We start from the raw sequence: 72,089 nt of genomic DNA, 5'->3' as shown, positions 1-72,089 counted from the left end.
TTCACCCTGTTCATTGATGACTACACCAGAATGACGTGGGTCTACTTCCTACAAGAATGATCACAAGTCTTTGGAATCTTCAAGAATTTCAAAGCCTATGTTGAGAAACAAAGTGATAGAGGCAAAGATTACACCTCCAGGGAGTTCAACAAGTTCTGCAAAGAAGAAGGTGTAAAACATCAACTCATAGTTGGATATGCCCCAGAACAAAATGGCGTATCTAAAAGAAAGAATAAAATAGGGCTATTCTAAATTTCTAACGGAGAAGAGACTTTCAAAAACCTTTTGGACAGAAGCTGTATACATTGCAATCTACTTACTAAACAGATGTCTAACCAACATAGTAAAAGATAAGACACCAGCTGAAGCTTGGAGTGGACGCAAACCATTAGCTAAGCACCAGCTGCTATGCTTACATTCCGTAAGAAAAAAAGAGCAAGCTGGATGAGAAGATCGAAAAAGGAATCTTCTTAGGCTATAGTACTCAATCAAAGGACTAACGAGTTTATAGCTTAAGAACAAAGAAACTTATTATCAGTAAAGATGTCCAATTCGATGAAGATGCGACGTATAATTGGGAGACACAAAAGACAGAAAGGAAAAGTATCAACTTGCCAGCACCAACACATAATTAGCAAGGAGAAGAGGCTGATAAGCTAGAGTCACCAACACAACAATCAATACAACAATCAATCCAACAACATGAATAATCTTTTGAAGCATTACCAAGAAGAACCAGATCTTTATCAGACATCTTTGAAAGGTGTAACTTGACTATTGTCGAGCCAGAAAGCTAGAAGTAACTTTAAAACAAGAAGTATGGAAAAAAGAGATGATTGAGAAGAATAAGCAATGGGAGCTCACAAACTATCCTCAAGACAAAAAATTCATTAGGGTTAAGTTACAAAGCCAAACTTAACATTGATGGCTCAATGCAGAAGAACAAAGCAAGACTTGCTGCCAGGGGATACTCACAACAATACGGGATCGACTACGATGAAACGTTAACACCAGTAGCACACCTAGACACCATTCGAGCATTGATTACACCAGCTGAAAGATAGATGCATGGAGAATCAAGCATATCATACTATAACAAGTATAGTCATAGTTTAAAAATAAATTTCAATCAAATTGAAATAAGTAAGGTAGAACATGTTACCTTAAGCCCTTAGCAACCTTGGAGACTCTTAATTTCAAGAGAAATTAAGCAAAAGAGTATCCACACCAAGGGAAGAAGAAATTTGACCAAGAGGGAGATTTAGGGTTCTTAGAGATTTTTCTCTACACAAAATTATATATCATTTTCTTTATATAGGAATCCTTGTAAACAATTTAATAATTGTTTTGGACTTCCTTAAACAATTCCATAATTGTTATGAAGTTGTTAACTTCTTTAAATGATAACATTGGATTAACATTTAATCACAATTAACAATTTAACTCTTAAATTGTTACATAACATTTAACCCTTAAATTGTTTACAATTACAACCCTTGTAAAATCCAATTTAATTAAAGAAAATGTTTCATATAATAACTTTATTACCCTTAGTAGGTGCTAGCCAACCTTGGATAATCAACTCTCTTTGGCTATTTCTTCATTCTCCTTAGTTTTTATGTGTGACCTCTTAGGTTCACTGTGGCCTAGCCGTGGGCCCAATATCACAATCTATTTCGATATGTTTTGTCATAACTCTTTATGAACAAAACTCCCACTGATTATGGTAGGCATCTAGCAATGCTCAATAACCCTTAAGTCACAATGAGATATACTCCAACGAACCTTTTACAATTATACACGTTGTATAATCAAATCCTTCCATTATCTAATCCCAATTAAGAATGGTTCATGGTATGTCAAATCCTTATCTTAATTTTAATACAATACATACGGAACGTGTTCCATGAAACAACCTTTCATGTAACATTTTATATACCCTGGCCGGAGATTTCCCTTTTCCAATGTATCTTGACTTGTCTAGGAACTTGATATCAATCTATACCAATCAACGGATCCCATCTTGACTATCACTTGTCCTCACACATAAACAACACATGGCCAAATCGGCTTATTACACATGGCATGATTACTCATGTTTATACACCATATGAACCATATGCGTTTATGCAGAATCCAATCATGATATCTCAGTCTAAGGATTAATAATACCCTAGTCCCGATCTTATGATAAATCATTGACTACATTTTAAATGTCCATGTGATTCATCATAAATGGCCATATTCGATAAACAGTTCACTAACCGCGTATCCATGCTAATGCCCTAGTGATATAACTTTTATAATCACCCACACCAATACCATCACATGATATTCTACGGAGGCATTCAGCATGCCTACTATGTAATATTATTGCCCAATTAATATTACCTATGTAGGGAATACTTTGATGATTTTGATCTTCTAAAGATTTGTATCATCCGGACATTTCACATGTAATACATATATATAAATGAAGCAATAAACCACATGTGAAATAAGAACATTTTCTTTTATTGATAAGATAAAATGTATATACAAACTATATATATTCACATATATATACAAAACATAATACCTCGGAACCGATGACACGATTGGTTCCTAGGGCATACACTAACACTAGCCACATAGAAAAAGTGGAAGATCTACCAACTAGATGTGAAGTCTGCATTCCTCAACGACTATCTGTACGAAGAGATATATTTCGAGCTGCTGCCAGGGTTCATGGTTCAAGGAATAGAAGACAAAGTTCTCAAGTTGAGGAAGGCTTTGTACAAGTTAAAGTAAGCTCCGCGAGCCTAGTATAGTAGGATAGACAATTACTTTATTGAGCAAGGATTCAGGAGGAGGCAGAGTGAGCCAACACTAACATCAAGACTGACAAAGTTACAAAAAACACACTTATCGTCTCTCTATATGTGGATGATCTTATCTAGACAGGCAATTGCGAAAAGATGGTTTGAGATTTCAAGGAAGACATGATGGGCACATTCGAAATGACAGATATGAGTTTGATGCACTACTTTCTTAGAATCGAGATAAGCTAAAGAAAAGAAGGAATATTTATCTGTCAAAAGAAATATAGCGAAACTCTACTAAAGAAGAACAAAATGGAAGGATGCAAGACAGTTGCTATTCCACTCGATAGCAACAAAGCTCTGAAAAAGGAAGATGGTTCACCAAGCGTAGACCAGACAAAATTTTGAAGCCTTATTGGAAGTCTACTCTACCTAACAACCACAAGACCAAATGTCATGTACACAACCTGTCTACTATCAAGATTTATGCAAAGTCTAACACAGGTACAAACATGGAGCAACAAAACGAGTACTTAGATACTTACAAGAAACAAAGAACTACGACATCTAGTATGAATTCACACCTGACTCAAGACTAATTGGCTACATCGACAACGATTAGGCAAGATTCGTGGACGACATGAAAAGTACATCACGATATGCATTCACACTCGATTTAGGAATATTTTCTTGGGCATCAAAGAAACAAGCAACAGTTGCATAGTCATCAGTAGAAGCAAAGTATATTGTAGCTACATTAACTACAAGTATAGCTATATGGCTAAAACGCATACTTGAAGACATGAGAGAAACACACACACACACACACACACACACACACACACACACACACACACACACACACAAAAACCTACGGAGATTAATTGCGATAGTAAATTTGCAATAGCAATGGCGAAGAATCTCGTGTTTCACAGCAGGACTAAACACATAAGCATCAAATATCACTTCATCGGAGAAGCATAAGCAAACAAAGAGATTGAACTCAAGTACTACAAGACTGAAGAACAACTGACATATATTTTCACTAAAGCACTACCGAGAGGATAGTTTGAACAATTACGAGACTTGATCGAAGTCACAAGAATGAGCATCAAGGAGGAGTGATAAAATATTATACACATTCCAGGTTGATGTAGGATCTTCTTCTAGAAACATTTAGACTTTTGTAAATTAATAATAAAGAAAATGAAACAAATAGGAAATAAGAAAAATTGTAGAAAATTAGTGAGAGCTCTAGAATCTATCAAGTCGGTTAAAACCACCGACTTTACAAACTATAAATAGGTGCTTGCCTTACTCCTTGTAATGTATGAACCAAGTTATTAATAATGAAGAAAGCTTTCATAAAAAAATCCCATCAAGCTCTCTACCATTTCCTATGAATAATACTACACTTACAAACTTCTTATACAAACTTTTTCATACAAACTGATATGGCAAAAGATGATTGGGTGTTAAATTTGTTTTTAATTATTTAATTTAAAATCATCCAATCAACTTTTGCCACACTAGTTTGTATGAAAAGTTTATAAGTGTAGTATTACTCATTTCCTATAACCTAAAACCTATAGCCCACTTTTTTTTTGTGGGTATGGTAATTGTGGCCATCCCTTGCCCTTGCTACAACTTGAACCCAAGACACGTTGATGTTTTAACTCCTCATTCCATCCTTCACTCCATTAGGTCACAAGGGGTGGTTACCTATAGCCCACTTTCTCTACTTCCAAAAAATCTTCACGTCGCTTCACTCTTTTCTTCATCAAGAAACCACTCCACTCTTTCTAACTCTTTCTCAAACACTCAAAACAGGTTGCATCAAATTATCCCAATATCCTTTATATTTTCTAAACAAATAATCATCAATGACTATGAGTGCGTTTGTTTTACTTTTTAAAATAGTATTCTATAATAGAATACTATTTAATGAAATATGATAGGATTCTGAGAATGTGTTCTGGAAAATATTTTCTAAAAATATTTAGATTTTTTTTAACCCCTTCAATTTGTTAGTTTAACTAAACACCCATAAAATAAAAGTTTATAAATTAACAAAAACATGCCCACCCACCAAACTATTGCAGACAACTGGCCACCACAGCTGGGTGGTAGTTGAAAGTCACTGGAATGGCGCACGATCAACTGGATCTGGCCGGTCATGCGTATATCTAGCCTTTTCCAACTAGATCCACCATGGATCTGGATAGAAACAACCAAATCTATGGTCAAAGATTTGGCCGTTGGCGATGACCATATCTTGACCGTTGACGACAAGATCTTTGACTGTAGATTTAGTTGGAAATGGACAGATTAGTGCACGACCGGCCAGATCCAGCCGGTCATGCGTTGTTACGGCGTCAGCTCTCTTTACTCATAGTCAAACCATGCCAGAAGGCCCAGAACCCATTTTTGGTCGCGTCTCAGAATATGCCTAAGAGCTGGGCTTCGATAATGTTCACTCTTTCACTTATATTGACGAGATAACGACTCTCCTGGAGGTAAGGTGTGCCAATCATGGTATTGAAAGACTTCCGATGGGTCACTCCTGGATGGAGCTCGCACAAAATGTAATTTCTGACTCTCTTTTTATTTACGCGCTTTTAGAAAGGGCTTGATTATAATTTATAACAAATAAAGTACAGCCCAACAAAATTAATACAATTGCTGATAATTCGTTTCTAACTTCTATTCCCACGGAAGAGGAAATTCACAAGACTATTTTCAGTATGGATCCACATAGCGCACCAGGTCCTGATGAGTTTAGTGGGGCTTTCTTTCAAGGCTGTTGGGACATTATTAAAGCTGACGTGATACAATTTGTGCAATATATTTTTCAACACTCCTGGCTGCATCCAAATCTTAACTCAAATTTGATTACTCTTATTCCAAAAGTGGCTTCAGCAGATTTTTTTAACCAGTTTAGAACTAAACTTGCTCAAGTTTCACACTCTTGGGAGAAACAGGCAAGGGTTATACATTAGAAATCATAATTTGGTTCTAAATAAGTAATTAGCTGAACGTTTCCATTTTTATTGTTTCCATGAAACAGAAAATAAAAGTTTTACATCGATAATGGCTTCACCCATGTAATTGAAGGTTTAACATGTTAAAATTGCCTTTAATTTTTTGAGATTTGGCATACATGTGTATCATATTAGATTCTTACTTTGTCTGCGTCAAATTGTTTGAAGCTGATCTGTTTTCCGTTTTAACTAAAATACAATCTGAAGAGTTATGTAATGGGTTGTCTTCAGATCTTTAAATGGATTGGATACAATGTTAACCAATGCAAAATGAATGATGCCCGTTTAATTTATTTGCTTGCAGGCCAAAAGAAAAACATAAAATTTAAGTATGTTCTGCTAGCTAGCTTACAGAGGTGTTTGCCTTTAAATGAGTTAGATGAGTTTGGTTCAACTTATAAAAGTAGATTTTACCATATCATATTATGTAGTTTTAATTGCTCAATTAATGCTTAAAATATTTGCGGAAATAGCTTTAATTAAGAAGAGGAAGTGTATTTTGAGTAAAGCATCAACGGGATCTTAAGAACCATGCCAACTTTGATGTTTAAACTGACATTGAAAATATAGTTTGATCATGGCATTGCAGACACGGAAAATCATAATGTTTTGATGTCTTCCAAAAAACAAATGTAATATGGGTGCATATTCTAAGAAGAAATGGGCTTATTTTATCTGTACTCATATGACCGCTGCCGGATCACTACTAGTGCTAGAAACAAAAGGGGTTAAATTGCATTCTAATCAAACCTGTGAGTGCCATGACTCATACCAAAACACATTGCTTATTTGTGAAATCGATAGATAGACATGTTAAAAATCCACTTACATGTCTATAATGGTTGCAGGTAAGTGATAAGAACTGGGCTTCTTACTTTGTGAACTCCATCCCTCCATATCAAACCTCCGAACTCCGGATTTGTCTGTCGAGATCTCGTTGTGAAGGTGACCTTGTAAGACAGTTTCTGGTATTTCTGGGTGAAATTCAGGCTTCTTGGTTCCACTTTTGTGGTAACACCTTTGAAGGGTGAAACTACAACGCGGTAATTAGAGACTGGAGACCCAACATTAGTGGCTGTTCTATGAAGAGTTATAGAAGAAACGTTTCCATTAGCTTTGACCACTACTGAGATTGCAGGGTAGTTTAAGTCCCCTGGACTGGCAAAAGAGTGATGGCAAGACCTATTTGCATACTTGGAAAAAGCTTTGAGCTGTCCTAGGGATAGCTTTTGTGTGCAGAGGAATTCAAAGTAATCCTGTGCATCAATGTCGTAAATCAAACCTGGGTCTAGAGCTTTCTCTGGGTTGATGTGTCCAGCCCCATGGTCATATGGAGTTGAGGGTGCAGCTAATGAGGCATCTATAAGAGGATTATGTGTATTATCATGAACATAAGCGGTTGTCATAAGTGCAGATTTTATGGCTGCCGGACTCCATTCTGGGTGCCTTGCTTTAAGCAGGGCAGCAACTCCACTCACATGAGGGCATGACATTGAAGTTCCAGATAATATATTGAACTGCACTCTCCTGTGATCTGTTGGCAAGCTTGATGGACCTGTTTCACTCGTCCAAGCCGCAAGAATGTTGACCCCAGGTGCCACCACATCAGGTTTCAGAATTTCAAGACTAAGTAAATTTGGCCCTCTTGATGAAAATGCTGCCACTACAGGGGAAGGCCTAATTCCCAACCTTGTACCGAGAAATGTAAGACTTGCAGTTGCTTTCCGATTTGTTAACGCATAACTCTTTATTGCTTTCCCTTCAGTCTCCCCTACTGCTACTGCCGGAAGAAGGTGACAATCGGCAACTAACTCCTCTCCGTTGGCAGCCGTATTTGAAAGAATCATGCCTACACCTCCTGCATCTTTAACCACTTGACCTTTCTGAACTCGAGGACTAATACCACGGTCACAGATCACAATTTTTCCAGCTACTACACTTGGATTCAGAGTTCCCTCCAAACACAAAGAGCTTGGATCAGGGCTGCTTGAGTTGCTACCCATATAAACTAGAGGATATTTCTTATTTGCCGTCAAAACTCTCCGCCCTTTATACAGTGAAACTCCAGTAATAGTCCTGCCTGTTCCAAGCTTAACAGTAGCTGGAAAATTTCTATCCATGGTACTAGCGCCAACTGTGGTGATCCATGGTGATACATTTGTGAGACTGACGGGGTCTGGGCCTCCATTTCCCGCAGAGCAAGACACGAAAACACCCATCTCCATCGCCCCGAAAGATGCTATTGACAAACTGTCATGATAATAAGATATCACCCCACCACCCAATGATATTGATAAAACATTCACTCCATCAGCCACTGCTCGATCAACTGCCGACAATATATCCGAGCTGAAGCATCCCCCAGACCAACACACCTTATAAGCTGCAATTCTCGCACCAGGGGCCATTCCTCTTGCTGTTCCATGAGCATAACCCAAAAGATTTGCACCGTGTACAGGAGAACCAGCCACAGTTGCCGCTGTGTGAGTCCCATGCCCATCTTGATCTCGAGCTGATTTATACTCAGTTTGTTCATTGATTTTTCCAGTCGCAGTCTCATATCCACGGTAGAATATTCTCGCACCCACAATTTTTTTATTGCAGTGATGCTTTTGGAAACCTCGGCCTGTTTCACAGATTCCTTTCCAGTGAACCGGTACCGGTGTCATGCCGGTGTCATTGAAACTTGCACTCTCCGGCCATATCCCAGTGTCAAGCACTCCTACAACAACATCGTGATCAGCTAGTTTCTGAGACCAAACACTGTTACTGTCTTCTGGTTCTAGCCCAAGGAACGTGGGACTCCTTGTGGTATGAAGTTGGTATTTTGTATCTGGGAAGATGGCCACAACTCCATCTCCTTCCTCTAGCCTCTCTGCCTCTTGTTCACTCAAACGAGCAGCCACTCCATGAAAAGTAGTCTCGTAATTGTAAATTATCCTGTCTTCTTCATCTGCATCACCTTCTTTCTCAGGTTCAAAGACAACAGATTTTACTTTTGATAAGTACCAATCAAGGTGACTGGAGAACGATTCTGGCATTGCAGAGTTATCCATCTGAACAATGTAAGTCTTCTTTGTCAATGAAACACCGGCGGAGAAACCATTGTGGAAGGCAAGATAGTTCATGAGAATGAGGAAAAACCATTTTGTTACAGGATTTTCTCCCATTCGAAGGCTACCAAAGAACAGTTTTTGAGACAGATGCAGCAAATTAAAGATATAGAAATAAGAAGGTGGGTTCTGTGAGGTAGTAGTTTGAGAATTGAAATATCTAAGAGAAGGTAGGAGAGGGCCTTAATTAATCAACCATTTCATGTTGTTGAAGGTAATAAAGTTGGTTGGTTTGAATCGTGAATGCAAATTGAAGAGGTCTAGCTATAAGAGCTGACAGAAGTTAATATGTGTACCAGTGGTACTATAATCATAAACCCGTAACTTTTCTAATAAATATAACATATCGTAAGTAGTCAGTTCATAATTAATTTTATTTGTTCAATAATAAATCTCGTCTAACTAAATATAAACTGGTCAATTATAAACTATAACATTTATATTTATGAGAAAAAATGGTGGTAAGTATTAACTTTCTCTTTCAAATACATTTCATGTTTATTCTTCTGGCCTCTGGGGACACTTGTTTTACTAGCAGAGGAGTCTGTTACTTGAGAGTTGGGTCAAGAAACTCAATTTATTGATAAGAAAAAGCTTGACCGCAAAGAGATATTTTTATAACAGTAATGAAATGGGTTTTGGAGATTGAATCTGGTTTCAGCTTTTTCGCCGTTGTTTGGTTGGTGAGTCTTAACTTTCAACTTAAGTGATGAGAGTTATTATGGGTTATCGTCCTCTGGGGGACAGCTTTTCTAGTTTTCTTTGTTCTTTTGATTGTTGTGATCGAGGAAATATTTGGATCCCAACAAAGACATTTCAATGGGTAATGCTTCTTCACCACAAATAATTTCCAAAACATTTTCAAGTACAGTTCTAGTAACAAAAATTTCTATGCGCAAGTGGATGTGGTACTGTATATCAGCATGACTTTTATTTTATTTTAAGTAAAATAATATAAAAATTAATAAAATCGTTGGTTGAACGATGAAATTAAAAGTAAGAATTGACGTACAGAATTCCAATAATGCTCTTGAAAGGATTTTATATTATTATTATTTTTTTTTTTGCAGGTATCCGATGATATGGTCCCCATATTCACACGATGCATGTCTCCACACCGTCCGCTCAATACAGATCATTTTCTAATTTCTCAAATTAGTCTGTGTTGTTTTGCATTGGGAATTTTGTTGTTTATAAGTTTATTTGGGTGGGATATGATTTATTTTGATGGCGATTGCGGAAGTTAGTAGGTACAAGTAATACCATATTTAATGTGTTGATATTGAGCTCTTCCACCATATTAAAGATTTTTTGGGTGGGAGTTATATCAATCAGAATAAGTGATAGAGTTAGTAGGTAAAAGTAATACCATATTTAATGTGTTGATATTGAGCTCTTCCACTATATTAAAGATTTTTTGGGTGGGAGTTATATCAATCAGAATAAGTAATAAAGAGAAAACATAATTAAAATCATAAATTGCATGAAAAACACAATAATTTAATATCATTCCATATAATTTACGATTAAACCTAGTGCATGTGAAAAAAGAAGAACTCAAATTGAACATTAAATAACTTGCTCCCTGAACATCCCCCTTTTTAAAAATATCATTTGATCATGTGTATTTCAAACTTAATGTTTAAAATAATATTCCCCAAATGCACGTCAAAAGACACAACGTTTTAAAACTCGGCTCTGGGTGAAACTCGGCAAAGTGGCTAGGTCTTGGGTTGACCGGTTGAACTGATTTGACCGGCAAGTCAAATTGGTGACATCAACATGTAAAAAGATTTGAAATCCAACAAAAACTCCCCTGAAATTTGCACACAATTCCCTAATGGTTTGAAATCCTTCAAAACACCCCAAATTATACCGTCGACATCGACAACCTAGGCCAAATAGGGCTTGTTTCCAACGTCAAAATCACACCCCATCACCACGAAAACTCTCCCCTCAGCCTCCTAACTAAAACCCATCTCAATTCTCAACCCACCTCTGTTCACCTCGCCAATCGGGCTATTGCCGCCGACTTATTTTTTCAATTTTCGGTCGTATCATTCATTGGAAATCAAATTTGTCGCCATCTTTCCACTCACCGGTCCTTCCTCTTCAAAGCCCTAATATCCAAGCCACCAATTGCTTGCTGATCGCCGTCCATAAATCTAACGTTTGCTTTGATAAGTTATAAATAGTTAAAATTGGGAACCCAACCCAGCCAAGGCCTTGGGTCTTGGTTAGACCGGTTTAGCTGGCCGGGCCGAGTCAGATTTTAAAACTTTGAAAAGACATATTAATATTAAACCCTTGCACTCTTCTTTTTAATACTAAAATTCTTCTCTTTACTTGACTTCCAAATCTTTAAGAGAAGTGAGGGTATTGGAAAGGTAAAAGAGAGACATGGTTAACTCTCTTGCAAGAAACGGCTTAGAGATCTGAAACGTTGAGTAAATTGAAATACAACTTTGGAAACCTATATAAAAACAATGAAAAATTAGACTTTCTTCTCTTCAAGGAAAAAGTGTCAAAATTTTCTTTGCATTTGTTGGCTTCACTTTAGATATTTGAGTTCATCAATACTAAGATAATGAAACAAGGGTCAAGGGCTTCATTTCCTTTTGTCTTGTATAATAGAATTACTAAATAAAAATAGAACAGAGGGCATTTTCTAATTTGAAGTGACAATTCAATCGATTTTGGGTCGGTGGGGTTGGTCATACTCAATATTTCTGTTTAATAATTTACAAGAAGATGACACCAAGACCACTAAAATGTTCCCTATCTATCGAGAGCAGCAATAAATTTTACTTTTTCGGATCATATAATGTTTTATTATAAGAGGATGTTATATTAGTGAAAAGATATATCACTTTAAAGATTATTGAAAATGTTTAAAGAAATATGCTTGGTTGATTGAAATAAATTGATGAATATGTTATATCTATATGTTTGGTTGGGAGGATAAATGAGTGGATATATTATATAGATTATTAAATTACTTTTTTTTTTTAATATTAATATATTATTATTTTTTAAATCATTATTTTAACCCCCTATATTTAAAATTTTGCTAAAACACCCTAGCCATATAAAACTTTAATTTGTAATAAAATCACCCCCACCCACCCCAAGCCATTGTCGGCATCTAGCCACCATCGTCGACCGTCATCGGTAATTGACGAAATGATGCATGACCGCCTGTATATGGTCGGCCGTGCACGGGTAAAGCCATTTCCGACCATGATCACAAATCCATGGCCATTTCATTGTCAAAGATGTGGTCATATCATGACCATAGATCTGGCTATGAAAATGTCAGATCTTTAGCCGTGAAACGCTTGTCGTTTCAAGGCTAGATCTATGGCCATTTCATGGCCACATATTTGGTTGTGAAACGACCTTACTGGTGCACGACAGGCCAAATCCTGTCGGTCATGCGCCATTACGGCAACTGTCGCCAACGGTTGGCAGTAGTTTTGGGTAGCTGGAGGTATTTTATTAACTTTTAAACATTTTGTGGCTGGAGTGTTTTAGCTAATTTCTCAAATGTAGGGGGGCTGGGTAATTGTTATTTGGTGGACATTTGAGAGCAATTTTGTCTAAAATCGTATTTAATTAAAGGAAAAATAGGTATAAAAATCATATTACCTTAGTAATATTTTAATAATAGCCCCTCGGGAGAGTATCTAACTACTCCTTATATTACCAACAGTAAATACTATTTACAATAAAAAATACCCGTAATATTTTATTACTTGTAAACCAAACAACGAAATCTTGTAAAATAAACGAAGATTACCCTTGTTATCTTATATGACCCCAAACCAAACACACCCTTTAGGTAGTTCATATCCTTGTTGAATCTTCAATTTCCAACTTTTGTTTGGCTAAAAACCTTTTAAAGTAGAAGCGTATTTAACCTCTCTAATACACAGATTTAACCATTTCTCATATGTACTTGGTAATTAATTAATGATAATTGTATTATCACCCACAACAAAAGCACATTGCAATGCTGGAAATTATTTCAATCTTAGCCTAAAATATAATTATAAATCGATTAATGACATGCAATTATTATCATAACTAAGCTTGATGTGAAGTGAAATAAATAATCTAGGAATAATAAATTATGGTTATGAAAGGTGAAAAAGAAAAGAAACTAAATGTGAGTGGTGGAGTGGTTCGACAGCGACTCTTTGGTATATTATTCAAAAGGTCTTGAGTTTTAATCCCTTCTAGGTTGCTAATAGGAATAGTTACTAAAATTCTTATCCGACTGACAGTTTCAGAGTCTTGAAAGATTAATTAAGGTGCACGTAAACTGGTTTAGACACCTCTGGTTATTAAAAAATAAAAGATGAAAAGAAAAGAAGGATAAGTAGTGGTCCAGGAACAAACTAGCTGTGATGACTGATGATATTAAATGTGAAGAAGAGGCAGAGCAGGGGCAGGCAGGCACCACCAGCCAAAGAAAATAGTAATGGTACTTAATGGTTATGGAGATTCTTCTGATTCGTTTTTCATGTACATTTATTTACTCCTGGGCACCTTGTTTATTCAAACGGCATTTCAGACATTTATTTCTACAACAGAAGGGAGCACAACTGGGTACAAGAAACTCCACAGGCTTGAAAATGAAGTGGTACATGGCCATGTTGTGAGGATCAAAATCAAAGAATCAATGGCTTTACCTTTAATTTCTTCTATTGGTTTGCATTTTGATTCTTATTGGGAACCAGATTGGCAGTCACTTGAATTACTTTTCAAAGAAATATGAGACAAGTGCTCTGTTTTAGATGCTTTTTCAAGTACTTTCATTGCAATTTTGTTAGAATAGAACTCTCCCTTATAAACTTTATAAATTATTAGATCATCTTTCCTTCCTCTTAAAGGCATTTGCAAAATTATTGTTTTCTCAATTATTTATGAATAACCTTCTGCTGTCTCTCTCTTTTTATTTTATCTCTCTTTTTATTTTATATTCATCAAAACCAAAAGAGAGTGTACAACAGAGAGAACAATATTCGGATTTTTATTTTTCAGCCCCAATGCATTTTGTAGAATACTAAAGGTGAAATGATGTAGTAAATTTCAACTGTTTACCTTAAGTCAGGACATTAAAAAGTCAAAACTTACAGTTCTATAAACCAAATTATTCAGAACTTGAAACCAAACAAATGCGTTCAAAGGAAATAATACAATAGTTTTCGTTGGAAATCGAAGCTTCTCTTCAAAGGTTGCCTGTTCGGCCATATGGCGTCAAAGGGGGAGAGCAAAACTGAGGCCCTAAACCATCCCTAAGACCTATATTTGATTTATCAACAAGGCTGCAGGACCCAAGTCTGAAAACCTTCATGATGTACACGAAGTTACAAATTAAGCCCAGTGACTGTACATTAAAAAAAAAACACATTAATAGCAGACTATAGTCATAGTAAAGTAAGCCCAACTTTATATCATCACCCCATGTTTGGATACTGATGAATACAGTCAGCCCATGGGCCCTTCTTGGACTCCCCAATAATGGGCCTTAGACACTCCAAAACTACACTATTGCACTTAGGCCCAGTTCCTATTCCAAGTTGCCAAATTTTGTCACCTTTCTTCAGTCTCTCTTTAGCCTCCATGTAAGCTAACTCATACCACAGTGAAGAAGACGACTGGTTACCAAATCTATGCAATGTCATCAAAGCAGGCTCCATGTCTTTCTCACTAAGCTTCATGCCTTTTGCTATCTCCCTTATCAATGGCCTCCCTGAAACTGGCAAGCAAAAATGCTGTATCACATTCTTAAAATTTGGCACGTAAATTTCCCCAGATTTCTGAATAAACTTCTTCCTAAAGATCGAAACACCGTGCAAAAGTTTTTCTGTAAAAGGTAAGATTCTGAAACCGAGAATGGTGATATTCGCTCTCAGTGTTTCTCCGACTACTTGTAGCAAATCCCTATTGAGTGTAACCCCAAGTTTTCCATTAGAATCTTCTTCGCGAATTCCGGCCAGATAAGCCTTGTCCTCAAAGGCTCTTTGGGTTCTAACTGTGCATAAAAGCTTGTATTTTGATGATGTTTTTGCTTCTTTTTTGTTTGTTAGCAAGATTGCTGCACTGCCCATTCTAAAGAGGCAATTAATGAGCAGCTTGGGCTTCTCATTACCTGAATACCAACCTGTGGATAATATTTCGGTGCTAAGAACAATGGCGTAGGAGTTCTTGTGCGTTTTGAGAAGGTTTTCAGCCAAATCAATTGCCAGAGCACTAGCACTGCACCCCATACCAGAGAGATTATAGCTCATAATGTCTCTCTTCATGGAGTATTTGTTAATAATAATAGAAGACAGAGAGGGTGAAGGGCAAAAACCGCTGCAGTTTACAATGAGAATGTCAATATCACGAGAAGAGAGTTTAGTTTTAGAGAGAAGGTCTTCCATTATAGGGAAGAGAACCATTTGGACTTCTTTAATGGATTCTTGCTGATGGGTTTTTGGAGGAATATAGTGTAAGGCTGGAGGGAGATAAGTCTCTTCACTTAGTCCTGAAGAAGTGAGGATTTTGGACATGAAAGCTATGCTTTCACTGTCAAAATATTCAATCATGGAGGCGTTTTCAAGAAAGGTGGAGAATGGCACTCTGCAGAAGCAAGGTGGCTTGAAACATGAGAAATCTACCAGGAAGACAGCTTGAGGCTTTGACATCAGATAGTATCGGAGAACGTAAACAAGAAGGAAACAAGTTAACAAAATGAAATGGAAAATGAATTTCCACTGTTCAAAGATAAAGAATGCTTCAATGAATGTTACAAGTATTAGAACTCCAAATCTCAGGAGCTCCAAGAGAGCTGAATGCAGGTGTTTAAAAGATGACATAATGGATGGGAGAGTGCTTATGTTTTTGAAAACATTTTCTTGGTTGACATTGGAAAAGTACCCCATTTGAGAGAGAAGGAACCAGGAAGAAAGGGTATGGTACTGATTCCAGCAGAGTTTGAGAGTTTAAATGGAGTGTAGTGTAGACTCTTGACTCTCCAGAGCCAGAGTTAAAGAACAAACTGTAAAATTATTGCAGTTGGCAGAAAAAAAATTCAGTAAACTACAAGAAAATTCTAGTAATAATTAACTGAAAAGCAATCTGTATGGTCAGTCAAATGGCTGTTCAAATATCAACGTGAACCAAAAAAATTGCAAGAAAAATTAAATTCCAGACTGAACGCCATAAATATTGTTAGTTGAGACTGAAACTTAATGACACTTAGTTTCCACCGGAAACTCGAAACAAGCCTTGCCAAGAGGTAAACCGATTTCTAGAAAGAGGAGAGTGAAGTTTGACTACAGCAATTATGGAGTTTTGTTTCACTTTTCACGAAAAGGCGAGTAATGCAAGCAGTACTGCTGCTGCAGATAAGCTGATACTTTTGACCGTTTGTACTTTAATGTTCTAGCTCAGTATAATTTATTGCTTGATCCAAAAGGTCATGGCAATGGCAATGGTTGGCAGTGGCACATGAAGGAAAAGAAAATCACTGCTAATTTCTTTCATCTTGGCCTTCTAAAATGCATTAAATGGGGCTGAAGCAGGACCTGTATAAGCCAAATTGATTTTAAGTGTTTTGAGAGTAATTTTAGTTACAATGCATTGGTGACAATAAATCTGAAAGGTGCCTAACCTTCCCTTGTAGTTGACTTTGATACATTTATGATTACAAGATCCAATCTCCCGTCCAGAAGATGGCAAGTTCAACAACTTCTGACCATGTGGGGTAATTTTTCAGCTGTAATGGCATTGCAAAAATTACAGAAACCTCAAGTCATGAAGACTTAATTTAATTAGTTCAATACAGTAAAAACGTAGAATTCTAAAACAAATCATTCAGAACTTAAAAACGAAATAAATTTGTTCAAAGAAATAACTTGTAGTTTTCGGTGGAGAATTTTAACTCTACAAATTCTAATTCTACAGGGTTGATATGCAAGGCAGAGTTATTTTATGTGCAAAAGGCTGCCTCATGATTCATGAATTTTGAGATTTGGGTAGTTAGGTCGGTATGTCAAAGTCAGCATTACTGTCATCTTTTAGTCATTTAAACAAGACGTGCAAATCTGAGGCCCTAAACCGTCTCTAAGGGCTATTTTTGATTTATCAATAAGGCTACATACCAAAATCTGAAAGACCTCATGATGTCCACAAAGTAGTCCATTAAGCCCACTGAGTGTACGAGAGTGCGGCCCTTGTGTTTTAAAAATAAAATAAAATAAATAAAAACTATCATATATAAATAATAATCTTTAACGTGACAATTCATCATTGATCAGTTTGTAAAATAGGTTTTACTTATTTATTTATGAATTAACTAATGACAAGCTCTTATGTAAGATTGTAAATCTAGTATTATTAACGTATAAAATATTTGATAGGATCTTTTCCTTAAAAATATTCACACTTTTTTTTGTTGACATAATAAAACCTAATTATATAAGAGAAATCTCATTTATTGATAAACGTGGAACAATGAATGCATTATTAATACTCGCCTTACACCAAACGCTTATGTCCCGAAATGCAGGATGGAAAATCTTTTTAAGTGAATTCGTATCTTAATTTTATGCAATATTTTAAGGAGTAAAAGCAAGACTTTATGTCTTTCTTTCTCCTTGGAAAGAAAGACATGAAGCAAGAAGAATCATTAAGTAAATTGCACCGACACTTCAAGACATCAGTGGGTTTATAAGCTTTATTTTGACCAAGTCCATATTCGTTTGATATTTTTTCTTTTTTGTATTTTCCTTCCGTTTTCACCACTTCTCTCTTTTCTAAAGCAATCATTTTAAAATACTTTGTAATTTGTTAACACTGTCTTTGTACACATAAATTAAAGATCCTCCATCACTTTTTCAATAAGATTTTCCAGATATATACAATTAATTTTGATATTTTCCTTTCAGATTTGCCTTTCGTCATGCTTACATACTCAAAAAAATTATTTTATTTACTCTTAATAGGAACAATTAGAAAGATGTGAAAGAGATCCAGCTGCTTACATACCTAAAAAAATTTCAAACCTCCAATAAATTAATTAAGGAAATATTTAGGTAATTCAGAGTTGGTTACCATTTAAAAATGATTGACAAAAAAAGATCCTAAAATTACTGGTTTATCAATTAATAATTGATCTTGAATCCGGAGAATAGATTGAGCAAAATTAATTACTATTTATAGGTTGATTGTAATAATAAAATTATTATTTTATTCATTAATACATTAGATCAAAATTTAGAGACAATTTAAAACCAATTGATCTCCTTACATATAGATAATAGATTTCACCATAAAAAAAGGTAACTACATCTTCCTCGAAATCAAATAACCTAGAAATTTGAAATAAATAACCACCCGTGAATGATAGTAGCAGAAAGAACAGTAAAAAAAGCCCACCAGAACACACAAAAGAATCAAAACAAATTCCAAACAAAAGATTGGTTACACTCAGATTTCTTTTATGCTTTGTCTCTAGTTCACCAAAGAATCTGCACCCCTTTTTTGTTTGGTCCCCTATCTTATCATACAACCCATCTCCACCAAGCAAGTTTTCTCTCAATAATTTCCTCTATTTATATAGAGAGGGAGAGAATTATTGAGCAAAGAGAAACCATAATCAGATGATTATGACTAAGTTATTGTGTTTTTTACTCACAATAACGTTGTTTCAACTATTAGAATTTGCTATTTCTCGACGTGAGCAAGTTACAACACCACCATTGCCTGTTTTGCCACTTCCATCTTATACTCAACTTAAATGGCAACAAAGAGAGATCATAATGTTCTTCCACTTTGGAGTTAACACATTCACCGACTCTGAATGGGGCACTGGGAAAGAAAACCCGGCTATTTTCAATCCAATCGGGCTCGATGCCAACCAGTGGATCAGTGCAGCAATGGACGCAGGAGTTTCTCTTGTCATACTTACTGCAAAACACCACGATGGATTTTGCTTGTGGCCTTCAAAATATACTGACCATTCTGTCAAACTTAGTCCCTGGAAAAATGGACATGGTGACGTGGTACAAGAGTTTGTAAATGCGGCTAAAGCTCGCGGAGTCGATGCAGGATTGTATTTATCTCCATGGGATCGCCATGATCCGAGATATGGCCACGATTTGCAGTAAAATGAATACTACTTAGCTCAAATGCAAGAACTACTCACCAGGTGCCTCAATTTTCTCTACTTTGTTAAAAATAAGTTAATTTTTTAATCCGCTTCATCCGATTGATACGTGGCATCTATTATTGGTAGATATGGAAACGTGAGGGAGATATGGTTCGATGGAGCAAAGGGTCCAAATGCGGTTAACATGTCATACTATTTTACAGAGTGGTTCGCCATGGTGAAAGAGTTGCAGAGTTCCATTAACGTATTTTCGGATGCGGGTCCGGATGTTAGATGGGTTGGTAATGAAAAAGGATTCGCCGGAAGCACATGCTGGTCGACCATCAATCGCACATCTCTATCAATAGGAAATGGAAGCATCGTTGAGTGAGTATTTTTTATTAACCAAATCATGCAAATTACAGTATTATCTGAAATGAGCTGTTTGCAATTAAAACTTAGTTGTTGGTTCTTTATCAAGTTTGGTGGAAATTTGGTTTCTTGTTAGCGTTTCATCCTTTAATATCTTCTCTAAGCTGATATTGTTTTCACATTTCAATGAGAAGAGATACGTCAACTTCACGGTTTAAGTAATAAAAAATTATTGTTAGGTCGTGACAATGTGTTTTCCTACTTCTTAGAAAAGAAAAAACACTTACAGTGGTGATTTACCTTTAGAAAATGATAACATGTGAAACACATAAAGACTTACACTTTGTGATTATTGATTGGTAAAGTTTTTTTTTTTTTATATAAACAGAGGTGATCCAAGAGGGACAGATTGGTTGCCAGCTGAATGTGACGTTTCAATCAGAACTGGATGGTTTTGGCATAAATCACAATCACCAAAGAGGCTAAGTAAACTTCTTAAGATTTACTATAATTCAGTGGGAAGAAATTGTGTGATGCTACTCAATGTTCCTCCGAATTCAACCGGGTTAATATCTGAAATTGACGTTCAACGATTGAGAGAATTTAGAAAGGCCATTGACACAATATTTTCAGCAAATCTAGCTGACAAATGCACTACAAAAGCTAGTAGCGTTAGAGGAGGCAAAGACGGTGGTTTTGGACCGGAAAATGTATTAGACTCTGACCATTTGTGGACATATTGGGCTCCAAGAGATAACAAAAATGATGATTATTGGATTGAAATTAAGGCTGAAGATCAAGAAGGGTTGAAGTTTAATGTGATCAGAATTCAAGAAGCGATTGGGCTTGGTCAGAGGATCAAAGAACATGAAGTTTACGTTGATGGTAAACTAGTGGCAAAAGGGAGCACAGTTGGGCACAAGAAACTCCACAGGCTTGAATATGGAGTGGTACATGGGCATTTTGTGAAGATAAAAATCACGAAATCAAGGGCACCGCCTTTAATTTCTTCAATCGGTTTGCATTTTGACCCTTATTGGCACCCAAATAATGAGCAGACCTAAATTCTGAGTAGCCGACCTCTTTTTTCTCTTTTGCATGTGTTTGAGGGTCATGCCCGTGCTCTTCTGTTTGATCTCTTTTGTCCTATGTACAAAAAAGTATAAAGGCAACAGTGATTAGTGGAATGCAGCCACGTTCGCACAAAGGCATAAAGGAAGAAAAGTGTAAGTGGAATTTCCAGTATTTCAGTTTGTGGGGTAGTCTCTTCCTTATCTTCTTTCCCGTGAATTTTCTGTTCAACTTTTGTATAAGAATCTCCTGAAAATAGAAGATGTTGGAAGCATCATTAAAAAAAAAATATAATAAAAAAATCACCAATGATTTAGAGTTTTGAAAGATTCTAATTATCATCTATCCCTCAAAAATATCTTCATGTATTATGAGGCTTATATTCTTTCTTGTCCTATCGTAATATGTTGACACATTAATAATGAGCATGAGGGATGTTTTCATTATTATCATAAACTTTAAATTAGTATAAATAATGCTTAGGTGTATAATTTAATTTCATAATCTTTGATATGATAGTTTGCCATTGATCGGTTCACAAAATAGGTCTTATTTGCCTGTATGAGTCCCATTACCCATTTATGAGACAATCGATGATGATCTATTACATAAAGGATCGTGAGAAAAGGTTGTCCACTTAGCATTTGGTATTTTTATTGGTACAAAATAAAGAGTTTCCTTCAAAACCTTTGATTGTGGGCTTCACATGACAAAAGAGCTGCAATTAATAATTGTTCACATATATATTAGTTAAAGGCATATAAAAGGAGGGCCGGGCCAATTCCCATTAAAAAATATACATATTGGGCCAACACCACAACCTAAGATATAGAAACCTGGTTAATTTTAATTACTCCCAAGGCCCTTATACACTAGAAAGATAAAGTTTGAGTTAAATTATGAGGACTCTAACTACGAGTTGTTGATGTTGAATTTATTTGTCATAAATAATATATTGTCATATTTGTATTTTGTGATTTACTGATATAAGATCTATGGACATAAAAACCTACCAATAATTTTTTTTTCTAAAAAAACACTCATAATCCAAGTCAAGTTTTTCTCATATTTAATTCCATTGTTTTACTTAAATTTACCCAAATATGTCTCGGGCACCTTGAACAAAAATCCTGAGTTAAATTATAATCAATTTAACTATGCGTTAAATAATAAGAATGTTAACTTCTATTTATATAGTGAGTCAAGAAAGCTTGAATTATTATAGAACTAGACATTCTCATAATAGGAGTTCGAGTAAACATGAAACTTATAATACTCATCCATTGAGGATTAGGTACACTAGTTCATATAAGATTATGAATCTTGGATGAATTATGAAGTATATGGGACTTAGAGCCCTATTTTGGAATGAATACATGCAAAGTGTAGGCTAGCTTAATTTGAAGGGTGACCTTAATTGTAGAGTGATCTAACTTGTAGAGTAGTCCAACTTATGGAGAGGGTTGACTTGTAGTCTTGACTAGTTCATGAAATGGGTCAACCCGTAGAATGATCATTTTCTTATAGAATGGGTCATCTTGCTATATGGTCTTTTCATAAGATGGATTTGGAAGTGGACCCAATTACGATTGGACTAAGACATCAGGTTGTATACAATGTTTATTTCATTGAGTCTAACAATGTCCAATATGATTTTTTGTCTATACAATCTGTAATTTTTTATACCTCTAAAACAAAAGGTCATAATTAATACATAACCATATCTAAAGTTCCTGGATTATTCTTTACTTCGATTATGTAACCAAAAAACAAAAGTTAATAAGATAAATCTTAAAATCATAAACTAAAATAACAGAATCAATAATAGTGAGAAATCGAATCTGCAATAAAAAAATTTTCAAAATTGAAAATCAGTTTAGACGAAAAATAGTAAGAGAGATCTATATATTTTCAATTTTGATGATTTCAAAACGTCTGTAAGCCTCACAAAATTGCATCATATCATCCCTTTAAATTATTTGAGTTCCACGTGAAAAGCAACGTAAATATACCCATCCTCCCTCTTACCCACAGCCTTATTTCCACAGAAACACCGCAGTTAGACGAAACTTTTGTGTGTAACTAGACGAAACTTCTGTGTGTAATTAGACGAAACTGTGAGGGGGTACTTGCTATAATCCCAACGTTTTGTCTCAGAGCTTTCAAAGGACGGTCATGGAATTTTCAAGCTCAAAGTACTAAAAAAATCATCCTCGCCTGATATTTGGCCAAGTTTTTTAGTATTAATATAACTCTCTTGTTTATGGTTTTCCCGATCACCATTTTTCTTTTTCCTGAAGAGGCAAATATATGTCAATGTAATAATGGAGTTTTGACTTTTTAACCAAAAAATACAAAAAAGATTTACCTTATTCAAATTGAAGTTTAACTCTGGAACCATAAATATGCATTTTCTCTCAGATGTGGAGGATGGGTTGATGTTGGTGAGAGACATTGTCGGGTTTAAAGTTTAATAATTTTTTTTTACGAAAATAAGATAAAAAGGTAAACTTTGAAAATACAAATTTTTTTAGGAATATTTTGAATAATTGCACGTGGAGGTGGTGTCACGTGTGAGCCACTTTTAATCTTCTCTGCCATATTTTGAAATTTTGTTGATCATAATATGAGTACCGACAATCAGTGCGTTATCTTTGTCAACAATGCTTTCCTATTCCTAGTGCTTGATAAAGCATTTTAACAAACTACATTGTCACTGATTTACCACAAGCAATCGAAAAAAAAAAAAAGGACAAACGTCTCCAAGATTTATCCTTCAACAAGACAAATTGGGCTGGTTGAGCATATGAGAGCGAGGCATACGTTTGAGCTTTATTATTTTTTTTCTGTAAACAAAATAATAATGCTACGGACACCAGGACTATACATCGAATTACTTGTCCCGTGACTCAGACCAGTCACGTATCCGATTACCAAATATTTTGCGAGTGAATGACCGTTCAGTTACAATGGACTCTCGTCCATATTATATAGACAGGAGTCTATTTTCTATGGACAAGAGTCCACATAATATGGATGCTCGTTCATCAGTAAATGGAAAAAACACATTAACAAAAATAATGGACGGCCGTCCCTAAATAATGGACGGGCGTCCACATATTGTTAGTGTATGCCATAGGGACCAATCGTGTCGTCGATTCCAAGGCATTATGTTTTGTATATATATATATATATATATGTTAATGTATATATTTTGTATATACGTTTTATCTTATTAATAGAAGAAAGTGTTTTTATTTCACATGTGGTTTATTGCTTCATTTATATATATGTATTACATGTGAAATGTCCGGATAATACAAATCTTTAAAAGATCAAAATCATCAAAGCATTCCCTATATAGTTAATATTAATTGGGCAACAATATTACATAGTAGGCATGCTGAATGCCTCCGTAGAATATCATGTGATGGTATTAGTGTGCATAATTATAAAAGTTATATCACTAGGGCATTAGCATGGATAAGCGGTTAGTGAACTGTTTATCAAATATGGACATTTATGATGAATCCATGGACATTTAAAATGTAGTTAATGATTTATCATAAGATCGTACTAGTGTATTATTAATCCTTAGACTTGAGATATCACGGTTGGATTTTGCATAAACGCATATGGTTCATATGTTGTATAAACACGAGGCTAATCATGTCATGTGTTAATAAGCCGATTTGGCCATGTGTTATTTATGTGTGAGGACAAGTGATAGTCAAAAGGGGATCCGTTGACTTGGTATAGATTGATATCAAGTTCCTAGACAAATGTCAAGATACATTGGAAAAGGAAAATCTCCGGCCGGGGTATATAAAATGTTACTTGAAAGGTTGTTTCTTCGTAACACGTTCCATATGTATTGATTGTCAATTTGATATAAAATTAAGATAAGGATTTTGATATACCATGAATCCATTCTTAATTGGGATTAGACAACGGAAGGATTTGATTGTACAACATGTATGATTGTAAAAGGGCTCGTTGGAATATATCTTCATTGTGACTTAGGGGTTATGGAGCATTGCTAGATGCCTATCATAATCAGTGGGAGTTTTATTCATAAAGATTTATGAAAATAGACTATGATATTGGGCCCATGGTTAGGCCACAGTGAACCTAAGAGGTCACACATAAAAACTAAGGAGAATAGATAAATAGCCAAAAAGAGTTGATTATCCAAGGTTGGCTAGCACCTACCAAGGGTAATAAAGTTATTTATATTATTATCATTGAATTAGATTCAATGGAGGGTTATATTAGTTATTATGAATAATTTAAGAGTTAAATTGCTAATTGGAATTCAATAGAATTCCAATTCATAATTAATCATTTTCTTTATATGAAATTGGATTTAATAATGGGTTGTAATTGTAAACATATGAACAATTTAACGGTTAAATTGTTATGTCAACAATTTAAGAGTTAAATTGTTAATTGTGATTAAATGTTAATCCAATGTTATTATTTAAAGAAGTTTAACAACTTCATAATAATTATTGAATTGTTTACAAGGCTTCATATATAAAGAAAATGATATATCAATTTTAGGGTAGAGATCAACATCTCTAAGAACCCTAAATATCTCTCTTGGCCTAATTCTTCTTCTACCTTGGTGTGGATACTCTTTTGTTTAATTTCTCTTGAAATTAAAAGTCTCCAAGGTTGCTAAGGACTTAAGGTAACATGTTATACCTTATTTATTTTCAATTTGATTGAATTTTTTTGCAAACTATGAATATACATGTTATAGTATCACATGCATCATTCTCCATGTATTCCGTCTTACACATATAATGGACATCCATCCATACTTGAAATAAAATACCGCAAGGTAGGGACGACCGTCCATCAACTGGCGTCCATTATATGTAGACGCTCGTCCATTATTTAGGGACGGCCATCCATAACCTATGAATGGTTGTCCATTATTTTTGGACGGGCGTCCACATATAACGGACGCGTTCATACTGTAAATTAAAAAAAAAAAATTTAAAACAAATTTTTAGACGCCCGTCCATTATTAAGTGGATGGCGTCCCTAACTTGTGGATGGGCGTCAACATATAATGGACGCCCGTTAATACTTTCAATGAATACAAGAATTTTAAAACAAATTTTTCGGATGCCCGTCCATAACATATGGATGGAAGTCCATATAAAAAGGACGATCGTCCATATAATATGGATGACCTTCCATAATATAATAAAATGTTTTTTTTTTAATTTGCTTTTTTTTTTTTTTTTTCCCCTATTTGTAAAAAACATTAGCTTCTCCAATAAGACTTCTCCAAAACAAGTGCCAACATTTTGTGAGCGAAAAAAAAAAAAAAAAACTTCATTTTATACATGTTGCCTTCTGCTTCATCGTTCCTGTCTGCATTCTTCTCGTCTGCGGCTGTACCTGTTTCTTTCTCAACAACGACAATCGGTTTCTTCCTTAACAACCAACTACCGTGACAAGGTTTCTTCCTCAACAACCAACTACCGTGACAAGAAAGAAAGCCATAAACTTTTCATAAAACAATCTTTTAGGGCGGAAAGGGAGATAGGAAGATCAAAATTTGTTCAGATTAGAAAGATTTGTTGAGGTTGTTAAGCGATTTTTATTTAACTTATGCATTTAATTTAGTTTTGTATTCTATTTTGGATTGAATATATGTTACAATAGAAAATAACTGATAGAGAATTTTTGTTGGTAATTGTTGTGAATCAGATTCGTGAACGCGAACACTAGTATTGGTTTTGTATTAAATTACAGAATATGGAAGAGTCCAGTTTGCCTCATTTCAATGATGTTGAGGTAAATTGTACTCGAAACCTTAACTTTTTCGTTAACATGATTTTAAATTTATTGTATCGTATTGTTTCTTATGATGTGTTGTATTAGTACATTCTAATTTTGTCCATTATAAAACTATTAAATGATTAGGAAAATGAATGTGATGAATTAGAAGATATGGGATGTGTAGAGGAAGAAGTGGAGCCTCATATTGGAATGGTGTTTGATTCAGTTGATAGTCTGGTGAAGTATTACAAACGGTATGGTAACAAAATGGGATTTGAAGCAATGATACATACGTCCAAGAAAGGCGATGATGGAGAGATGAGATATGTGACAGTGGCATGTTCTTGTTCTGGGAAAGAGAGATGTAAATCCAGAAATACCTTGAAAAAGCAACATGTTGCCAAAACCGATTGTAAGAGTCAGATTAGCACAGTTTTGAATGGTGAATGCAAATGGGAAATTAAATTAGTTGTACTTGAACATAACCATGATCTTACAAGTCCAACAAAAAGAAGACATTTCAAGGTTAACCGAACGATACAACCTTATGTGAAAAGGAGGCTTGAAGTTAATGACGTGGCTGGGATTAGACCATGTAAAAATTTTCAGTCATGTTCAGTTGAGGCAGGAGGTGTAGAGAATTTGATGTTTCTACAGAAAGATTGTAGGAACTACATTGAAAAAGTGAGGAGGCAATGACTTGGAGTTGGAGATGCTTCGGCAGTACTTGAGTATTTTATGAAAATGCAAAAGGAGAATTCAAATTTTTGGTACATGATTAATGTAGATGAAGAGAGTCGATTACAGAATGTGCTATGGGTTGATGCTAGATGTAGGGTTGCATATAAAGAATTCGATGATGTTGTCACCTTCGACACAACGTATTTGACGAACAAGTATGATATACCATTTGCTGCTTTTGTAGGGGTTGATCATCATGGACATCCGACGTTGTTAGGGTATAAGACATAGGTAGTGTTTGTGGCATATAATGAAGAAACTGCCTGAAAAGTTAAAAGGGTATAAGGAATATGAAACTATAAAGTTTAAGTTGTAAAATATTCTGTATGATTCCTTTAGGCGTGAAGAGTTCAAAGAATGGTGGAACCAATTTGTTGATGTGTACAACCTTCATGAGAATGAATGGTTATGTGGATTATACAAAGAAAGAGTACGATGGGTGCCTACATTTCTTAAAGATGCTTTCTGGGCAGGTATGTCTACTAACCAACGTAGTGACAGTATGCATGCATTTTTTTATGGATATGTAAATTCTAAAACTACTTTGAAACAATTTGTAGAATAATATGATAATGCATTGTGAGATAAAGTGGAAAAAGAAAGGGAGATTGATTTTAGATCTTTCAAATCTTAGATACCATGCATAACTAATTACCCCATTGAGAAACAATTTCAAAGTGCAGACACAATTGCAAAGTTTAAAGAGTTTCAAGAAGAGATTGCGAGGAAGATTTATTGTGAATTATCTTTTTTGAATAAATGTGATTCATACTAGGAGTATCAAGTTTTAGAAGATGTTTGGTTTGGAGATAGTAGTCATCGTGTTCCCTTTGCGATATACTTTGAAGAAATTTCTTGTGATATTCGTTGTACTTGTCATTTGTTTGAGTTCAGGGGGATTTTATGCATACATGCCATTATGGTGTTGATTCATAAAAGGGTTTCACACGTTCTAGAAAAGTACATTTTACGACGTTAGAGGAAAAATATAAACAGATGCCATACGAAAATTAAGGTGAGTTATAATAGATGAAGCACCAACATTGAATGACAACGTTTTGATAAGTTGTCTAATATAATGCTGATAGTAGCCGATATGGCATCAAACAATAGGAAGATTATAATATGTTGACGGCGTTTATGATTGACATGAGAAAAAAGTTGGAGTAAAAGGAAAGTGAGGGAGGGCTTGGTACAAAAGTGAACATCTCTTCTACAATCGGTTTGAGTAGTAAAGATGGAGACAGTCCTCCGAAAGAGGGGAATGGTCTAATTATTAGTCCACAGGCAGTTCGTAGCAAAGGTCGTCCTCCATGTAGAAGAAAGTAATCGAAGGTTGAAGAAATTGTACATAGGGTTAAAAAGAAAAAATTACAAAAACAAAGAATTGGTATGAGTTCTATACCTATTCTTGCATGATATTTCTTTTTGGAAACATTATTTACTTATTTGAAGTTTATAATAATATCGACTTGATCATTAATGTGTTATGCTACTTTTTAGGAAAATGATCATCAGTAGAGCGAGAAAAGGAACAGTTTCTGTCATCTACTTTCGTGGCCGATACGAAAATTAAGTGTTGTCAAATGATGTTGTTACTACCCAGGTATGTTTATGTATGTTGTATAATTGTAATTGACTTAAGTTTTCCATAACGTGTGCTAAATGGCGGTTGTTAATTAATGACAATTGTCCACTAATTCGGTTTAGAATCTCGCAGGACAAAGTAATTTCTGTACTGGACAGGAGTTTGCAAATGATGAACATGTCTCATTGGAAGAAGTTTGATAGTGTTGACAGGTTGAAGCATATAGAATTGTATTTGGTAGAAATTATTCATGCTTTGGTTAATTTCTGCAGAATGCAGTTAAGTTGTATGCTGTCAGTTGTTTTGTTTTTAGTATTTTGGTCATTGGTTGTGTATGAGTATGCTACCTACTGTAGGGTTATGAATTCATGATAATGACCTCAATGTAACTTATTATGAATGTTTTCAGTATATATTATTGTCACATTGCAGACTCCGGTTGTAGATGGAATTTTGGATATGCATTTCATTTGAGATTTGAATTTTGATGTCTTTAGGTGTGTCTAGTATTACATAAACATATGCATTCAAAAGAGTAGTTGAGATATGTATAAACAAAAGGCAAATCTATTTATAAACAAAAGGCAATCTTTATTAAAAACATCTACTGAAATTAATCTATTTATAAACAAAAGGCAAATATAATCTTCATACATAAAGCTTAGTATTTGAAGTACACATAATGAGAATTAACATTCATAGTACATTCCCCAAGAAGGTTGACAAGGAGGAGGCTATTGAGAAATTCTTCATCATGGTATTGGAGGAGGAGGAGGCTGTTGAGAAGTTCTTCATCATGCTGAAAATTTCTGGCATGCGTTCCCCAATGATGTCAACTGTTTCTTTTATTCTTGATGCGAACAAGTTGAAATCACTTTGCTATTGATCATGTTGTTCTTGCATTTTCCTCTTAATACGTGAAAAATGCTCCTCTTGAAACTTTTCCATCCGCTCAAATCTGCTTACTATTTCATCTAAAGTATGAGAAGACATATCTGCTACATTATGAGATGATCCAGGTTCAATACTCGTTCTTCTTCTTTTGTGCACATAGACTTTTCCTTCATTTACCCCTTATGGATCACACTAACACCTTCCCAAACGGTTGCATCTCCCCCCATTTCATCCCTAATCATAAACCATTCTCCTGCCATATTCTTTTTAATCAAACCCATTTTACACAATGTCACATCCCTCAACACATTATTTGCTGAAAATTTAATCTTATTTGCTTCATCATTAGGGGTGATCTGAATACCCAACTTCTCACATATTAACATAACAAGATCCCCCAATATATTTCTCATTTTTTTGTTTGAACCTCTCCCAACTTCGTAATCAATAACTTCGTTGAATTTACTTGCCTCCCTGCTATTGCTGCTTCCATGAACATTAAATCCTTAATCGTCACATTTCCATTTGTCTCTTTCCTACCATTAAATGTGTAAGTCAGATATCTGTGAAATACTCTCATAGCAGGATTCTTTAACTTTGTAGATTTACGCCTATGTGGATGATAAATGCCCATCTCAGAAACATCCATCCAAGCTTGTTTGGAATCCCACGTTCTAGATACATTATCTAAACCTTCAAAAATCAAATCCTATCCAAGTTGCTAAATCTTGTGGTCTTACTACAAAATTCTGATTCTTTAATCTAAAAAACATTGTATATGCCGAAAACTCATTAGTATCTGTCTCCATAACTTCCAAACTACCAAAAAACTCATAGATCAAATGCTTATATCCATCATATCTAATACTCACCAACCGGTCCCATTTCAAATTATGAATCCAACCATTCATTTCATCACCTAAACCCAAACTTGTTATAAGTCCTAAATCCAAACTTCTTCCAAGGCAAACATCTCTTTTCAACACCTCTTCATATTGCTTTTTATGTCGCAAGTCTCAAACTTGGATTGCAGATGACGATGTGCCTTCATGAGGAATGGTTGTATTTTTTGCTCTCACCATTTTCTGCTTTCTTCTAAAACCTATGTACATAAAAAATTCATCATCATAATCAGTCATAACTAAATTCATCATCATAATCAGTCATAACTAAAGAAGTTTGAAAGATGCAAAAGTGTCAATAAGAACATGAATCTCGACAGAAACCTATACATAATTATAGTTTGTCTGCATTCATCACTTTTTAGGTTGATATTTAGAAGAAGTTAGTTATGACTCATCACAAACAAAACAGCCATTTTGTTCAGTCAGTCAATGAAATATACAATAAGAAATAGGGACAACCAGTGACAAATTGCCTTCAATGTACATTATTTCATATTTACCATTATCAAATTAGACAAAATCGTCAATGTATGTAGCAATCTTTTAACAATATCTCAAGTGCTAAAACTCAAGCCCAAGTGGGATGGAAGAGTTGAGTTGACCCTAAAAAACTGAGAGATCTCATCCCATTGCATAGCCCAAGTGGTGGAGTCATTGTCACTTACACATATTAGCTTGTAAATTACAAAGTAAGTCCTGACATAGTAAACTCAAAACTCCTAAACTAGGTATACAACTTAGATTTACAGCAAATTCAATATTTCTACATAAAAAAATGATTATTTCAACAGATTCAAACTGATTATATTGATTAAGGACCACATACTTGATGGAAAACTTAAATGAGACTTGAAAGCCTATATGCCAATTAATGGGATCCTTACATGTAATAGACATAAGTTAAATGCTGATAGAAGAATAAATTACATAATAATTGTCAATAGCAGATATGATTCAACAAATAGTCATGTATGGAGATTATACTGCAAAGTGAAATCCATAGCCTGCTGGGTTCCACTCGGTTTACCAAACAGATTGTTATATAGAACCCAATAGTAAACTTTGTTAAACACAATTTAAAGAATACTAAAGTCCATCGCAACTTTCAATCTAAAACCACTTCAAGCATTATTAGATCCAGAATCAATTCAAAGGGTATTTCACAACAAATGAATTTTCAACTTGTTGCATAAAATATTTCAATTGAAAAAGAATGAGAATAAGTTGGTGGGTGTGTGGAACTGGAGCTGGGTTGCTTTGTCCTTTGTGGATCCTGCTCATTTGATCATAGCTGTTTATAGGCAAGTTGCAAATCATAACCAATGAATCAGTAGGCCTTTGCTTGAAAGGAGTCTGATGGGTATTCTATGTTTACGCCCACTCAGGATAACCAGCCTTATTTTTAACATGAATCTAATTATAAGGTGGGGAAAGTGGGGAAGCAGGAGTTTGAAAACAGACTTCTGTGATTGCAAGCACACCCAGAAAAGTAGGAAATAGAAACGACTATGAAATAGTAGGGGAAAAAAATCTGAAGAGAGCCTATTTTCAACAATATTCCAATTCTCATGCACACTACATAATTATAACCTGACCTGATGCCAGTTAAAATCTAAAAACATAGCAAAAAGTAATTAACACAAGTTTCACAATTGCAAAAACTGTGAACATTCCACACAAACCATTTCACACCTCAAGTTAACCAAAACACTTCCATTTATCAATCAGACAAACTAGTCCCACCAAATTGACTGGATTTCTCTTTATAAACTCAATTCAAGAAATCACAACACAAATAATATTCCACCCTAACTCCATTCAACACATTTTATGCATATGCATGATATACGATTAAACAACCCATAACCAATATGACTTCTAATATAAATTTCAAATCCAACACACTTCAGTAATAAACGTACTACAAAAAGACACTCTTACAACCAACCAACAAAATCTTTTCATTCATCCAACATAAAAAAAAAAAAAAAAATGAGAAACCAAAGTGCCTAATTACCTTACAATAATAATGGCAGATGAGGAACTTGAAGAAGAATCACAATAGATGAGGAACTTCGACGAAGAAGAAGAGCGCGACAAATGAGAACTTCAAAGAAGAAGAAGAGCGTAGATGAGGAATGAAGATGAAGAAGAAGAATAGAGATGGGAAATGAAGACAAAGAAGAAGAGCGAAGAAGAAACGGCTTCCGCTTCTTGTGTTTTAATTTTAAAATTGCCCCAAATTTGTGTTTTGACCTAAAATTTGGTTTTTTTTTTTTTTTAATTTACAGTATGGATAACGGATGCTTGTCCAAAAATAATGGATGGTCGTTCATAGGTTATGGACGACCGTCCCTAAATAATGGATGGGCGTCCACATATAATGGACGCTCGTCCATACTTGAAATAAAATACCACAAGGCAGGGACGGTCATCCATAATTGATGAATGGGCATCCTGGCATTTTGGTATTTTATTTCAAGTATGGACGGGCGTCCATTATATGTGGACACCCGTCCATTATTTAGGGACGGCTATCCACAACCTATGAGCGATAATCCATTATTTTTGTTAATGTGTTTTTTCCATTTACTAATGAACGGGCGCCCATATTTTGTGGACTCCTGTCCATAGTAAATGGACTGCTGTCCATATAATATGGATAGGAGTCCATCGTAAGTGAACGACCGTCCATAGTTGATGAACGACTGTTCACTCGCAAAATATTTGGTAATGGGATATGTGGCTGGTCTGAGTCACGGGATACGTAATTCGATGAAAGAATTTGGTGTATAGTCTCGGTATTCGTAGCATTATTGAAAATATTTACCTTATTCAAATTGAAGTTTAACTCTTTAACTATAAATATGCATTTTCTCTCAGATGTGGAGGATGGGTTGATGTTGATGAGAGACATTGTTGGGTTTAAAGTTTAATAAATTATTTATTTATTATTATTATTTTTTTTTACGAAAATAAGATAAAAAGGTAAACTTTGAAACTGCAAATTTTTGTAGGAATATTTTGAATAATTGCATGTGGAGGTGGTGTCACGTGTGAGCCACTTTTAATCTTCTCTGCCATATTTTGAAATTTTGTTGGTCATAATATGAGTACTAACAATCAGTGCGTTATCTTTGTCAACAATGCTTTCCTGTATTCCTAGTGCTTGATAAAGCATTTTAACAAACTACATTGCCACTTAATTACCACAAGCAATCAAAAAGAAAAAAAAAAAGGACAAACTTCTCCAAGATTTCTCCTTCAATGAGACAAATTGGACTATTAAGGGATTAGACAATGGAAGAATTTGATTATACAGTGCGTATGATTATAAAAAGGGTTGGTTGGACATATGAGAGCTAGACATACATTTGAGCTTTATTATTTTTTCTCTGTAAACAAAACATTTCTTCATTTTTGTACGCCTTACAGGCAATATCAAAAAAATGGTCAGAGAATAATAAAATAACAGTGGATATATGATTCGTTTTAAGCATCCGAACCACTATAAAAATTCCCCTTGTCAGTCTTTTATTTATGTTTCTACAAACATACTTCATCTCAGCTTCATAATCAACTTTCATAATCATATCACCTGTAATTTCTAAGACCTGCTTAGCATTTTGCATGTGTGAGATCGTTGGTGTCAAAATCACGTATCAACATAAAGCATTTTAACAAACTACATTAATTTCCACTTAATTACTATAAGCAATCGGCAAAAAAAAAAAAAAAAAAAAAAAAAAAAGAAAAATGGGACAAACTTCTCCAAGATTTCTCCTTCAACAAGACAAATTGGACTATTAAAAGATACTACACAAACGCAACCATATAATCAACATTATGTCGATTGTTTATTCATCGAGTTAAGAAATAAGAAGATGTTAATTTAAGCGTTAATTATAATTCCAGGGTTTAATCTTGGGGAGATAAGGAGATATGAGTCCACCATCAATTGAAAGAGTGAGTGCAGTTCTGTCTTTTTTTCTTGAACTCCAAATTGTTTTCTCCGCTGCATCAATGGCTGCCTCTGCATCAACAGTGGTTCCTTCTCAAGATCCAACTAGTCCATATTATCTTCATCCCAATGAAAACCCCGCAACAGTTTTAGTGTCTCCAGTTCTTAATGGGACCAACTACCATGCCTGGGCAAGATCGATGAAGATGGCTTTACTCTCAAAGAACAAATTGAAGTTTGTAGATGGCACCATTAAAATTCCTTCAAGTAATGATTCTTTATACTCTGCTTGGGAAAGATGTAACACCATGATATTGTCTTGGTTAACTCATTCTCTTTCTCCTTCAATAACAAGCTCTATTTTGTGGATTGATAAAGCATATGATGTATGGGATGACTTGCGGGAAAGATTTTCTCAAGGGGATGTTTTCAGAATCTCTGACTTACAAGAGGAAATATATGCCTTTAAGCAATAAAACAAGAATGTAACATAATATTTCACTGAATTGAAAATTCTTTGGGATGAACTGTTAAATTTCAGGCCATTACCTTCATGTACTTGTGCTGTCCCATGTTCTTGTGGAGCTTTGAGCAAGATCAAAATTTTCCAAAACAATGATTGTGTAACTCGGTTCCTCAAGGGACTGGGTGATCAATTTGCAACAGTCAGATCTCAAATCATGCTTATGGATCCACTGCCGTCCATCAACAAAGTCTTTTCTCTGGTGGTTCAACAAGAAAGGCAGATGAATCTAGGGGCATTAAAGGTATTTGTCCACAAGACCAACAATCAACAAAATTTCAAGTCACAACAACCTAAAAGGTCCCCTGGTCCTACAAACAGTCATGGTAATAATGATAACAGATTTTGCACTTTTTGTGGCAAGCCACGCCATACAATTGAGACTTGTTACAAGAAACATGGATATCCTCTAAGATACAAGCCTCGAAATGTTCATTCTACTGCTCACAATGTGGTAACTGGTGATGATGCCGAAGGTACTAAAGTTTCTGCTTTACAAACTGACATGTCAAAAGGTAATCTTGAGCATTCAGGTGTTACTCTAACTCAAGAACAATATCATCAGCTGGTTGCCTTACTCCAATCTACCAATCTGGAAAAATCTTCTCACACTACAAATCAAGCCTTATCTCATCCTAACCATCATCTTTCTGCTAATTTTTCTGCTTCACAAGGTAATCATTTCTTACTATATTGTTCCCCTAATACTAGCCTTTGGATAGTGGACATTGGTGCCACTGACCACATTACCCATTCACTGTCATCTTTTATCTCTTATAAATGTATTAAACCTATCACCATAACTTTACCGAATGGTGCTAAAATCACCACAAATACCTCATGCACAGTTTCCTTTTCTGACAGATTAATCCTTATCGAAGTCTTGTATGTGCCTGAATTTTCTTTTAACTTGATATCCGTTACTAAGCTTACATCTTTCACTCCTTGTTGCCTAATCTTTCAAAACTCTTGTTGTCTAATTCAGGAAGTGAACTCGTGGAGGATGATTGGTTCAGCTAAGGTGGTTGACAGCCTATATGTAATACATAAACCTGCAACTTTTTTTACCCATTTTTCTCTTGTTTCTTTGGCATCTACAGATAAGGTTCCTGACCTTTGGCACTATCGACTTGTGACTTATTTGATTCCAGGATCAAGCTTTTATCTTCTCTTATTCCAAGTCTTAAACTGAATGATAATTCAGCTTGTAGTGTATGTCATTTTGCAAAACATAGGCGTTTACCCTTTCCTGTAAGTCATTCAAAAACAAATAAAAGCTTTGATCTTATTCATGCTGATATATGGGGACCCTTTTCCACTTATTCTATTCATGGACATCATTACTTTCTCACCATTGTTGATGATTGCACACGTTACACTTGGGTGTATTTGTTGCAAAATAAAATTGAAGTTAAGCATTTAATTCCTTCCTTTTTTAACCTGATTGAAACTCAATTTGGTGTTAAAATAAAATGCATTCGCACTGATAATGGTGGTGAATTTACTTTGCCCCAATTCTATGCATCTACAGGAGTCATTCACCAAACTTCATGCGTCGAAACTCCTCAGCAGAATGGTTTGGTTGAACGCAAACACCAACACATATTAAATGTTGCTCATTCACTACTTTTTCAGTCCTCTTTGCAAAAAAACTATTGGAGTTATGCTATCCTTCATGCTGTGTACCTAATGAACCGAGTTCCTTCCTCTCTTCTGCACAACCAGTCTCCCTTTCACATGCTCTACAACACCATTCCAGATTATGAAACCTTACGTGTGTTTGGTTGTTTGTGTTTTGCTTCAACCTTGCTTGCTAATCGCACAAAGTTTGATCCAAGGGCTCGCAAATGTGTCTTTCTTGGCTACAAAAGTAATACAAAAGGTTTTATTCTTTTAGATATTCATTCTAAGGAAATGTTTGTTTCTTGAAATGTGTCTTTTCATGAACACATTTTTCCTTTTGCCCATACAACACAATTTGCTCGTTTACTACAAACTAATTCTTTGCCATTTGATCTTACACCTTCTCAGCCTTCTTTTAATGATGTTTCTTCTTCAACACATACTGATGTCTCTTCCTCACAACCTTTGTGTCACTTTGAACGTCATAGAAAACCACCATCTTACTTGCAGGATTATCATTGCAACATGGCTGCTGCATCTGCTCCCAACGTCTTTCCACGAGGTAACTCTCCTTATCCCTTATCTTCTGTTCTTTCTTATTCTAACCTTTCTTCTTCACACCTGCATTTTATTCTTGCACTATCTGCTGGCTCTGATACCATGTGAAGAAATGAATTTGTAACGTAAAAATGAATTCGTTTTATTGAATTGAATTGAAAGATACAGAGGTTACAGCTTATATACAGGAGCTTCATCACTTTATCTTGTAACAAACTACAACTAACTGAAACAAATTCTTAACTAATTATCAAACTAATTCCTAACTAATTAACCAACTAATAACTAGCTTAACAAACTAATTATTAAGTGTTAGGATTAGTTGAGATTATTGATTCTATAAATACGGAGAAACACGCTTAAGTTGTTCGTCCAAATATCATTAGCAATAGAACAGTAACTGGGAAACTTCGTACACTCTCAGAATAAATTGATTTATTAGAGATTGATTGGGTTTTGTTTAAAGAAATTGAGAGATTACAAGGGAAAGTTTTTTGTAGGAATATTTGAATAATTGCAAATAGAGGTGGTGTCACGTGTGAGCCACTTTTAATCTTCTCTGCCATCTTTTGAAATTTTGTTGGTCATAATATGAGTACTGATAATCAGTGTGTTATCTTTGTCAACAATGCTTTCCTGTATTCCTAGTGCTTGATAAAGCTTTTAACAAACTACATTGCCACTTAATTACTACAAGCAATCATTAAAAAAAAAAAAAAATGGACAAACTTCTCCAAGATTTCTCCTTCAACGAGACAAATTGGACTATTTAGAGATGAGCAATGCTAGTTTTACAAAGACACATACAAAAGGAGCATATAAAGACAATCCTCACCCTTGATTTTCATGATTTCTCTCTCTCTCTCTCTTTTTCCTTTTTTTCTTTGTTTTTTTCTTCTTGCTGATGTCACTTTGTAGCCCTCTTTGTATGGATCTTTGCAAGGATAACATTTTTCTTTAGAGATACTACACAAACGCAACCATATAATCAACTTTATGTCGATTGTTTATTCACTGAGTTAAGAAATAAGAAGATGTTAATTTAAGCGTTAATTATAATTCCAGGGTTTAATCTTGGGGAGATAAGGAGATGAAGTCCACCATCAATTGGAAGAGTGAGTGCAGTTCTGTACTTGACTGGTTTACTTTCATCTTTGAGCTTGAATTTGTAACATCCAAGTAGGATCATAGAGAAGATTTTCATCTCCCTGTAAGCAAAATCCTTTCCTAGATAGATTCTTGGACCCGCTTGTTCAACATAAATGATCAAATTGATTAGCTAATCAAAGAAAAGTTCTTCAAAAACAGGCCCTATTAGTCACATCGATCTGTCTGGTGTACTGTAAATGAACAATGTAATGTAACAGTCTACTTGATTACTAAAACATAAGTTGCCAAATGAGGTTAATGCATATCATAATCACACTCTATCTTACCTAAAAGGTTGTGAAGACGAAAGGGCTTTTCAGTTGGAAAACGCCATTTTCATTGAGCCATCTCTCTGGCCGGAATTCCTCTGCGTCATTACCCCATAATTCTATCATCCTACCTATCGCATAAGGTAAATATGCGATCAAATTTCCTCTATGCGCAGTGAAGCCATGAGGCAGTGTGTCATCGGCAAAACACATCTTCCCATCCTATGACACCACCCACAATACTTCTTTCAAACAAAGCCAATGGTCTCATTATAATGAGTAATGCTAGCCTTACTCCCCCTTCTTACTCCTTTCTCTTACTCACTCATGTGGTAGGTAGGTGTAAGAAGAGGGAGAAGGGAGTAAGAAAGGAGATTAACATGAGTGAGTAAGAGAAATGAGTAAGAAGGGGGAGTAAGGCTAGCATTATTCCATTATAATATGTGCATAGCCGGAAAATCATATTAGGTCGGGCTAGAATTTTTTCTTTTAGCAATACCCATGTAAACCGGAAGGAAAACTAATACATTTATAAAATCAAAATCAAACAATTGTGTGTGGCAATTTTTTTTTTTCATGTTCTACTCTGATTGTGCATGTACTTACCACTGGAACTGCGGGATAGAGTCTAAGCATCTCAGACAACGCTGCGTGGAGATAGTGCATCTTGTCCAGGGTTTCTTCATTTACTTTGGCTGCAAATTCCTCAATGCTTAAATTACCACTCACTTGGGTTGCTTGTATTATTTCCTTTGCAATCCTTTCCTGTATATCAGGGTGCTTGCAAAGCGAGTAAAAAAACCAAGAAATAGTGGTAGCCGTTGTGTCTTTCCTAGCAATCGCAAAATTGAGAACTATGTCCCTTAAGTATTTTGGATCAGTTTCTTTCAGTTTCAAAAACCTTGACAGAATGTCTTCTTTCTTCCCCTGTAAATTTGATTTGTTAGCTAATTACTCAAAATATTACTAAAACTTTGAACTAAACTGTAGATGGTTGAAGATGCTATACTCACAGATTGTGTATCATCACGTGGATTGTTTATTTGCTCAATTTTGCGTTTAATTAATTTGTATACAAATTTGTCAACCACTTTGATACTCCTTCTCAATTCAGCCTTTGATCCAATGTTCAGGAACCGTTTGACCTTCCAAAAGAGATCAGTAAACCGGAAACTGACAATTGCATTTGCTGTATCGAAAGCATCAGCGAATCAAGTGCCTTCTTCATAAGTTCTAGATAAAACATCTAAATCTATTCCCAAAATGACTTTAAACACAGAGTCTAAGGTTGCTTTCATGAAAAAATCCTGCAAATAAACGCATATTTATAATCAACAATGCTACAGACATCGGTGTTTTTACACCGAAATTTTGTACCAGCTTACGTGTGTGCTGACTCAGACCATTCAACGCATTTTAGCGTTATTAAATTTTTTCTAATGAATGGCCATCCATTACATATGGACGACCATTCACTGATATGGACTCCCGTCCATATTATATGGACGGGAGTCCATTTACTACAGACAGGCGTCCTGATTTAGAGGACGCCCGTCCATTTCTAAATGAAAAAAAATATATATTAAAAAAAATTAGGGTCGGCCGTTCATAGGTTATGAAAGGCCGTCCATACATATTGGACGGGCGTTCATATGTTAATGGACACCCATCCCTTAATTTTGGATGGGCGTCCATTAAATAAGGGATGCACGTCCAATATGTAAAATATAAAAATTTTTAAAAAATCTTGGATGCCTGTCCACAGTTTGTGGACGGGCGTTCGTAATTTGTGGACGGGCGTCCGTATATAATGGACGGTCATCCATAATTTGGTTTAAAAATGTAAAAAAAAAAAATATTTGGACGCTCGTCCATTATGGACGATCGTCCATATGGAATGGACGCCCGTCCATTCATTATGGACGGCCGTCCATTCTTAAGGGACGCCCGTCCATTCCTTATGGATGGCCATCCTTTATTTTAGGACGGGCGTCCCTACTGTAAATAAAATAAAATTTTCAATTAAAAATGTTTAGGGTTAAAATTTTTGGGGAAAGCATTTAAAAACAAAAAAGGGCAGCCGCGGTAATACATCACAAAACAAATCCAGTGAATGTGTTCTTCTTCTTCTTTCTTCCATCTGCGCTCTGGGTTATCGTGTTCTTCATCTCATCTGCGCGTTCTGGTTCATCGTCTTCCTCATCTCAAAAAACAAATCAACCAAGGTAATACGACACTTCCGTTTTTCAATTTTTTAAAATCTTTTTTTTTTTTTTTTTTTTTTTTTTTTTTTTTTATGTTGAGAAGGTTTTGGATTTAATTTGTGTTGAATGGAGTTGATTGATAAAGAGAAATCCAGTCAATTTGGTGGGACTGGTTTGTGTGATTGACAAATAAAAGTGTTATATGATGCTGTTTTCTCTGGTAGTTCTTCATCTGCATGTGTAATTTGTGTTTCCAATTTTATTTGAATGGATTTCTTTGGTTATTTGTTATATGATGCATGCAATGTGGCTTGGATTCCATGTGTTTATGAATTTTATGTTGACCGAAATTATACATGTAGTGGGGCTGGTTTTATATGCGTTTATGGGTTGCATTTTTGTTGAATAAAACATGAATTGGAGGCTGGAATACATGGTTTTGGACTGCATTTTTGGCCAAATTACAAGTTATGATTTTTTTTTTGTTTTTTTACATATTGATTCGGTTGTTGTCTTGTTGCCGGTATTTCCTTTGACTGTAGATTGGAAATAAGGCCATTCTTCAACAGATTCTTTTCATTTGGTTTCATTCCAGGCTGAGTTAGTTTTAATTTTAAACCATAGCATCAGTGGCTGAGTAGTCTTTCAAGTAGCCTTTCAGCAGTAGTTTCACGGGTTTTTGTTCCGCACTGGACAAAGTTTTGTGCTTGTAAACACAACTCGTTATCTAAGTGAATGTGAATCCTATGATTGTACTCCAGTCAGCTCAAGTTGAGCTGTTTGATCAGAATTAGTGGTTGGGAAATCTTGAAAATTTACCCAATCTTGTCTATATAACAACAAGTGTTTCTTAATAACTGGCTTGCTTAATGGAATTTGGCAAATAAAATGATGATTGATATTTTTTTGGATGGGCTTGGGTTAGTTTGATAGTGAATTTCCTGAGCAACCATATAAAGTCCAATAAGTGTCCAATTATATGGTGTTTGAGACCAGTAATTACTTGAAATAAATGGTACGAATCCTGAATGGAATCAAATCTTCTAGACACTTCAGCCAAAATTACGGTATGTTTTGCTCCAATATCAACACATTTATAAAAGTACATCATCGAATTATTTACTGATCACTTGAATTCCTGATATTAGAGCCTTCATGAAGAGCATCAAAGAATTTATAAACCATTTATTATGTCTGAAACAGTGTGCAGCCTTTCAGCAGTGGTTTCTAAATTATGCACTATAGTATATATAGCCTTTTAGCAGTAGTTTCCAAATTATGCACTATAGTATATATGGTTGTGGATGGATACGTTCCTTTTCTTGATAACATCATTTTTGTATTTCTCCACCAACTTTAACTAATTGATGCATTAATTATAATTTGCTGGTTCTAAACTTGTATGGATATTGTCATCAAAGAGACTTTGTTTTTGTTGGGAGGAAAGGTTCAGCAACAAAAAATGACTATATTCTTTAACATTTTGATTAATTTCTCTTTTGATTGTTTGTAATGTGATTGATTTTGATAGTATACTGTTAAAAGTGGGATACATGGTTATGCTGTATGTGTTTTGTGTTTGTGATATTGGTTTAATGTCATATATGTTTTGTCAGATAATATGAATTACTTATGGATATGTTTTTTGTAGGGTTTTAGAAGGAAGCAGAGAATGGTAAGAGCAAAAAATACAACCACTCTGGTTGGAGGCTCTTCGTCATCTGGAGTCCAATTTCGAGATGTGCAACATAAAAAATAATATAAAGAGATGGCGAAAAGAGATATTTGTCTCGGAAGAAGTTTGGATATAGAATTTATAAGTAGTTTGGGTTTAGGTGATGAGATTAATGGTTGGATCCGGAATTTGAAATGGGAGCAGTTGCGAGTATTACATATGACGGATATAAGCATTTGTTTTACGAGTTTTTTAGTAGTTTGGAAGTTGTGGAGACAAGTACTGATGATTTACTGTCGTATACAATGTTTTTTAGATTAAAGAATCAGAATTGTGTAGTAAGGCCACATGACTTGGCAAACTGGATAGGGATTGATTTTGAAGGTTTGGATAGCGTACCCAGAACGTGGGATTCCAAACAAGCTTGGACGGATGCTTCTGGAACAGGGGTTTATCATCCACATATGTGTAAATCAACGAAGTTAAGAAATCCTACCGTGAGAATTTTTCACAGATTTCTGACATTCACATTTAATGGCAGGAAAGAGACAAATGGAAATGTGACAGTGAAGGATTTATTGTTGATGGAAGCAGCAGTAACAGGGAAGCAAGTAAATTCAGCTAAGTTATTGATTAAAAAGTTGGGAGAGATTAAAGCAGAAAAAGGTGACATTTATTGGGGGATGGTTGTTACGCTAATATGTCAGAAGTTGGGTTTTTCAGATCACCCCTTTAGATGAAGCCAATAAGATAACATTTTCTGCAAATAATATGTTGGGGGATGTCACATTGTCTAGAATGGGTTTGATTAAAAAGAATGTGTCAGGAGAATGATTGTTGATTAGGGATGAAATGGGGGAAGAGGCAACGGTGCAGGAAGGTGACCCTGTTCCAGAAGGGGAAAATGAAGGACAAGTTTATATGCGGAAAAGAAGAAGAACGAGTATGGAACCTAGATCTTCTCAGAATGTAGAAGAAATATCTTCTCAAACCTTAGACGAAATAGTAAGTAGAATTGATCGGATCGAAAGGTTTCAAGAAGACAGTTTTTCACGTATTAAGAGGAAAATGCAAGAACAACAGGATCAGTTGCAAAGTGATTTCAACTCGTTCGCATCAAGAATAGAAGAAACGGTTGACATCCTTGGGGAACGCATGACAGAAATATCCAACATGATGAAGAAATTTTCACCAGCCTCGTCCTCCTCCAGCCTCCACCCCCTACACTAGGATGAGGAATTATTGAACAATCTCCACCTTCTCAACATCTGTGTAGTTAATTGGGCAACAGACTTTGAATGTTAATTGTAATTATGTGTAGTTCAGTATGTACGGAAATATGTTAATTAATAAAGTTTGATTTCACAATATATTCTCAATTAGCTGAACTTCTCCAATTTCATATGACTGTTAATTCTTAGTATAAATGTTATGTACGAAGATTATATGTGCCACAGTATAATCTGAAATGAAATGTAGAATAATCTGAAATGAAATGTGACGATAATATATACTGAAAAACATCTAGAATAAGGATAATATATACATTTACGTTATTATGATTTCAACACCCTACAACCAACAAGTTACTCTTACCCAACTAGCAACCGAAATGAAAAAAAAAAAAAAAAAAAACAACTGATACCAAAAGACATATCAAAACCCTAAATGAAATGAAATGTAGAATAATCTGAAATGAATATGACGATAATATATACTGAAAACATTCCGAATAAGGATAATATACATTTACGTTATTATTATGAATTTAACACCCTACAACAACAGTCCACTCTTACCAACCAACAATGAAAGAAAAAAAACAAAACAAACATACCAAAACACATATCAATACCCTAAATCTGTAACCCTGAAATGTAGAATAATCTGAAATGAAATGTGACGATATTATAATAAAAACACCAGAATAAGGATAATATATACATCTCTATTATTATTATGAATTCAACACCCACAACCATAGTCTACTCTTACCCAACTAGCAACAGAAATGAAAAAAAACAAAACAAACATACTAAAACACATATCAATACCCTAAATCTGTAACCCTGAAATGTAGAATAATCTGAAATGAAATATGACGATAATATATTAAAAAAATCCAGAATAAGGACAATAACATCTTATTTTATTATGAATTCAACCTTACAACCAACAGTCTACTCTTACCCAACCAGCAACGGAAATGAAAAAACCAAACAAAATACCAAACACATATCAATACCCTAAATCTGTAACCGAAATGTAGAATAATCTGAAAAAAATGTGACGATAATATATACTAAAAACATCTAGAATAAGGATAATTATACATCTCTATATTATATGAATTCAACACCCTACAACCAACAGTCTACTCTTACCAACCAGCAATAGAAATGAAAAAAACAAAACAAAATAACAAAAAAACATATCAATACCCTAAATCTGTAGCCTTGAAATGTAGAAATCTGAAATGAAATGTGACGATTATATATACTAAAAAACATCCAGAATAAGGATAATATATACATCTCTATTATTATTATGAATTCAACACCCTGAACCAAACGTCTACTCTTACCCAACCAGCAACAGAAATGAAAAAAACAAAACAAGCATACCAAAACACATATCAATACCGTAAATCTGTAAGAAATGTAGAATAATCTGAAATGAAATATAACGATAATATATGCTGAAAACATTCCGAATAAGGATAATATATACATTTCTTATTATATGAATTTAACACCCTACAACCAACAGGCTACTCTTACCCAACCAGCAACAGAAATGAAAAAAAAACAAAACAAACATACCAAAACACATATCAACAAGCCTAAATCTTTAACCCTGAAATGTAGAATAATCTAAAAAGATTAATTACAACAGTGTACCAAAGGATAATATATACATTTCATTATTATTATTATGAATTCAACACCTACAAACAACAGTCTACTCTTACCCAACCAGCAACAAAAAGAAAAAAACAAAACAACTAATTAAGCATATAGCTCAACTGTTGCTTGTCAGAAATTAACCACAACGCGAATAATTTCTACCGAATACAAATGCAACAATGCTCCAATCGGTTAACGATATCAAATCTCTCCCACGAACATGTTCCTCATTTACATGCTCCTGTCCAGGACATAAATTACTATTTGTGCGAGATTCTAAACTGGACCAGTGACAACTGTCAAGTTTAATAACCACAATTTAGCACATGTTATAGAAAACTTAAGGTTTTTACAAATATCCAACATACCTAAAACATACCTGAGTAGCAACAATATCATTTGACAACACCTGAGTTCGGTCACTTTCAGCAATGTGTCTGCTCTGCTGAGATTCTTTCCCTATAAAGTAGCATAACACATTAATAATCAAGTAAATATTATAATAAACTTCAAATAAGTAAATAATCTTAAAAAAAAATATCATGTCAGAATGGGTGTATAACTCATACCAAGTCTTTGTTTTCGCAGTTTTTATTTTTAGCCCTACATACAATTTCATCAACCTTCGATTGCTTCTTTTGCATGGAGGATGACCTTTGTTGTTAGCTACCCGTGAACTATTAATTAGACTATTCCCCTCTTTCGAAGGATTGTCTCCCCTTTACTAGCAAACCCTCCCTCACTTTCCTTGCTCAACTGATTTTTCACTCCCGTCATCAATTCTATCAACATGTTACAGTCTTCTCAGTGTTGATGCCATATCAACTACGTCAGCATTAGATAGACAACTTCTCAAAACGCTGTCCTTCAACGTTTGTGGTCCACCTATATAACTTACCTGATTTTCATATGATATCTTTTTATGTTTTTCCTCAAGCCGTAGAGTACTTATCTGGAGGTGTGAAACCCTTTTATGAATAAACCATAATGGCATGTCTGCATAAAATTCCTTTGAATTCAAACAAATGACAACTGCAGCGAATATCACATGAAATTTCTTCAAAGTAAACCAGAAAGGGAACACGCCGATTACTATCTCCAAACAAACATCTTCTAAAACTTGATACTCCTCATACGAATAGAACTTTTTTAGAAAATATAATTACAATAAATCTTCCCCGCAATCTCTTCTTGAAACTCTTTAAATTTTGCAGTTGTGTATGCATTTTGAAATTGTTTCTCAATGGGGTATTAGTTATGCATGGTATCCAAGACTTGAAAGATCTAAAATCAGTCTCCCTCTCCTTTTCCACTTTATCTCGCAATGCATTATCATATTGTTCCACAAATTTTCAATGTTGTTGAGAATTAACATATCCATCAAAAAATGCATGCATACTTTCACTATGTTGGGTAGTAGACATACCTGCCCAGAATGTATATTAAGAAATACAAGCACCCAACATACTCTTTCTTTATACAATCAGATAACCATTCATTCTCATGAAGGTTATACACATCAATGAATTTGTTCCGGTTCTTCGAACTCTTTACGTGCCAACGAATCATACACAATATTTTGTAATGTAAACTTTATAGTTTCTATTCGTTATACCCTCTTAACTTCTCAGGCAGTTTCTTCATTATATGCTACAACACCACCTATGTCTTGTACCGGGGAAAACAATCTCAATTGCATTTTACATGGCCTATCTTGATCAGTGTATAATTCCATTAGGAGCAACATCCATGCATTCAAGCCGAGACGAAACAGCCATACAAAGTCTTGTCTGTCTCATATGAAATTAACCCAAACCTAACAATATCGAATGTCCATGATGATCAACCCCCACAAAAGCCGCAAATGGCATATCATACTTGTTCGTCAGAATACGTTGTGCAAGGTCACAACATCACCAAAATCTTTATATGCGGCCCTACATCTAGCATCAACCATAGCACATTCTTCAATCGACTCTCTTCATCTACATCAATCATGTACCAAAAATTGGAATTCTCTTTTGCATTTTCATAAAATACTCTAGCACTGCCGAAGCATCTCCAATCCCAGTCGTAGCCTTCTAACTTTTTCAATGTAATCCTAAATCTTTTTGTAGAAATGTCAAATTCTTACACACTCCTGCCTCAACTAAACATGACTGAAATTTTACACGGTCTAATCTAGCCTGATCATTAACTTCAGCTCCTTTTCACAAAGGCTGTATTGTTCGGTTTACCTTGAAATATCTCTTTTCGTGGACTTGTAAGATCATGGTTATGGTCAAGCACAACCGATTAATTTCCCATTTGTATTCACCATTCAAAGCTGCACTAATCGACTCTTACAACTGTTTTTGCAATAGGTTGTTTTTTCAAGGTATTTCTGCATTTACTTCTCTCCTTCCCAGAACAAGAACACGCCACTGTCACGTTATCATCTCCCCATCATCTCCTTCTTTGACGTACGTATCATTGCTTCAAAACCATTTTATTCCCATACCTTCGTAATACTTCACCAAGCTATCAACTAAATCAAACACCATTCCAAATGAGACCCACTTCTTCCTCTGCACATCCTGTATCTTCTAATTCATCACATTCATTTTCTGATTCAATGGTTTAAATAAAGAAATTAGAATGTGAACACATCATAATAAAAATCAATACACCATATTTAAAAATTTTCTAACACAATTTACCTCAACATCATTGAAACAAGGCAAACTGGACTCTTCATATTCAGTTATTCATCCACAACTAATACGAGTTTTTGCTTCACGAATCTAGTTTACAACTGTCACCAACAAATATATCTATCAAACATATTCAACATCACCAATAAATATTATCTATCAAACATATATTCAATCTAAAATAGAATGGAAACTAAGAATAATAAAATAAGTCAAAAATTCTTTACCTTAACTAAAAAATCCTAGTTTAACAGGTTTGATATTGACTTTTGTTTCAAGGTTATCTCGTTTATCTCTATAAAACAAGATATTGCGCCGGTGCTTGGCTGTTGAGGAAGCAACCGGCGTCGAAGCAGGAATCACAACATGCAACGAAGGAGAAGCTAAGAAAACCAAATGTAGATGAAGAACAGAAGAAAAACAAATGACGGAGACGAAGGAGAAGAGAAGAAAAATTTTGGCGCTTAAAATGAAGCGTATTAGACAAGCCATTCATTAATATTAATTAACAAATTTTTTTTTTCAACAATTATGGACTGGGTCCATGTATTTTGGATAGCCGTCCATGTACATTGGACGGCCGTCCATGTAAATATGGATGGCAGTCCAAGTACATGAATTCCGTCCATATTTACTATATATTAAAAAAAATTTAAATAATTAAAAATTTTTACAAACTGGGACGGCAGTCAATCTAGTATGGCCGGCCATCCGTAAAAGATGGACGACCGTCCACAACAGATAGGCTGCCGTCCCGTAATTTTAAAACCATTTTTTTTTTAAAATTCACAATATAGGGACGGGCGTCCAATCCATAAAGATGGACGCCCGTCCCAACAATTTGGATGGGCATCCATCTCTATGGACAGCGCATCCATATATATATATATAATATATATATATATATATTTTTTTTTTTAAAAACACCACTTTTTATGGACGGTCGTCCATAAAACTATGAATGACCGTCGGGATGTTTGGACAGCCGTCCTAAAAGTTGGACGGCCGTCCATTTATGTCAGTATTCAATCGGTTCAATCGGTCCAACATGGCGGCCTTCACGTGTTTCGGTGCAATTTTTCGGTGCAACTTTTCGGTGGATATAGCATTTTTTATTTATAATTGATCATAATCATCAATTAAACGGAGTTAATAATGCCCGTTCTTATGATACCAAAACGGCAAAACTTATTGATACAGAAGCTCATACTTGCATGTCTAACGATCGGTTTGATACTGAAGCTTCAGTACTTTACGAGCCAGCTTTACAGCAGTAGTTTAAAGACTACACTGCTAACATCCCTCAGTATCTGGTGGAGAAATCATAGCTGATAGTTTCCTTTGATGTTTCCACTTGTCTCCGTCTACAGCGAAGATCCCATCACAGTAGATCGGTCAAAATATTATACTGGTACAATCCGCTTCCATAACCTCGGTAGATTAGAATTAGAATTTTCACTAATCATATACTATGTGTTCGATAATTCTTTTGGAATTACAAAAAGAGTTTCACTGGTAAAACTGTTAGAACGTATGCAAAATCCTAGCGAAATTTGAATTATGTTCAAGTTGATGTCAACTACTTCGTTTAGATGGAAAGAAAAAAAAAAAAAAAAAAAACACAACCTACACATACAGATTTGAGGGAAATTGAGTAAGAAATAAAAGAAAATGAAACAATATCATTTCGGGGCATGTATGTGTTTTTTTTTTTTTTTTTTTTTTTTTCAGGTAAAGCTCTGATACGTTCTTCCTTGCCATAGTTAGGAAAGTTTGTCTTGAGGATGTGTTCAACAACTGCAAATCTGAGTAAAAATCTCGTTTCGGAATAAAAGAGGCAATCTGTAAGTTTTATATTGCGTGAAAGCAGCCGTGAAGTCATGGAGTTGGGAAATTAGTGCTGGGCAAGGATAGTGGTGCCAATAGGGGCAGTGGTGGATCCAGAAATTTTATTAGGGTGAATCAAAGTAAAAATAATTATACATTAATGTTTTTGTCCATTAATGTTTTTGTTAGGGTGGACTAAAATATAAATTATACATATTAACATTTAAAAAAAAAAAATTTGAGGTGGGCCATGACACCCAAAAGTGCTGGATTCGCCCCTGAATAGGGGGATATTTTTTAGTCTTCTTTGGCGATTTTGTGGGACGAAATCTGAGCACGAATATGGCAGAGATCAATGCTAAAGCTGCCGCTGTAAGAGGGATGAAGGATGAAAATTCTTTAAGGTCGATCATGTTAATGGATAAGCAAAGCAGAGCAGGAATGTTTTGGTCAAGGAGATTGTGAGAGCTAATTGTCACGTCTTACAATTATATAGCAGAACATTGGGAGATTGTGCCGCCAAATCATTCATAATGAGCTATTCGTGATTCAATTTTTTTGTTTTAATATTATTTCACGCCAGTTTCCAGCTTTTAGTCCATGTGTAGTACATAAATCTATTTTAACGAAGATCCTCTTATCATTTTCAAAATATAATAGGAAGATAAAAACTTTTTTAATAATAACTTAATTCTTAAAAATGGGTATTAAGTATAACTATTAAGCTAACCAGCACTGGGTGGCCAATGGTCAATTAGAATTCTTAGGTGTATTGCTTAAGAGATTATGAATTTGATCCATTCGGTTTGTTAGGGCCAAAATTGTCCTTGGCCAATAGGAAAACGGGCTCGACACTGAGAAAGAAGCCAGGCCCAATCCCGATATGACCCAACCAGATTAGGTCCATTCAGTACAAGATATAGCCAGCCCAAACCACGTGGGCACGAGCCTCCTAATCTCGGTCCATTTCCTAGGTCCATGGGCGAATCCAGAGCCCACAACCCCCTCAGAATCCTTTCCAACTCCTGATCAATCTCCCATTCAAGGTCACCTTCCTATTCTTGATCACTTTCCTACTCGGAGTTACTCTCCTAATAAGAATCACCTTCTTATCCGGATACTGGTAAGACAGCTTACCACGGCCCTATTCTTCTAGGGTTTGTATCAGAGTCATACGAGGACTCTACTTCTTCCAGGATTGGGAGACCAGACGACCACTATATAAGCAGAGGCCAACCCTCTCACAAAGGGGAGATGACATTACACCTTCACACTGAAAGCTCTGACTTGAGAGCTCCACATCACCGCCGTAGTCACAGTCCCCGACTAGACTTCTGGTAACCTGTACTCCCTAACCCTTACTATATTAGCCTCTCTCAGCCTTACTAACTTGAGCGTCGGAGTGCCTACGGCAAACACCACCCCGGTGTTTCCCGTTCGCTTCACGTGTGTGTTTCTCTACGTGTGCAGGTGCAGCGGATTGCTAGTGGCCTCAACCTCATGGGATCAGACCCCCATTCCGTACAGGTAGATTTTTACATCTACAGTTTGGCGCCCACCGTGGGGCCTCTAACAATCATTCGGCTTGACGAACCTTGCTACGTGGAGGAATATTCCATGGCTGACAATCCTGACAACGTTAACTCCGGCCTCGAGGCCAGACTGGAGGCTTTGACCGCTCTCATGCAGCAAAACTCGGACAAGGTGGCCGTGCTGGAAGCCGAAAACGCATCCATTAGGGCTGAAAACCAGTCTCTAAGGAGAATGTAAGTCAATTCTATGATCTCGAGTTTCTGCCCAAACAAGTACCCCCCAATCGGTTTCGCACCCTTATCCCATCCGTGCAACCTCTCTCCACACCAGAGCATCGCCCCTCGGCCTCTGGTAAAGGGCCTCGTCCGTTAAGCGCACTGGCGCTCGACGACTCCGTTTTGACTAATGGGGACAAAGTTATGCCAACAGAACACCATCTAGCCGATCCATCCCAGCCTCGTGACCAAGACAATCCAGTAACAGAGAGCCCGCATTCGCAAGACCAGCCCATCCTTACCGTCCTGCTCCTCCTCCAGTCAACAACCCAAACACAAACCCCATTCGGCTCGGCTCACCCTCGCGGGTTGAACGGCCAAACCAAACCAACTCTAGCACTCGAGCTCATCCATCCTGACGGACTGAACGACTACCAGACGACTCCCCTGACCATTCATGTAGGGCGGAATAATAGAACAGTGACAATGGGAGTCATCCAACCGGAAGGGATGAATGAAGATCCATGCTACCAAGGAATGCACGACGGAATGATTTATCAGACCGCCCCCCGAGGGATGACCCAACGGAAGGTACCGAGAACGAATGCAGTAGCAGACCCAGTAAGACGGGATGATCCGGTAGTATCCCCCTCTCATGTGGAACAAGTACTAGCCAAGAGGCTGGCCGATGTCAAGGCAGTGATGAGACGCATTCCAGGAATACCGGTCCCAACCAAGAAGAACAGACCCCATTGTTACGCCGATTCACCCTTTGTGGATAAGATCGCCCTAGCTGACATGCCCCAGAAATTCACCATTCCCAACATGAAACCCTACGACGGCACAACCGACCCAGATGATCACATAACCTCGTACAAGCAGCGGATGTTCACTGTCTCAATACCTCGAGAGTTGAGGGAAGCCTGCATGTGCAAGAGTTTTGGTTCAAGCTTATCCGATCCAGCACTCCAGTGGTACACAAATCTCCCGAACGGTTCCATCGACTCATTCGCTCAGCTCATCGACACCTTTGTGGAGCAGTTCGCCAATAGCAAGAAACTCGGGAAGCTGTCGGCCGATCTATACAGAGTATACCAGAGGAGGGGAGAGCCACTAAGAGAGTATGTCAACAGATTCAACAAAGAGAAGATTTCCATCCCTTCTTGTAACCTTGAGACAGCCGTAAACGCCTTCAAAAAAGGTCTTCTCCCAGATGGTGAACTATACAAAGAACTGACGAAGCTAGGTTGCACCACGATGGAAGACGCCTCGGCCAAAGCAACGATTCAAATAAGGTGGGAGGAAGATGAGATGAATCAGGCAATTCACGCCTGGTATGACTGAATGCAAAACGACAGGAGGCCAGAGCTCAGATCGATTGTAGGCCCTATAAGGTCACCAAAGAAGTAGGGAAGGGCGCCTACAAACTCCAGACCCCCGATGGCAAAGACATCAACAACAGTTGGAATGTCGTTCACCTCAAACGCTACTACTTCTAGGTGAACCTTGTCTTTTTTTCGTTTTTCATTTTTTCATTTTAAAAAGGATGAGTGGGCTTATCCACCTCCTCTTAGACAGTCGGCCTCATGGCCAAATATTTAATGAAGTGCTATTCAGAAGTTTTCGTCTCCAAATCTACCCCGGTCGATGAATTACTTACACCTTTAAATCGGCCCTGCCCGATGAACGTACTGACACCTTCAAATCGGTCTTGCCCGATAACCATACGGACACCTTCAAATCGACCCTGCCCGATGAATGTACGGACACCTTCAAATCGGCCCTGCCCGATGAACGTACGGACACCTTCAAATCGGCCCTGCCCAATGAACGTACGGACACCTTCAAATCGGCCTTGCTCGATAAATGTACGGACACCTTCAAATCGGCCTTGCCTGATAAACGTGCTGACACCTTCAAATCGGTCCTGCCCGATAAACGTATTGACACCTTCAAATCGGCCTTGCTCGATGAACGTACTGACACTTTCAAATCGGCCTTGCCCGATAAACGTACAGACACCTTCAAATTGGCCTTGCCCGATAACCGTACGGACACCTTCAAATCGGCCTTGCCCGATAAATGTACGGACACCTTCAAATCGGCCTTGCCCGATCAACGTACGTACACCTTCGAATCGACCCTGCTCGATTCACGACGACACCTTCAGATCGGCTCGGCCCGATCAACGTACGTACACCTTCGAATTGACCTTGCTCAATCTACGGATTTAGACCCTCAGATCGACCCTGCTCGATCCATGGATTTACACCTTCGGATTGACCCTGCTCGATCCATGGATCTATACATTCGGATCGGCCCTGTCCGATCCACGGATTTACACCTTCGGATTGACCCTACTCGATCCATGGATTTACACCTTCGGATCGGTCCTGCCCGATCCAAGGATTTACACCTTCGGATCGATCCTGCTCGATCCATGGATCTACACCTTCGGATCGGCCCTGCTCGATCCATAGGCTTACACCTTCGGATCGACCCTGCTCGATTCACAGATTTACACCTTCGGATCGACCCTACTCAATCCACGGATTTACACCTTCGGATTGACCCTGCTCCATCCATGGATCTACACCTTCGGATCGGCCCTGCTCGATCCATGGATTTACACCTTCGGATCGGTCCTGCCCAATCCACGGATTTACACCTTCGGATCGATCTTGCTCGATCCACGGATCTACACCTTCGGATCGGCCCTACTCGATCCACAGGCTTACACCTCCGAATCGACCCTGCTCGATTCACAGATTTACACCTTCGGATCGACCCTACTCGATCCACGGATTTACACCTTTGGATTGACCCTGCTCAATCCATGGATCTACACCTTCGGATCGGCCCTGGCCGATCCATGAATTTATACCTTCGGATCAGCCCCGCTCTATCCATGGATTTACACTTTCGGATTGACCCTGCTAAATCCACGGATCTCCACTCAACCTGACTGACCGACCGACCGACTCAACTCCACCATCACTCCCCAACAACCAGGTATTGGACCTCCACTCTACCCGACGGACCGACTCAACTCTACCATCACTCCTCAAGAACCAAGTATTGGACCTCCACTCTACCCAACGGACCGACTCCACTCCATCCTCACTCTCCAAGAACCATGTATTGGATGTCCACTCTATCGGACCGACCGACCGACCGACTCAACTTCATCCTCCCTAAGAACCATGTATTAGATGTCCACTCTACCCGACCGACTGACCGACTCAACTCAACCATCACTCCCCAAGAACCAAGTATTGGATGTCCACTCTACCGGACGGACCAACTCCACTCCATCCTCACTCCCCAAGAACCATGTATTGGATGTCCACTCTACCGAACCGACCGACCGACTCAACTCCATCCTCCCCAAGAACCATGTATTAGATGTCCACTCTACTCGACCGACCGACTCAACTCCACCATTCTCACTCCTCAGGAACCAAGTATTGGATCTCCACTCCACCCGACCGACCGACTCAACTCCACTCCACCATTCTAACTCCCCAAGAACGAAGTATTGGATCACCACTCCACCCGACTGACCGACCGACTCAACTCCATCCTCCCTAGGAACCAAGTATTGGATCACCACTCTCCCTATGCCACCGACTGACCGACCGACCGACCGACTCGGTCTTTTCAAACCTTGACTATCACCACCCGACTGACCGATCGACCGACTCAACTCCACCATCCTAACTCCCTAAGAACGAAGTATTGGATCACCATTCCACCCGACCGATCGACCGACTTAACTTTATCCTCCCCAGGAACCAAGTATTGGATCACCACTCTCCCTATGCCACCGACCGACCGACCGACCCGGTCTTTTCAAACTTTGACTATCACCACTCCACCCGACCGACCGACCGACTCAACTCCATCCTCCCTAGGAACCAAGTATTGGATCACCACTCTCCCTATGCCACCGACTGACCGACTGACCCGGTCTTTTCAAACTTTGACTATCACCACTCACCCCGCCCCCCGCCACTGATCAACACACAGACTTAACCTGTCTAAAAGATTCAATCGCCCTTCCTACCCAAACGAGCCAGCACATTGCAACAGGTCAACTCCCGCAACGAAGCTTACACTCCCATGCTTCACGTCCAGGAGATTCTCCAAATTTGGGCGATTGGCTAAGAGCAGTCTCGCACTTGTTCACCCTCGAGGTGATCAAGCCAAGGGGCCTCGTCCATTCAGTCTTCCATAGCGGACGAGTGGGTAGCCATGGGTCAAATGTTTGCGCATTTTGTTTAGCCCTTTGGCATCCAGTAAAAAGCGCCGTGGAGTCACAAGCGCAAGTCTTACGGTCCAACAAGTCGGCAGAGCCGATTCCATCCCACTCGATCACCCGAGTATCCCAACCGAATGAACCTTTAATTTAACATCGTCTCCAACTCATTCGACCCGACATACCGAGCGGATACCCCTATCATGGGATTTTAGTTCGCTTCTTCAGTCGGCAGGACACACCGAACGAGCACGTGAGCCCCAGAAGTCTCGTTATCTCAGTCTCTTCGACCCTTCACACCGATCGGGCACACCCTCTTGGGGTGATTGCACATTTCGGATCAGCTTTGATACCAAGCGACCCTTAACTACGAATCACCTACATCAAACTGGTCAGCTACGCCGACAATCGACCGTTCAGGAAGGGAGACTGAGTGCCCATCGATCGCTTCCTACTCTCTGACTTAAGAAACTCTTTAACTAAGAGAGTGGGGGGCAAACTGTTAAGGCCAAAAATCGTCCTTAGCCTAATAGGAAAACGGGCTCGACACTGAAGAAGAAGCCAGGCCCAATCCCGATATGACCCAACCAGATTAGGTCCATTCAGTACAAGATATAGCCAGCCCAAACCACGTGGGCACGAGCCTCCTAATCTCGGTCCATTTCCTAGGTCCATGGGCGAATCCAGAGCCCACAACCCCCTCAGAATCCTTTCCTACTCCTGATCAATCTGCCATTCAAGGTCACCTTCCTATTCCTGATCACTTTCCTACTCAGAGTTACTCTCCTAATCAGAATCACCTTCTTATCCGGATACTGGTAAGACAGCTTACCACGGCCCTAATTCTTCTAGGGTTTGTATCAGAGTCATACGAGGACTCCTACTTCTAGCAGGACTGGGAGACCAGACGACCACTATATAAGCAGAGGCCAACCCTCTCACAAAGGGGAGATGACATTACACCTTCACACTGAAAGCTCTGACTTGAGAGCTCCACATCACCGCCGTAGTCACAGTCCCTGACTAGACTTCTAGTAACCTGTACTCCCTAACCCTTACTATATTAGCCTCTCTCAGCCTTACTGACTTGAGCGTCGGAGTGCCTTCGGCAAACACCACCCCGGTGTTTTTCGTTCGCTTCACGCGTGTGTTTCTCTACGTGTGCAGGTGCAGCGGATTGCTAGTGGCCTTAACCTCATGGGATCAGACCCCCATTCCGTACAGGTAGATTTTTACGTCTACAGGTTTCTAATAGGAGTGGTCATTGAGAAAACTTATCCGACTGTCAATTTTAAGACCCTAAAAAACTAGTTGAGATGCACGCAAACTGGTATACACTCTCGATTAAAAAAAAAAAAAAAAAAACTATTAAGCACACATCTGCTGAGAGCATAGAACCCCACCCCGAGAAACATCATTAATTCCTTAAAAATAAACTCTCATTAAATATTCATAAGTCTAAATTTTTATATTTATAGAATTTCTTTTGTAAATAAATATTTTAACTTATAATTACTTTTTAATTAAAATCTTAGCTAGAAAATTATTATCGCATGGAGAATATACATTTTAAAAAATGAATTTACCTTGCTATGGGGGCTAAGAGAAAAACGACAAATGAAGTAAAAGATAATCCTTTTCTTATATATTAATATGTTTTGATTATTGTATTAAGTTTCTTTTCAACTCAATCTAAGATTTCTAATATAATTTAGAAAAATGAATCTTTTATATTAAGATATTTATGGGTTATTTGGTTTGATCACTTAAAACTAAGAATCAGTCGTATTCCTCTTAATGAAAAAAGTTAAAAATTTTGACGACTAAATACATGTTTGTTTGTCTTAAATGACTTCTCCAAAAATATTCCTACTCTAATATTTAAATTCCAATCATACCCTTTAAAATCTTAATCTCTATTAACCTATTTTATTCACATTATTATTTTATTTTCATTGTAGCAGACGTAGTAGATACACATAATTAAAAAAATTAAATCAAATTAATTGTAAAATTAAAATATTTTCGTTATATTTTATCAAATTCATGATTTGTAATGCAAACTATAAATATATATTATACATTACGTTGACAAAGATATTTACGTAAAAATAATACTTTTTAGATATTTAAAATTTGTAAAAACAAACACTTAATATTTATAATCATATATTAAAAAATTACAAACAAACATAGGCCGAACGACTTACACATACCCAAGGTTTGCCGTAACGACAAAGTGGTATCCAAAAAGTTTTGAAACGACAAATAGATACCTTCCGTCATGTGTTGTTAGTGATTTCCGTTTGGTAATGGTGAAAAGACTAGAATGCCCTTGAAAGTTTGATATTTTAGTTTTTTTTTTTTATAAATTTAAAAATTTCTAAAAAACCCCCTAGGTTTGCTAATTTAACTAAACACCCCAACATATAAAAATTTTGTAAAATAATAAAAACACCCCCACCACCCGCAATGCCAGATTTCGGCCACCACTGCCGGAAAATTGCATTACGACATAGACCCATCGGATATGTGTCGTAACACATCGATCTGGCCTTTCCCGGCCAGATCTAAGTCCATATTTGGCCGTCGAGAGTTTTGTGGCCTTTTTCGGCTAGATCGACGCGTTACGACATAGATCCAATGGGTCTATGTCGTAACGCAATTTTTCGGCAGGCCGGAATCTGGCACTGCGGGTGGTGGGGGTGTTTTTTTCATTTTATAAAATTTTTATATATTAGGGTGTTTAGTTAAATTAGCAAACCTAGGGGGTTTTTTTAGAAATTTTTAAATTTACAAAAAGCTAAAATATCAAACTTTCAAGGGCATTCTAGTCTTTTCACTATTACCAAATGGAAATCGCTAATAGCACATGACAGAAGGTACCTATTTGTCATTTTAAAACCTTTTAGGTACCAATTGTCGTTATGGCAAATCTTGGGTATGTGTAAGTCGTTCGGCCAACAAACATATTATAAAATTTTCTTCAATCTTATTTATTTAGCGGTATTCAATTGTCAGAACTACACCACCTTGGAGATTGAACCAGTTTTAAGTTATTTGATTAAAAACCAAAAAACTTCTTTGTGATTATAAAAGAATAATTTTAAAACTCCATAACTTAGAGATTAAACTAGTTTTAAGTTATGTGCTTTGTGACGTCTTTCATACAGTAATATTTTTATCATGATACCTGCATATTGTTAAATGGTGAAGTCTGCGACGTCATTTAAAGCCAAGTAAAACGCTGACGTTTTGCTCATTAAGCTCAAGTTGATCTCAGCCTTTCGATTAAGCAAAATCCAACGGCTCTAATTCATTCAATGGTCAACGATATAAAAGAGGCTATTTCTCTTAGTTTTGCTACAATCAGTTTTGTTTGTTTTCTCTATAAAACAAGATAGTAACCCGGGTTAGGGTTTGTCACTCAATTGATTCTTCTCTGTGTGAATCTGTCTAGAGTCTTGATTGAGGGCTGGGAGTCCCTTCAAGGGTAGTGAGCACTCTAGTGGTTGTAAAGGTTTGCGGGTATAAAGGGGAGAGAGGTGAGTGATTGATTGTGTTGTTGGCAGAGAGTGTGATTTGGTTGTAATCTGTATCATTTGAAGTGATTAATAATAGTGCAGCGAGCTCCATATTTTGGAGCTCATCATGGATGTAACTTGTTCTATATTGAACAAGCGAACCACGGTATATCATTGTGTGTTGCTTGATTCTTTTGCTGCTTGATTTGATTTGAATATTGGTGTTTAGATTTGACAGATTAGGCTTAGTTTACAACAGTGGTATCAGAGCCTACACTCTAGGGTTTAGATATTCTTGAAATCAATCCAAATTGGGCAGAGTTGCGAAATTAGGGTTTTGTCAAATTTGGGGGTTTTCGATTTAGGGAAGATCTGGAGCTCTAGGGTCCTGAATCTTGAGTCTTTTGTTAAATTCTTGAACATCAGAGGTTGTTTCCTGTCTCAAAAGGTCAAGTCAAAGAAAGTTAGTCAAGATCAAGGAACAGAATCTTAGGGTTTGTTGTTGTACAAAACGATAAGCACTACCACACGTGTAGAAATATCCTAGTACAATGGGAAGATGGATTTCAATACTTGGAAGAAGAAGATAAAGGCTCTTCTGTCTCACAATAAGGTGGGAATAGCACTGGAAAAAGATGCAACCAAATGGTCCAAAGAAAAGGTGAAAAAGAAAGCAGAGATAGACGAAGAAGTATACAATCTGATCATCATGAACTTATCAGATAATGTTATGCGAAAAGTGGATGGTCTGTACACACTGATAAAGCTCTGGGGAAAACTCGAAACTTTATATGCATTACAGTCTGCTCTTAATTTAGCATTCTTGAAAGGTGCTATATTTTCTTACAAAATGGATGTCTCTAAGTCATTAGAAGAAAACCTAGATGAATTTCTAAAAATGACACTAGTGCTAAAAGGAACTGATCAAGAATTAGGGGATTCGAGTCTTGCAATGATTTTATTAAATTCGTTACCTGACTAATACTTAGTAGTAAAAAATGCATTGTAGTACACTGGAACAGTCCCTGGTGTTGATATGATAATAACTGGTTTAAAATCCAGAGAACTTGAGTTGAAAATACAAAAAAGAAATGGGAATAATCTTTTTGTAAAGGTCAGACAAGAAACTGGACACGTAGGCAAAAAAATTGGAAAAACTGTCCAACATAATTTAGGTTCAAGGAATAGAAAGAAAGGGAAAGCCTATAATAATAAACCTAAATCAGAGACAAGGAAATGTTTCCACTCCAACAAGCCTGGACACATTAAAAAGAACTGTTATGAGTGGATTAAGAAGCAAAAACAGTCCAGTACTGAGAGTAACATAGCATCCTCTAGTAATAGCTTTAAAATTACTGAAGCCCTCACTGTATCTAGTTCTGAAGTTGCTAATGAATGGGTGTTAGACTCAGGGTGTTGATTCCATATGAGTCCTAACAAAACCTGGTTTCAAAATCTGATAAATGGTGAACATGAAACTGTGTTTATGGGCAATAACCACTCCTGTAGGGTCCAAGGTGTTGGTAATATCACCATTAGGCTTAACAGTGGCAAACTCATAATGTTAACCAGAGTAAGATATATACCAGAGCTTAAGTGTAACCTGATCTCATTAGGTACACTAGATGAAGCTAGGTGTAGCTATAGAGCTAAAAATGGCTGCATTTATGTTTACAAGAATGATCAAATTCTGCTTAAAGGTATTAAGAGGCATGGTTTGTATATTCTATATGGTCAGTACTATCAAATTAATGTTAATTCTGCTTTCATATCTACTAATATTTCAATTGTAGAAAAGTGGCACCTAAGGATGGGCCATATAGGCCAAACTGGTATGAACTCCCTTAAACAATAACGTTATTTTGGAAATAACAATGTGTCAGACTTGGGTTTTTGCGAAACATGTGTCATGGGTAAACAGCACAGGCTGAGTTTCCTAAAAGGAACTCACCGGTCTGTGAATTGTCTGGAATACCTACATGCTGACCTTTGGGGTCTTGAGAGAGTCAAAACACATGGAGGGAATAGTTACTTTCTAACTATAGTGGATGACTATAGTCGGAAGGTGTGGGCATACCTCCTTAGATCCAAGGATGAGGCCCTAAGTAAGTTCAATGGCTGTAAAACTTTAGTAGAAAACCAAGTGGAGAAAAAGGTCAAAGCCCTTAGAACTGATAATGGTTTGAAGTTCTGTAATACTGAGTTTGATGCATACTGTAGAGACCAAGGAATTTTGAGACATAAGACAGTTAAGAGAACTCTCCAGCAAAATGTAGTTGCTGAGAGGATGAATAGGACACTATTAGAGAAGGCCAGGTGCTTTTTATTCACAGTTGGTCTCCCTAAGTCCTTTTGGGGGGAGGCTTTAACCACTGCTTCCTTTTTAGTAAATAGGACACCTTCCAGTGCAACTGGTTTTATATGTCCTGAAGAAAGATGGTCAGGAAGAAAACCATCTCTTAACCACTTAAGAATGTTTGGATGTGCAGCTTATGCACACATGGTAGCATGCCGAATGCACCAAATTAATTAACCTTACTAACCTTACTACTAAATTGTATATAGGGTAAGCAAGGGTCGATCCCACAGGGAATGATTCGATTAAATCCTATATTCTATGCCAATAGCCACAATGAAAACAACACAATAAAACCCTAAACAGTCAACAGGACAACACAACAGAGTAATGAAAGGGGTTTGTAATCAAGGCAAACTAAAGTAAAACAAAGAAGTCTCTAATGGAAGAAAAAATCAGATTAAAAACAATCAGTTCTCGGTTCAAGATCCACCTAAACATGCATTGGACACGAACTAACCATAACACTATTCTATCTCGTTATTATGGAACTACTGACCCTAGGAAACAACAAGCTCTGTTAACCAAATTCTCCCTTAATCACCACTACTAAAATAAGCTCTTCAAGTAGATCCTAACCCTCGAACAACCTAGAATAAGCTCTCTAAGTTTACTTCAATGGCAACCTTAAGAATTAGGAAAATAAATCAATCTAAGTAACAATCACACAAGCTCGAATTATTTAACTTAGGTTATATTATTCAAGATGATAGAATGAAAACTTATCCATAATCATCTATCATCATGTGTTACCCATTGAATAGAAAAAGGACAATTATGGATCACAATTCCTAATTCTAACAGATAAAATTCTGATAAAATAATTCAGCAGGCCATTACTAATTCACCCAAACAGAAAATTATAAACAATTAAAACAGAATAACATAAACAATTCCAATAAAAACGAGATTAAGAATAATGTTACTGAAGTTAGGTTACACCAATGACATGAATTTAGACTTCAAAATCCCCTTGAACTGAAGAAGAAAGATCAGCCTCACATCTTCACGTAGACTGCTGTCTCTTCTCCCCCCCTCTTTAACCTAACAACTCATCAATAAATAACATGTTTTTTCTTTAATTCTACCCCAAGAATCATGGAATTTCTTTCCTAGACGTTTCCTAGAAGATAGACTTCCAGATTTGTCAAAATCTTTTCAATTATGGAAAACAGAATTTGTCTCCAGCTTGCACCAAGATTCTTGCAATGTAAAAGATCTTTTCTGGGCTCAGTCACTTTCATAAAAATTGTAGTCCAGGATGTGTAGATGAATTTGGGATTTTGAATCACCAGCTTTTGATATCTTACGCTCCAGTTAGGTCCGTTCGAAGATTCAATACTCAGCCAGGAAATCCTTCCGCAACTAGGATTCTAGGTCCGGTTTTGCAACAACTAATGAAGACCCAAACGAACTCGGATTCTCGTCCATAATACCTTCCTGGAAATTTTGATTCGTCAACTTTACTTTTTATGAAGAACACTTTTGCAATCGAGAAATCTGACTCCATGAAAAACCTGAAAAACGCAGCACTGGTCAGAATAACAAAAATCTGGAATTTCCTAATCTTTTATCACTTATTTCCTAAAGTCTATCCAACTATGCCAAACTCACAAAATAAACTCTAATCAACTCAAATAGGCATAAAACATAACAAAAACATAATATGCAAGGAATAAAAATATGTAAATTACACTCTTATCAACACACCACAGATGGGAAATTAGAACCCAGGTCCCTCAAATGTGTGTTCTTGGGGTATCAGGAAGGGACCAAGAGATATAGGCTGTGGGAGAGAGAGGCTCCAGGGATTAAGGTCATCATCAGTAGAGATGTAGTATTTAATGAGTGCGTATTTCCTTGCAGGGTTACTAACACTAATGCAGGTACCTCAAGCCACCAAGCAGAAAATTCATAGCAAACCGAGAGTACTCAGTTTGAGGTAGAGTCAACCAACCAATAGGAACCTGGAACTACCATTGATGGACTAGAACCTGAACCTGAGCACCTACCCATTGACATTGATCCTGATGGTGAAGGTGAAAATGAGGAAAATACAGAGGAGGTCCAACAAGAGGGCTTGGCCCAATATCAACTAGCTAGAGATAGAGCAAGGAGGGAGATAAGACCACCTGCAAGGTTTAGCTATGTTGATCTTATCTACACAGCACTAGGGATGGGCACGGGCCGGGGCGGGGCCGGGGACCACTGTCTTCGGCCCTGGCCCGAAAGCCTGAGGGGATTCCCCAATCCCGGCCCGAAGCCTGTTCGGGGAATCCTCGAAAAAAGCCCATTCCCCAAACGGGGAATTCGGGGATTCCCCGTTTGGGTTTTTTTTTTTTTTTTTTTTTTACCCTTAATTTTATACTTTTATTATTCTTTTCTCCCAATATATATACCAACCAAAAAAGAAATTAAATATTATAATACATATAAACATAAAGACCAATATCATCAAAAAAAAAAAAAAAATTAAATCTATAATGTGCATATTAAATATAAAAACCATCATACTAAATTGATCATATTAAATATATAATGTATAATGTTAAATGTATACCATATGTAATGTCAAATGTATAACTTTTGTTTCATAGTATTATCATATTATATATATTACAAATATTTATAATGATTTATTATATTTAATCTAGTTTTATTTATTACCTATTTGTATATAGTTTCATAAAATACTTACACAATTATAATTTGTTATTGTATAATGTATAATTGATTTTCAAATATTTATAATGTATATATATAAAATATGCGGGCCGGGGACGGGGCGGGCCGGGGTAGGGCAAAGCCAATCTCGGCCCCGGCCCGTCCCCGAATTCGGGGGCCAATATTGGGCCTGATCCCGACCCGTAGCCAGAAATTTTCGGGGAAAATCCGCCCCGTTCGGGACGGGTCGGGGCGGATCCCCACAGGGGCGGGCTTTGTGCCCATCTCTACACAGCACTGCTTGCTGGTGTAGAGATTCAAAGGACAGAAACCGATTCTTATGAAGATGCCATAAACTCAAAAGATAGCAAGAAATGGCTCACTGCCATGAATGAGGAGATGGATTCTCTAAGGCTGAACAAAACCTGGACTTTGGTTCCAAAACCCAGAGACATAAAGCTAGTGGAATGCAAGTGGCTATATAAGCCGAAGGAGGGCATTAACAAGACTGACCCACCAAGATATAAGGCCAAGTTGGTGGCCAAAGGCTACACACAAAGGGCAGGTATAGACTTCACTGAATTTTTTTCTCCGATTGTTAAATTCAAAACTATAAGGTTGATGTTATCTATAGTAGCACATCATGATCTAGAGTTAGAGCAGTTAGATGTAAAAACTGCATTTTTGCATGGGGAATTAGAAGAACAGATTTATATGAGTCAACCCATGGGGTTTAGGGATAAATAGTTTCTAACCATGTATGTTTACTGCATAAATCTTTGTATGGTCTTAAACAGTCACCAAGGCAGTGGTACAAGAGGTTTGACTTTCATAGTAGGTATAGGCTTCACTAGAAGTGATCATGATAACTGTTTTTACTTTGCACATGTGGATACAAATCCTGTATATCTGTTACTATACATTGATGACATGCTATTAATCAGTAAATCCAAGGCCCACATTGATGAGTTGAAGGAAAAATTGCATGCTGATTTGACATGAAGGATTTAGGCTGTGCAAAGAAAAAATTAGGAATGCTAATAGAGAGAAATAGGAAAATTGCAGTTTTAAACTCCATCAGATGCCCTACCTGCAGAAACTAGTGCTAAAGTTTGGAATGAATGACTCTAAATGTGCCACAATGCCCCTAGCTAGTCACTTCATCCTTAGTAAGGCTCAAAGCCTAAAAACTGAATCTGAAAGGTTAAAGATGGAATCCATACCCTAAGCAAATGCAATAGGCTTTGTCATGTATACCATGATTAGTACAAGACCTGACTTATCCTATTCAATATCACTACTAAGTAGGTTCATGTCAAACCTTGGATGTGAACATTGGAGTGCTTTAAAATGGCTTCTTAGATACATTAGAAGCACTATGCATGTTGGTTTAAATTTCTGTAAAAAAACTCCTCACTTGATCTGGTTGGGTATGTAGACTCTGATTTTGCAAGTGATAGACACTCCCAGAAGTCCACAACATCCTATCATTTTACCTTGGGAGGTAACTGTATCAGTTGGAAGTCCTAATTATAGCCACTGGTAGCACTGTCCATAACTGAATCGGAATATGTGGTCGTAATCGATGCATTCAAAGAAGCCATATGACTTCAAGGATTCCTGGCAGAGGCCAAGCTGCTGGATGGAACTGTGACTGTCTATTCAGACAGTCAAAGGGCCATTCACCTGAGAAAGAATCCTGTACACCATGAGAGGACCAAACACGTAGATGTGAGGTACCATTTTGTAAGGGATATGATCTCAAAAAGAGAAGTGAACCTGATGAAGATCCCAACTAAAAATAACCCCGCAGACATGGGAATCGAGGTTGTAACACTTGCAAAGTTCAAGCACTACTTGAACTTATTGCATGTGGGATAACCAATTAGAGCTGAAAAGGAATATGGAAAATGCTTGTTGCACAAAAGAAAATACAGCTAGAGAAATAGCCACATACTTCAAGGGGGAGATTGTTAAATGGTGAAGTCTACGACGTCGTTTAAAGCCAAGTAAAACGCTGACGTTTTGCTCATTAAGCTCAAGTTGATCTCAACCCTTCGATTAAGCAAAATCCAATGGCTCCAATTCATTTAGTGGTCAATGATATATGTAATACCCAAGATGTCAAAGGTATGTTCCTAACTCAAAATAGTCCTTTAAATGTCTATTTTATGTTAAAAAGCATAAAATCTAACTAAGGGCAAAATAGTCAATTCATTTGGAACGGTATGAATCAATTATCCATAAAGAGGCTTAGGGGCAAAATGGTTATTTTGCCTATGGATAAACATTGAAAAAGTCAAGGATGAGTATGGTTAGTTCATGGCTAAATCCACAACACAAATGAAAGAAACGAAAATACTAAAGTTCAACATAATGAGAATAAAAGAAAAGATAAGAAATCTCCCCAAATGATGAATCCCCTGGTTTGAAATCGAATCTTAACCCTTGTTCAACCTCAAAATTCCTCACTATGAAAACCAAGGAAATGTAAAAAGCTGCTCTAACCCTATTCGAAGACTCCTACAAAAAGGCTAAGTGTTTTCTTTTATACCTCGCCCCAAATTCCTTAGAAAAACACGCAGAAGTTAAACTGTGCGTTTTACAAAACTGGAAATTACAACCGTCGTCGCGGTGAAGAAGAATTCTCGCCGCGGCGAAGAAAGAAGCAGACTTGGTGCGTGACTGGTGCACTTCGTCGCTGCGAAGAACAACCTTTGTCGCGGTAAAGCTTCCTGAAAATTTTTGAATTTACATAATTACCCCTTTGCTTGCATCTTCACTTGATTCTTCGATCTTCGGTGCTCTCCCTTGGGAACAAGCTTCATAGTACTTCACCCTACTTCAGAACTCTCCCAACGTATGAGATCCGCTTACTTTCGAGTCCAGAATTTCCAATTCTGTCTTTATTAGCTCAAAATGTCCATTTTAACCTGAAACATGAAATGTAAGGAATTAAGCAACAATTCAGGTCAAAATGAACTAGAAAGTACCTGAAATCCGACTCAAAAGTCTAATAAAAATAGTATAATCCACGGATTATCAATCTCTACACAATTAATTTCTTGAATCATAACTTGGGTTGGATTCACTTACCTTATGCTTGAGTAATTCCACTAAAATTCCTCTTCTTTGGTAGACTTGTTCTTTCTCTACAACCCTAAGCATAAACACTATAAGAATTCAACACTATTAAAAATTAATCTCACATCTATTACAAGAATTCTTACCTTTGGGTGCCTAGGATCAAATCTCTACCAAAATCCAACCAAAAGCCCTCTAAAATCCCTTGGAAATTTGATGAAGAGATGAGATAAATTGAGAGTGGAAGTGGCATGTGGGGTGTAGAGACTGATAGGGTCTTTGTGCTTGAACCCTTAATATCTCATATAATATGCCTTCTTTCCCATTTTGCCCTTACACTTCATAGAAAATTTGTAATACCCAAGATGTCAAAGGTATGTTCCTAACTCGAAATAGTCCTTTAGATGTTAATTTTATGTTAAAAAGCATAAAATCTAACTAAGGGCAAAATAGTCGATTCATTTGGAACGGTATGAATCAATTATCCATAGAAAGGCATTAGGGGTGAAATGGTCATTTTGCCTATGGATAAGCATTGAAAAATTCAAGGATGAGTAGGCTTCATTGCATTTAATGGCATTAATTAAGTAATAATTATGTCTAGTGTGAAATGACCAAAATGCCCTTATATGAAGAATTAAGGACTTATGAGTTATACAATTAAAATAATTGGGCCAATTGCATAATTTTGGAAAATAAATGAAATATTTTCCTATAAATGAGATGAAATTCGTTCAAGCCAAAGGAGAGAGCCTTTCTTCAACATTTCTTCCATTTTCTCTCAAATCTTCCATGAAACAAGCTTTCTTTCTCTAGGTTTTCAAGGAGTTTTGCATAATTTTTCAAGGAGAACAAGATAGGAGCCTTGGATCTTCAATTTGAAGGGTTTAAGGTAAGGATTAAAAACTTTAGTTTTGATGTGATTTGAAGATTTGAAGTAGATGTTGAGGTATAATGTTATATATGTAGGATTAAGGTGTAAAAGAAGTCAAAGGCAAAGGATTTGTTGGAGGAAGTCTTTAAAAAGGTAAGGAAGAACCTCCCATGACTTTAGGGTTTATGCTAGGGTTTGTAGATTTTTATGAAACCTTAAATTAAGGCTTTAAGGCATAGAATTAGTTGATGGCAAGTGTAGTTGAACTCATTTATTCTACTTATTGCCTTGAATTCATTATACATGAAGTTATTGCTATTTATGTTTTATGAGTTGTGATGTTTGATTGAAGAAAATGAAGTGTGGATACTGATTGTGGCAAAAATTGTAGTATTGGAGGCCACATGGTGTTGAATGGTTGCTATTAGAAGTGTTGATGTGTTGTTTGCATTAGCTTACAATGTTATAGCAATAATGGATGATTATGGGAATGAGATTTTACACTTCCTTTAAGATGTTAAAGACTATTAAGGGGAGGTTTATTTGATCCATAAGTTAACCTATTGGTTAATGTCAATAGGAATTGATGTGGCATAGTTAATATGAAAATTCGGATTTAATGGGCTTAGGGGTTTTGTTAACCCTGCTTCAGTATTTCGACCATAACTTGAGTTATAAAAATCGAAATGAGATGATTCTTGAAGCATTAGAAAGCTAAGACACAGACCTATAACTTTTATGTTTATGCCAAGAGCCAATTCGTTTGAGAAAAGGATGGAAAATGGCCTGAAGTATAAACTGGTTATTAAAGTTTAAGATTTAACATAATCAATTCTTATGATTATGAATTGATTATTAATGTATTATTGTAAGTATGCCATGTACTAATGTTTACCCATTAGTTAGATGATATTTGAAAGATATACATGGTCATGATGTTAATACATGATTAATGTTATGAAATGGCATGAAGATGCAATATAATACATGTTTTAAGATGATGTATGTGAGCAAGAGGTAATGTAAGTGGATTGATAATCCATAGATGAATTAAAAGTATTAAGCTCACCAAAATATGTATTTACATGCCATAAGATGTTAGAGATGCAAATAGACATGATAGAGATGCATATAGACATGATGGAAAACGCGTAAGCATATCCTCGTATACCGGTTGAGGAAAGATGAATATATGCTTTAGATGCTAAATAACGCGTAAGCACGCCTCCCGATGATATGAGCTCTAGATGAAATTTGAGGCTAGATGATATGAAGTGCTTAAGATGCTAAGAAAGGTCCGATCGGCTAGACGTTAAATGTTTCATATGCATTTAGTTGCATTACATGAGTTATGATGTTATTTACATCATGAGATGATTTATACTCATGTTAGATGATTTTAGATGTTATGTCATGACATGTGATGTGTGTGTACTATGTTTACATACTTATTTGTATGTGTACACATTGATGTTTATCTAGCCATGGGATAAAATGATGAAAAGCATATGAATTAGTAATAAAAGGGGAAGTATCCCTAGATGTAAAAGATAAGTGATGTGTTAATAAATATGTTTAAATAAAGATCAAATAGTACATTCAGAATGAAATAGATCATTCCTTACTGAGCGATTAGCGCTCACCCTTTCATTGTTGATTGCTTTGCAGGTAGACTAGAAGCGAGGGATGCTAGAGACAGCGGGACTACACGTGAGGGGAGATGATTTATTGTCATCTCGATGTTTTTATCTTGATGTAAATAATGTAAATGATAAATATTTGTGAAACACCTTTTGGAATAGTCCACCCTATAAATATGTTTCGAATGTGTATTTTATGGATAAATTCTTAAAGTTTTGAAATTATATGTTTGGATCTTGCATGACATTTTATATGCATGTATTGGATATTACTATTATTATCCTTACACATATATTTTTTCTAAATACAACTCGTTTTCCAAACATGTATCCTCGAGATTCTCATTGAGGGATATTAAGAGGATACTTAACTGGAAGGGGTTTTACATTTGGTATCAGAGAAAGTATTTTGTGACTTTAAACAAAAAAAAAAAAAAAAAGGTGCTTTAAGATGTTTTCCATTACAGAGTGAGGCATTTATGAGAGTCAATGACAGTTCCCTCATGTAAAGTTCCATTGCTCAAGTTGTCCAATCGCTGTAATATGTTTACCTGATTTATGTAAGGATTGATTAGATGATTAACGTTATATGGGTGACCGTGATAGGGAATAAATATGAGGAAAACCAGGAGAATGGATCTAGGTCGCAGTGATGCTTCGAATGCACAAGATGTTCCAACTGCACTTGAAGCTTCTAACCCAGTAGTTGCTACTTCAAGCGCTCCGGGCTTAGGTGTTGCAACATTGGAGCGTATGATCCAAGAGGCTGTTAATAGAGCTTTAAGGAGAACCCCACTGGAAAGCACAAGTACTCCGATGACAACAGAACAACCAATGTGTTACCAAGTCAAGCAATAGGGACAAGTATGCCAGAAGCAATGGTTGCCCCAAAGCAGATTGAACCAATTTATGGCCTCTCAAGTAAACATCAACCTCCAGAATTTAAAGGCACTAATGATCCAGTAGTAGCCGAACAATGGATCAAGTTGGTGGAGAAAGCTACTGCTCTATTTCCTATGACAGATCAAGAGAAGATCCGGTATGCTACGTACCTGTTGAGAGGAGATGCTATGACATGGTGGGAGCTTATGGAGCAGACTCAAGATACCACCACTCTCACTTGGTTAGGGTTCAAGGAATTGTTTGAGGAGCAGTTACTATTATTATCCTTACATAGATATTTTTTCTAAATACAACTCGTTTTCCAGACATGTATCCTCAAGATTCTCATTGAGGAATATTTAGAGGATACCTGACTAGAGGGGGGTTTTACAAAATTCCATCTTTGTCCCTTAGTCATTTACACTAATGCCCTTACCTTTATTACATTCTCCATCAAATTTCCTTATTTTTCACTCCCTACATTTACAACTAATTAGAGGTAGAATGGTCACTTTGCCCCTAAGGAAGATTTCTCTAGAATTCTCTCAAGAATTTCAGCCGACTCTTTGCCCAGCAAAGATTTTTCTTCGCCTCGGCAAACAATTCCAGGGCATACGTCGCCGCGGCGACTAACTTCCTTAGCCACGGCGAAGTCTGTACTTCCCAAATTTTCAACCTTTCACCTTAAAGCAAGGAACACCAAGGGTAACCAAGCAAAAGTAAAGGGTATACAAACATAACTAAGGGCTAATAACCAAGAACAAGCTACGTACCTTAATGTGGGCGTTACATGTACCCTTTGCTTTGGCGAACAAGTTTCCGACGAACAGTGGTTTGATTAAAACCATGGTGATGGAAGGCATACGTGACTTAATATACTTTAATTGAGGGTTTATTATTTAATGTCTCACCAGATTATTATCTTTGTTAGAATGACATTGTTTGGCATGTTATTGAACATTCAACCTTAGCATGCATTCTAAACAAACTATTAAAACGTGCCGGTATATGGCCCAACTAAAACCGATTTCCTCGAGCCTAGAGGAATCGGTAGGTCACCTAGGGGTCCTGTAATAAAATCTTGAGTCTTCAAGTATGATTCTCTCTTCCTTGATCCGTCTTCAAGTGCATTACAAAAACAGCATTCTAAATTTACCGTGAGAATAATTATACAAAATTCTTTACATCAATAAATCTAGAAACCT

General features: G+C 36.6%; 3 protein-coding genes and 1 pseudogene across 3 annotated transcripts; 1 reads left to right on the top strand and 3 right to left on the bottom strand.

Annotated features, from left to right (window-relative positions):
• Positions 1–6,451: 6,451 nt before the first annotated feature.
• On the bottom strand, positions 6,452–9,244 carry LOC116118812 (subtilisin-like protease SBT1.3). The gene has a single exon (XM_031404773.1). The coding sequence runs from the start codon at positions 9,010–9,012 to the stop codon at positions 6,676–6,678; it is 2,337 nt and encodes a 778-aa protein (XP_031260633.1). The 5' UTR covers positions 9,013–9,244; the 3' UTR covers positions 6,452–6,675.
• A 5,173-nt stretch (positions 9,245–14,417) lies between these two features.
• Positions 14,418–15,821, bottom strand: LOC116118792 (3-ketoacyl-CoA synthase 5-like). The gene has a single exon (XM_031404759.1). It carries the CDS (start codon positions 15,819–15,821, stop codon positions 14,418–14,420), a length of 1,404 nt encoding a protein of 467 aa, XP_031260619.1.
• A 2,560-nt stretch (positions 15,822–18,381) lies between these two features.
• On the top strand, positions 18,382–20,882 carry LOC116118811 (alpha-L-fucosidase 1-like). Its single transcript, XM_031404772.1, is given in 3 exon segments — positions 18,382–19,156; positions 19,244–19,487; positions 19,834–20,882. Coding segments are annotated over 3 exon segments (1,491 nt in total). The 5' UTR covers positions 18,382–18,608; the 3' UTR covers positions 20,533–20,882.
• Positions 20,883–38,173: 17,291 nt separating this feature from the next.
• LOC116118791 lies at positions 38,174–51,898 on the bottom strand (annotated as a pseudogene).
• Between the last annotated feature and the right edge of the window lie 20,191 nt (positions 51,899–72,089).

This window comes from Pistacia vera, unplaced genomic scaffold (genome assembly GCF_008641045.1).
Source record: "Pistacia vera cultivar Batoury unplaced genomic scaffold, PisVer_v2 Contig86, whole genome shotgun sequence".
In the NCBI taxonomy this organism is placed as follows: domain Eukaryota; kingdom Viridiplantae; phylum Streptophyta; class Magnoliopsida; order Sapindales; family Anacardiaceae; genus Pistacia; species Pistacia vera.
This window is presented reverse-complemented; position numbering and strand designations above follow the sequence as displayed.

Coding starts and splice junctions, on each gene's coding strand:
- LOC116118812 (XM_031404773.1), bottom strand. CDS start 9,012: ATGGGAGAAAATCCTGTAACAAAATGGTTTTTCCTCATTCTCATGAAC.
- LOC116118792 (XM_031404759.1), bottom strand. CDS start 15,821: ATGTCATCTTTTAAACACCTGCATTCAGCTCTCTTGGAGCTCCTGAGA.